This window comes from Nerophis lumbriciformis, linkage group LG04, assembly GCF_033978685.3.
Source record: "Nerophis lumbriciformis linkage group LG04, RoL_Nlum_v2.1, whole genome shotgun sequence".
NCBI lineage: Eukaryota > Metazoa > Chordata > Actinopteri > Syngnathiformes > Syngnathidae > Nerophis > Nerophis lumbriciformis.
The window spans coordinates 31162431-31234519 of record NC_084551.2 but is presented as its reverse complement, the minus strand read 5'-3'; the positions used below and the strand labels follow the sequence as shown (position 1 = coordinate 31234519).

Here is a 72089-nt window from a genome sequence, read left to right as displayed (position 1 = left end):
AATACATTTTGTTTTGTTCAACAACAAAGCAACAAATTAGCAATGAGGATCTGTGTGAAATAACAGCTGCCCTTGGTTTCATAGAATTACAAACAGTTACTAAGTAGCGTATTGCTCCAGACAATACTTTCTACAAAATAAATTATATGGTGCAGCAAATAGAACATTGTGTTGTGACTTAGGAGACAATTACATTCCAAATACAATTGCAACATAGTTTTAATTACTTGCTCTGTGAACAATTTTTAAGCTCAGAAACAATTATTATAGTGACAATCTTGCAAAATATAGTATAAGAGCAGGAATTGGGAAAAATCAACTTCCTTAAATATGTCTTTTGAATAACAATTTCAGTAAAATAACTATTAGACATATCTACAGCAAGAAAAATCCCTAGAATATTTGCTCCTGCTCTCCAGTGGTTCTTAACCTGGGTTTGATGGAACCCTAGGGGTTCGGTGAGTCGGCCTCAGGAGTTCGGCGGTGGTCAAAACACACCCGACTCATCGTGAAAATAAAAACTTCTCCCTATCGACGTATTATGGATACAGCAACAGTAAAAGTCACACTGATTTGCAGGTGTGTAATTTGTTGTGAGTTTAGACACTGTGTTGGTTTTGTTCTTTGAACAAGGTGATGTTCATGCACGGTTCATTTTGTGCACCAGTAAAAAAACATGGTAACACTTTAGTATGGGGAACATATTCACCATTAATTAGTTGCCTATTAACATACAAATTAGTAACATATTGGCTCTTAACTAGTCATTATTAAGTACTTTTTAATGCCTTATTAGGCATGGCTTTATTATAACCCTAACCCTCTAACCCTTGCCCTAACCCTCTAACCCTAACCCTAACCAAATAACTCTGAATTAAGTATTTGTTACTTAGAATATGTTCCCCATACTAAAGTGTTTCCAAAAACATATAACTTTGTCTTGAATTTGAAAAAAAACATTTTATTGTTCACTAAAGAAGGGTTCAGTGAATGTGCATATGAAACTAATGGGGTTTGGTACCTCCAACAAGGTTAAGAACCACTGTGTTAGAGCAATGTAATTATGCAACAATCCGGACAAGAACTGTGCCACGAGCTTACAGTAGACTTGTCTTGCCCTGAAAATGTATTCTTCATCATTTGAACCTTTGAAGTTAGTTTTGATTGACTACATCACCTGCTAAATGAAGATAAAAGTGTTTATCAAGCATTTGTGGTGTTGCCGGTGGAGTGCGTAGGTAAAGTCAAACAAGAGGCGCATTGCTTGAGGTAGGTTGGTCAGCGCATGCATTCCAAGGCTGCCCTCTTGAGATGATCCCCACTCTTGAAGGTTGCAGTTGTTGACACCACTGTCATGACAGTTCTGACTTTCTTTTCTTATGTTCCTGTATTTTCTGTCCAGTGCCTCTTTTTTTTGGTTTCCATTTCCTGTTTTTTTGCCACTATTTCTCCTGTCTGGTCGCTCGCTTCCTCACCTGTCCCTGATTGGCAATCAGGACACACCTGTTCCATCCTGGCTGCCAATCAGGATGCTTTATACACCAGCCCTGTCCTCTGTATTATTGCTTGTGTTTTGCTTGCAACTTTCAATCAACCAAGCACCATGTGTTTATATAGCCCTTAATCACTAGTGCCACAAAGGGCTTAAAAAACACACAACTTTGCTTTTGTGCGTTCTCTTTCACGTTAAATATAATTTTACCTGCGCTACGCCTGCTGTCTTTGTATCTTGGGGTTTGAGACCAACACAATCCGTTAACAGTTGTGGCTATGCTGGGTTTTCACCTCTGTTGTCCTATAGCAGAGGATTCCTACTGGAATTTCCATGAACTCTCCTTCATTTAGATTGTTCATTGTGTGAGAAACAAGACATTTTTATTTATACTTTTTACTACTGCGATTAATCGAGGTGCATGTACATACTGTATGTGGTTTATGTACTTTGTCATTAATTCGCTCACTATTTTCAGTATCTTCATGGTTTTAATGTTTTCCTAAAACAACAATGTGGAGGGAGGTGAGTCAGCACATCTGCAGGAGCAAAGGTCAACGTCTCTGGCTATGGTGTCGAGGGCGGAGCACCATCAGCTAGGAGAAGCACAGCTGGCAGGTGATTAGATGGCACAGGTGGTGCGTGTTAGTCTAATCATCTGTTGTCTTTAACAGTGAGCGACCAGCGCAGGAAAGGAGGGATGAGACCAACGTTCCCTCTAAGGTGCGCGCCTGCGCAATTGCGCACTGCTCACGCGCCCTCGGCGCACAGCAAATTAATGCCGCGCAGAAAATCAAAAATCCCATCTGAACTCTAAGCGAAATAAAAACATTACAATTTATTCTGTATGATTTTGCAATGCAACTCTGTGAGTGACAGGTGACAACAGTGGCCCCAATGAATAAAACAATCTTTGTCAACACAGTTCAATTATCGTCTGTCGAGACACTTTACAGACAGGAATTCCATCAATCACTTTATTGAGCAAAAACCACACCAAAAACATGAGTAAAACAAGTTTTATCTAGAATAACTGCTCATTTTCTGCCATACAAACCAGGCAACTTTGTCATTCGTCATATCAACAGAAGCCGCTCGCTCTGTCTTACCTTAGCCAGTGCTGCTTTTATGGCCACACAAAAAGTCGTACAACCCCAACGCCACACATTGTGTAAATGCCAGGCTGTAACACTCTGACTCCTCAATCAGATGTGTGTTTATTTTACTGCCATTTATTAAGGATGTTAATCTAAGGATATTGTTCATGAAATGTTGTCACTAGATTTCATAAATGCTAATAAAAAGATGTATTTTACAGACAGAAAGTTACAGGAACTAAATGTAATCTCTGAAAGGGGTAACGTTTCTTTTAAAGGCAGGACCCGCAGCCAGACGTACAATACTAGCACATAGGTCATGAAAAACATGTTTTTTTTTGTTATTGTCATTGTAAGAGGGCAAAATCACTTATATCAGAAAATAATTTTAATAAAACATTTAAATTGTTATGTCACGTCTGATGTTGCTCACATGTGCTCCACTCAGGGAGTTTTTGCGTTTGCTCACACACATGAAAAATTAGAGGGAACATTGGACGAGACTGGAGAAAAGCGACACGAAAGAAGTGTATGAGAAAAGCTGCATGAGACAAATAAAAACTTTGGTAAAACGACACGCCTGGCTCTGTGACGTGATGTCCGTAAAACGGGTAGGGATCAACTTCCACAAACAATATTACAAGCTTTATTTGCACATACACTATATTGCCAAAAGTATTTGGCCAAATGCCTTGACTCACATATGAACTTGAAGTGCCATCCCATTCCCAACCCATTGGGTTCAATATGATGTCGGTCCACCTTTTGCAGGTATTACAGCTTCAACTCGTCTGGGAAGGCTGTCCACAAGGTTGCGGAGTGTGTTTATAGGAATTTTCCACCATTCTTCCAAAAGCGCATTGCTGAGGTCACACACTGATGTTGGTCGAGAAGGCCTGGCTTTCAGTCTCATTTGTAATTCATACCAAAGGTGTTCTATCGAGTTCAGGTCAGGACTCTGTGCAGGCCAGTCAAGTTCATCCACACCAGACTCTGTCATTCATGTGTTTATGGACCTTGCTTTGTGCACTAGTGCACATTCATGTCAGAATAGGAAGGGGCCCACTTTAAACTGTTCCCACAAGGTTGGGAGCATGAAATTTCCAAAATATTTTGGTATCTTCAAGCATTCAAAGTTCCTTTCACTGGAACTAAGGGGCCAAGCCCAACTGCTGAAAAACAACCCCACACCATTATTCCTCCTCCACCAAATTTCACACTCGGCACAATGCAGTCCGAAATGTACCGTTCTCCTGGCAACCTCCAAACCCAGACTCGTCCATCAGATTGCCAGATGAAAAAGCGCAATTCATCACTCCAGAGAACACGTCTCCACTGCTCTAGAGTCCAGTGGCGACGTGCTTTACACCACTGCATCCGACGCTTTGCATTGGACTTGGTGATGTAAGCCTTAGATGCAGCTGCCCGGCCATGGAAACCCATTCCCTGAAGCTCTCTGTGTACTGTACGTGGGTTAATTAGAATGTCACATGAAGTTGGGAGCTCTGTAGCAACTGACTGTGCGGAAAGTCGGTGACCTCTTTGCACTATGCGCTTCAGCATCCGCTGACCCCTCTCTGTCAGTTTACGTGGCCTACCACTTCGTGGCTGAGTTGCTGTTGTTCCCAAACTCTTCACTTTTCTTATAATAAAGCCGACAGTTGACTTTGGAATATTTAGGAGCGAGGAAATTTCACGACTGGATTTGTTGCACAGGTGGCATCCTATGACAGTTCAATGCTGGAAATCACTGAGTTCCTGAGAGCGGCCCATTCTTTCACAAATGTTTGTAGAAACAGTCTCCATGCCTAAGTGCTTGATTTTATACACCTGTGGCCAGGCCAAGTGATTAGGACACCTGATTCTGATCATTTGGATGGGTGGCCAAATACTTTTGGCAATATAGTGTATACACACTTGGACAGTTTAAGATGTTTCCTTTTCCAGACTGTATGGAAATGTATTTTACAATTTAATGTTATAATTCTTCTTCTTTGGTATTAATCTGCTATATGCCTAAGAGCTGAGTGTTTGCTACATTTCATTATTGAATAAATGAATAATTTTAGGGTGATTGTACACCTATTCATGACAGTAAAAGTTCCTCTTTGTTCCTATTTTAACTACTACAAACTATCTACAGTATCTACCGACGTGTTTTTAAACACTACACATATACATTTTACCAACATTTAGAATATGTATTATTTTTTTCAACACTACGTTTAACAATAGTGCAAATAATACTGCATATACAAACCCAAAAACCAGTGAAGTTGGCACGTTGTGTAAATCGTAAATAAAAACACAATACAATGATTTGCAAATCCTTTTCAACTTATATTCAATTGAATAGACTGTGAAGACAATATATTTAATGTTTGAACTGAGAAACTAAATTTTTTTTTGGCAAATAATCATTAACTTAGTATTTAATGGCAGCAACACATTGCAAAAAAGTTGGCACGGGGCATGTTCACCACTGTGTTACATGGCCTTTCCTTTTAACAATACTCAGTAAACGTTTGGGAACCGAGGAGACCAATTTTTGAAGCTTTTTAGGTGGAATTATTTTCCATTCTTGCTTGATGTACAGCTGAAGTTGTTCAAAAGTCCGGGGTCTCCGTGGTCGTATTTTACGCTTCATAATGCTCCACACATTTTCAATGGGAGACAGGTCTGGACTACAGGCAGGCCAATCTAGTCTATTTTACTACGAAGCCACGCTGTTGTAACACGTGCAGAATGTGGCTTGGCATTGTCTTGCTGAAATAAGCAGGGGCGTCCATGATAACGTTGCTAGGATGGCAACATATGTTGCTCCAAAAGCTGTATGTACCTTTCAGCATTAATGGTGCCTTCACAGATGTGTAAGTTACCCATACCATCACAGATGCTGGCCTTTGAACTTTGCACCTACAACAATCCGGATGGTTCTTTTCCTCTTTGTTCCGGAGGACATGACGTCCACAGTTTCCTAAAACAATTTGAAATGTGGAGTAGTCAGACCACAGAACACTTTTACACTTTTCATCAGTCCATTTTAGATGAGCTCTGGCCCAGCAAAGCATTTCTAGGTGTTGTTGATAAATGGCTTTCCCTTTGCATAGTAGAGTTTTAACTTGCACTTACAGATGTAGTGATGAACTGTAGTTACTGACAGTGGCTTTCTGAAGTGTTCCTGAGCCCATGTGGTGATATCCTTTACACACTAATGTCGCTTTTTGATGCAGTACCGCCTGAGGGATCGAAGGTCACAGGCTTGCTGCTTACGTGCAGTGATTTCTCCAGATTCTCTGAACCTTTTGATGATATTATGGACCGTAGATGGTGAAATCCCTAAATTCCTTGCAATAGCTGGTTGAGAAATGTTGTTCTTAAACTGTTTGACAATTTGCTCACGCATTTGTTAACAAAGTGGTGACCCTCGCCCCTTCCTTGTTTGTGAATGACTGAGCATTTCATGGAAGCTGCTTTTATACCCAATCATGGCACCCACCTGTTCCCAATTAGCCTGTTCACCTGTGGGATTTACCAAATAAGTGTTTGATGAGCATTTCGCAACTTCCTCTGTCTTTGTTGCCACTTGTGTCAGCTTTTTTGAAACATGTTGCAGGCATCAAATTCCAAATGAGCTAATATTTGCAAAATAACAAAGTTTACCAGTTTCAACGTTAAGTATCTTGTCTTTGCAGTCTATTCAATTATAGGTTGAAAAGGATTTGCAAATCATTGTATTCTGTTTTTATTTACGATTTACAAAACGTGCAAACTTTACTGGTTTTGGTTTTTGTATATCACTAACCTATTATTTCAAAGAAGCAAATTCCCAAGCAAAATGAAAATAGCTAATTACAAATTATAGACCTGTTTCTTTACTTCCAAAATTTTGTAAAATCCATGAAAAACTGTTCAATAACAGATTGGACAAAGTTATAAACAAACATAGAATACTCGTTGAGAACCAATATGGAACCAATATTTTAACATCGATAGCTCTAATAGAAATAACAGAGGAAATTACAGATGCAATAGATGGTAAACAGTGTGCAGTGGCAGTGTTTATGGATCTCACTAAAGCATTTGACACTTTTACTCACAATATTTTAATAAAAAAATTAAAACGGGATGGCATTAAAAGGTTGCTCTTAAACTGGAAAAGAAGCTATTTAACCAACAGGAAGCAACACATGAAGCTAGGCGAACACACGTCTACAACTCTACATATATCCTGCGGCATACCCCAGGGAACAATACTAGGGAAAGTCAAATTCAAATACAAATAGACGGAATAGACATTGAAAGAGTAAATGAAATCATATTTCTATGTGTAGTAATTATTGATAAAAATGAACTGGAAATCTCATGTAAAAATACACAACATAAAGTGGCAAAAAATACATCAATAATGAATAAAACTAAATCTGTTCTGGACCAAAAACCACTTCATATTCTCTACTGCTCACTAGTGTTACCATATCTGAGTTATTGTGTAGAAATATGGGGAAATAACTACACAAGTACACTTCATTCATTAACGGTGTTAGAAAAAAGATCAGTTAGAATAATTCATAATCGTGGATATAGAGAACATACAAACCCTTTTATTTATTGAATCACAAATATTGAAATTCAACAATTGGGTGTATTAGCAAACAGCTACAATTATGCACAAAGCAAACTAATCTGCTACCCAAGAACATACAACAATTATTCTCAAGAAAATAGAAAAATATAACCTTAGAGGAAAATATAATCTGAAACATGTTTATTCATGTCCAACATTTAAAACCTTTAGTATATACAGTATGTATGCGGAATTAAATTATGGAATGGATTAAGTAAAGAAATCAAACAGTGTACTAATATGACACAATTTAAGAAACGATTTAAACTCAAAGTGTTTTCAAAGTACATCAAAGAAGAACCATGATAAATGATCATTGTAATCATCTCACTATATGAAACTTACTTCACAATTTTTTTACATTTTTTTTAAATTCTTCATGTTATTATTTATGGAGTATATTGTAAAATAAATTAACAACAGAAAGTAAACAAAAAGTGTTAGCACTTGCAATGTAATGGAAAAGGTGTAGGATAAATAAGCTCTGCTTCTTCCTTCTCCTTTTCAAACACATTGAAAAGAGAAACTGGAAATTGTGATATCCATCCATCCATTTCCTATCATGTTGTAATTGTATGCATGTTCCATATAAACTCAAAGCATAAATCAATATAACGTTATGGAGAGTCATGTTTTTCATGCACTTATTTTTGCTGTATTTATCTGCCACACATGGAAGACCGAACCACGGTGCAAAAAAGATCAGGGACCCCTGGTGCAACCTATACGCACTATCAAAATAAAAGCTCACCATTACAAATACAGCACACACTCTTTGTGGCTCTTTGACATTTGACTACCATTTTTAAAAATAAATTACATTTCTTGAAAATATGGATGATGTCATCATCCGTTGCCCGGATCATAGTTTGTTTACGTTTATTTAAGTTTTGATTCACTTTTGGTTCAAGTTCTGTTTCAGCACCTCTGTTTTGTGTTTCTTGGTTGTCATGAGTGCTGATTGTTTTCACCTGCCTCTGATTAGTGTTCGGGACATTCACCTGTTCCCAGGCACTAATCAGAGAGTTATTTAACCCTGCCTTTTCACCTCACTCAGTCCGGTGCTTTTGTTTACCTTCCTGCAACACGTTCCGTGGATGATTTCCTGCCTCTATGTTTTTTATTCCTGCGCTAAGTTTCGCCTTAGCTTCCCGTGCTATCGGCACGCGTCTCTTTTGTTTGTTCCTGTCTTTGTTTGATTTATGTGAATAAATCATTCTCCTACCTGCACACAGTCTCCAGAGTTCCTGCTGCGTCGTTGGGAGAACAATCCGCACATCACCATGCGACCATCTCAGAGGGGACAGAGCCTTCTCTGTTGCGGGTCCCAAACTCTGGAACGATCTCCCTCTCCATGTGAGACAGGCCCCTTTTTTGGCTATTTTTAAGACCCTTCTTAAAATCCATTTTTATTCACTGGCTTTTAACCCAGCATGAGACTTTGAACTGTTCTTAGCTTTTAACTTTTTCAACTGTTTTTAACTTTTAAACTGTTTTTATCTAACAAACTGTTTGTAGGGTAATTTATATTTGCTTTTTAAATGTGTATTTTTATTTCTGTTTTAAATGTTATTTTTTAGTCTGTCCTTTGCCTCTATTTCTTTGTGGTGTACAGCCCTTTGTTTTTCAACTGTGCTTGTCTTTAAATGGCTTTATAAATAAAGTTGGTATGGTATGGTATGGTAACAGATGATGGAAATATGTGCACAGCAAAGATGCCACAACAATTTGTACAAAAAAATTAACCAACGCTGTCAAATGTAAGCAAATGGTTACATTTGAAAAGGTAATGTATTCACCGTGGGTTTAGAGATGCATCTCCATAAGTCCAGATAGCATGCATATGTACTTTTACAAAAAAGTATGTATGTTGCATGTTTCAATAACACGGAAACTCCTTAATTACAACTCTTTATTTACAACCATGCAGGATACTCGTACTCGCTTGTATCTCCACTAGTACTCCCTGCTATACTTCTGTTTCTGCTCTACTGCTAAAACCTCTGGGTAATGTAGCAAAGCACATAAAACCTCCAGAAGCAACCTGACCTCTCACTTCAATAAATGCAAGAACTTGAAGACACGGCTGATAGTCTTGAAAATACAAACAAAAATATGGAAAAATAAACCGACACTGTCTATGCCTATGAATGTTCTCATTCATCCAGGTCGCTGACATCTCAGGGCGTTGCTCGTTTGCATTAAAACAGTTGTTTTTTTCTCACTGTGAACGTGCTAAACCATTCTTGCCCAGGTACACCCTCCTGGTTTTTGGAGTATAAATATTTGGGGTTTTGGCACCAACCGTTGGACTTGATCTGACCAATCTAAGTCTATGAATTGATTAACGTGGACCCCGACTTAAACAATTTGAAGAACGTATTCGGGTGTTACCATTTAGTGGTCAATTGTACGGAATATGTACTGTACTGTGCAATCTACTAATAAAAGTCTCAATCAATCGATCAATCAATGAGCACAAACTGTTCAAGCCGACTCAGATGAGCGGCGACACGTCTTCCAAGACAAACCAAGCAGTCCAGTTGCAAACAATTGACCACCCTGAGATGACACGGTCTAGTTTTCCTGATAACTGATCAACCTTTTAATGAAATTACAGGTATGTACGTTAACAAATAGCTTTTTAAAATAAAGTTACAAGTATGTAATACATTGTTTTGTAATAATGTTACAAAACAAAACAAATGCACTACCAACAGACCTTAAAGTTCGAACTTCCCTACTAAATTTTAAAACTGCCATAAAATCATGGCTCAGCTCAACCTCTACCTGATCTGAACCAAAATTGATCCCCAGCAACTTTCCGAAGCATCAAACAGTTTTATATGCGGTTATAGTGTATATATATTTTCTCATTCTGTTTTGCACACTCTTGGAGTCATCATGTGCATAGTCATGTACATAGTGTCATGTACATAGTGTCCAAAGGAATCAGGCAGGAAAAAAGAAATCAGGAAACAGGAAAACTCAAGACAGGAAACAGCTAACATCTAACAATACTCAAGCAGTGACTTGAGGACGAGGCAGGCATAAATATTTGCCGGCTGATTGACACCAGGTGTGGCCTGGCTGCCAGTCAGCCACAGGTGAGGGGACACAGTGCTCAGACAAAGATGTGTGAAGCAGTCACGAAAAAACACCAACACAACAGGAAAAGTCACCAAAATAAAAGTACAGGACAGGAACTAACCCAAAACACATCAGAACATCAACAAAAGGGCACGTGTGTTAAACTGTTATCACAATATCTAGTTACATCTGAAAGATGTAACTAATTGTTCATCCTTTTAACTGCATGAAGTTGTCATGATCCGTGGTGCAGATCATGTTTTTGTATTTTCTGTTAGTTTTGGACTCCTTCAATTTCTATTTGTGACACCTGAGTTTGGTTTGGTTGCCATGGCTGCTTATTGTTTTCACCTGCCTCTGGTGTTCGGGACGCTCACCTGTCTCTAATCAGAGGTATTATTTAAGCCTGCCTTTGCCAGTCAGTCGGCCTGGCGTCATTGTTCGCTTCATGCCTGGTCCACGGAAGATTTGTTTGTTCATGCCACAGCTAGAAAGTTTTCTAGTTCATGATTCCAGTGCTAAGTTTTGGTTCTTTAGCTTCTCGTGCGAACGGCACGCTTTCCTTTTGCTTGTTTCCTGTTTTTGGTTTAAGCTATGATTTATGATAATAAATCATACTCCTACCTTCACGCTTTGTCCGGAGTTGTCCGTTCTGCAACCCGGGAGAACGACCCCGCAGTGAGCTGCGACCCCCCCACGTGACAGATGTGGCATAAAACCTCAATTAAACCATACAATCAACGACCGTATTATTTGTAGTATTGTTAAAACTGTTGTTCCATATTAAATGTTAATGTTGGTCAAACTTCCTTAGTTTCACTATGACATAAAGATTAAATGGAGCATTATAAAACAGATAGTGTTACAACATTTTCTTAAAATTAGTAGGCAGTGTTAGGATTAGGTACAAACTGATGGGATGCTATGATGTCAATGTATAATCAGTTGTCTCAGCATGGTTACATTCACTCATTAAGGGTGTGACTAATCCAATTCCTAACGACAGAGAACATTTTATTTCATTAATATTAAACATACATTGTGTCATTTACACCGCTCTCAAACTTACTGTTGTTGAAGTGACAACTAGGGACGGCGTGGCGCAGTGGAAGAATGGCCGTGCGCGGCCCGAGGGTCCCTGGTTCAATCCCCACCTAGTTCCAACCTCGTCATGTTCGTTGTGTCCTGAGCAAGACACTTCACCCTTGCTCCTGATGGGTGCTGGTTAGCGCCTTGCATAGCAGCTCCCTCCATCAGTGTGTGAATGTGTGTGTGAATGGGTAAATGTGGAAGTAGTGTCAAAGCGCTTTGAGTACCTTGAAGGTAGAAAAGCGCTATACAAGTACAACCCATTTATCATTTAAATGAAGGTAGGTCTACCAATGAATGGTTGGAATTTTTAATCCAATTCTTTGTTGGCCGGTTCTACGAAAGAACAATATTTTATTTAATTAAGGGTATTAAACATATATTAAACACATATCTGTCATTTACAATGCTCTCAAACTTACCACTGCTGACGGATTTACAACTTTTGGTCTTGTGACGATTGAAGGTTGCATTGGTGATGTTATATGGCTAATCCCTCCATAGGCGCCGACCTACATTTCTGCCAGTGGGTGCTCGCGGTGTGTATATTAAAAAAAAAAAAATAGACGTTCAGCGAAGTTAATATCCCATATGATTTGTGGCTTTATTATTTTGTCAAACGGACCAAACTCGCCACAAAATTAACTACAGCAAGATTGATTTTCGTGTCCCGAAGCACCCACGGGATCGGCGCCTATGAACCCCTCTCAGGGCTACAAACCTTTCATTGTTTATCTCAATCAACAGCTGTCAAGATCGGTTTTAAACTGCAACAGACAGGAGGATGGGGACCCCCACACTCCCCCATTGTTGAGCTTTGATAACAGGTCATCGTTATCTCAATCCACTGAAAATGTGATAAAACAGACAGGGAGGGGCACCCCCACCATCCTGTAAAAACAGCTTGAACCTTAACTAGGGACACAAGACCCTTCAAGTCTACACTCAAAACACACAATGAAAAGTTCACAATAACTTTCCTGTTAAATTAAATATAGTAAATATAGTAAATATATAGATTATTATTTTTACATCTTTCGAAGACCTGTTAAATGAAATATATTAAATATAAAGAGATGACAAAGACACATATTTCATGGATTTTCAAAACAACTGACATCTGACAAATTATACTGTTACTGTATCAGACTGTCTGTGACCACATTATCATTTTCAATAGATTGATCATCAGTTTCAATAGATTGATCGGTCAAATCATAGCCAGATGCCAGAAGGCGGGACAAACACCGGAAGTCAGGGGGCCGGACTTCAGTTTTTTTGTATTATTTTTTCATATTAAATTTATATGACGTCATTACTTTGACAGTTTGACAGAAAGTGGGTACTGTATTCTCTTGTGGAACAGAACCGTATATGAGTCAATGATAAACCCTGATATATTTCTGTCATATTTTTTAATACCTACAAAGGACTATGAGGAATTAAAGTATTGTGATAACATTGATAATTGCCGAGTTGTAATCACGTGACCGAGAGGCACTTCTGGATTTCAGGTCTTGGTCTTGAGTCCCATTAGGCTACTGTTTATTTGCCTGCATCAGTGCAGATTTGGGCGTATTTTGAAAGGTTTAGAAGTAAACATATCATATCATGAAAAAACGATTTTAAATAGGATGGAGTGGATTTATACACTCTTAAGAAAAATATGTTTTGAAAGATTTAAACCATTTGTCATCATCAATATGTCACTGCTCACCTCAACCTCACTTCCTTCAACACACACTGATTTAGAGAAGAAAAGATTGGAGGCACATCATGTCTTTACATCTGAGGGGTCCACAAATTAAACATTAATCGGTGAAAGACAAAGTTGGACCCATATTTGTGCATCGGTACATAACTCTTTTGATTGAGATAACGAGTGCTGTGCTGCTGTGATCGTGACGATAATGAGAAAAAGGATTCATTTGTTTGTAGTTGATGTCCTGCTTCAAACATTAGTGTTATCGACAATTCATGTCTGCAGTTTTTTTATGGTGTGAAGTTCATATTTTGCCTCATTATTTAGCTATGGATGTCCCTGTTGTTCAGCAATGTTTGCTAGTGATATCAAAATTCAGTATATGCTATTCAGCCTACGAGAGATGTATTCTTCAATTTTATTAATACTATTAAGGATATTTTTTTGATACTAGTAAATATCACCAAAGACGCTATAATGTGGTGATCCGTGTCGAATAAAGCACTTGGCTTTCCTGCACAACAACTTAAGCTTTTAGTTTCTGTTTTGAAAATGGACAATGATAATACAGTAGATTGGACCAACAATCACAATGTTTATTACTAGGACTTAACATGATGTTGGTTTATTTGCAGAACCAGATCTTTGTAGCAACCACAAACTAATGCGATCTATTGTCCTTTTCTCACGTTTAGTTCTGCTCTCAAACACTACTAATGTAGTAGAGAATAAACTTGATTACATCACAGAAGTTTCTCGAACAAACCAAATGTTCAATCAAATATTTTACAAAATAATGGCTGCAGACACAAGCAGTCCGATTGTATTCCACACGATGATTGAAAATATTTTTAAGAGCTATTTCCTTTGACGCACATACGACTTTATTTCCTTTATGAACCACTTATTTTGGGACTCTATAAAAGCTCTTTCCTCTGTCTCTATTTGAACAACTGGAACACCCAAGAACAGAACAGCAATACGACATTTTCTGCTCAAACTTTACATTTACTCTCCCTTCTTTTAATGCTACGCTCAAGCTGCTTGACCATCGTATGAACTAAGCCACAAAGAAGAAAAACGGATGTGATATCATATGCAACCCAGCAATTGCAAATATTATGGTCACAATCATCATTATATGAAATGTTAATACAGTATATTGTTTTGTCTCAAATATAGGCCAATATGTGATAAGCAATTAATTTCAATAAAAAGTAAAAAGTTTTAGCTCGGTGTTAAAAATGAAACAAAACCAATATTCATTTGATATATTTTATCTTTGTAACGTTTATTACTTTTTCAGTCGGATGCTAAATAGAGCAAATCTGTAAAATGAGAACACTGTATTTTGCGGGTCCGCAAATGCCTAAATTTGGACAACAATGTTCCAGAACTGGCTGCATCCATGCATACACAGACAGTACAAGTTGAAAGTTAGAAAAATATTTATTTCACATTGTTCACATGCCTATATATATATATACATATATATATATATATATATATATATATATATATATATATATATATATATATATATGACATAAAACTGGCCCCACACAGTACACCCACACTTGACACCATCACACAGTCTACAGTACATTGTTTACATTTCATCATTGCATGTACTTTATGTGTATTGGAATGGATCTGTGAAGTCTGAAAGTACCTTAAATCTTAATTTCATGCAGTCATAGTTGCACACCTGATACATGCATTCCTGAACAAAGGAGCAACAAATACCAAAACGAAGGTTTCTCCCTGTGAGTGTGGGAGTTGTTTCTTATCGGGAACTCGATGTTATGGCTCTGAGAAATGTCAATGAAGGTCTCTGGGAACGACGTGGACTGAATTTTCACATATCCCTCATACCACAATTTTCTTTTACAAAAGTGATTCCAAAGCAAGGGTCATCTGAAACATTCATTATCGCACGCTTTATTCGGGAATTCCCATCCCTTCACGTTGCGTTGTTTTTAAATTGTGCGACCCTGCAGAAAAGTGCCGTCAAAAGTCCAGTGCAACAACAAAAGACGTGTAAAAGTAATTCTGTCACGAAACTGACACCAAGACAGCTTTTTATTTAGTGTTTCTTACAGAAATATTTAAGAGAAGTCATGTTGAGTGCAATCAAGTCTCTGAGATGCAAGTCTTAGTCAAGGCTCAAAGTCTTTGGTTAAAGTCTTGTTGAAATCTCAAGTCTTTTCCACCTGCACTGAGCACACTTTTACCATAGAGTGGTACCTCAACTAAAGAGTGTTTTGAGATAAGAGCTGTCTCTTGGCTAATTGTTATGCTTTAAGTTGCAAGCAAAAATTTTAGTCACAAGCATCCCCACCATTAGTTGGCCTATCAAATGTCACAGTGAACCCTGTAAGATCCAACCAAAACATCTGGTCTTACTCGCTAGCATTAACTTATAGCTAGAGATGGACATAAGTTAGTTTTTCCAACCATGGGAAGGAAGAAAGTGAGTGTGAAGGACAGTGCTGAGAAGAAGAAGTGGATGATATTCATTGAATAATTGAATAAATCATTGAAAACATGACTGAGCGTGTCACAAACTTTGCTAGTCGACACCATACTGAAGATGGTAACGATGTTAAATATAATCGAAACGGTGGAAAAAAATCAATGAAAACCCTAACCCTAATGGAGAAGCAGCTGGAAGGAGATAAGTCCACTCTCCAATAATAATGATGTACATTTTTGAATTTCCCTTTGTATCAATAAAGTATCTATCTTATTACTACATTACTTTTTACTGTAGTTGTTTGTAGTGCATTCAATAGTATTGTTTTTATACAATCATTTTAAAAGTTAGTTTTTCTTGTTGAAAGACATGTTACATGGTGCTGTTTAGGGACTGGGCATTTCAATGGGAGATTTGAGATAAGTTACTGAGATTGTAAATTGAGGAACTACTATATAATATCATCCTGAGAACCAGTGTCTCGTTCTTCATATACAAATGTCCACTGCGGGTGTCTGGTTGGTTCTTCTTTGCAAAAGTGTGGCACAGTGAGTCCCGCCTGAGAGAATATTAGTCCCCCTATACTGTGTAAAACTGTCCGTAGCATATTTTGTCAAGTTTTTGGTTAAAAAAATTGGCTGTTCCCTTCTTTATTTTTCTCAAGCTGCTGCGCCTCTGCTGAAGTCTTCAGACTTTATGAAGCTGTGTAGAAGCCAATGAGCTCAACATGTTTGCACAAAGAAAGCTCTTGCGTTCGTTTACGTTTGACTGGCGTGAACCGTAAGAAACTGCCAAGACGCTTCTTTCCAAACGCAAGGACGGCTAATGGCTTATCTTGGTTTGACACGTATCTTGCTGTCAAACATTTACCACCTTTTGGTTGGACTTCTCTGTGGCCCACCGTGATTGTAAGTCATCAGCTTGTCAGTCAGGGGAAGGGGGAGGAAGAGAATGTCAAAGTCTTCATGAGTCAAGTCTCGGATGTGTGTGGCGACTTAAGCAAAATTCACTTATATGAACATAAATATTCACACAACACAGAAGCCAGGATCGCTCACTTACATACAAAAGAAGAGAAACGTAAGAAGTGCGTAGGCTAAAGCCCTAAGTTTCACTTAAATGTGCAACATCTCCATGTCAAAGTTTTCTCTTTCGGCGTTTGTTGAGTTAAACCCATCAATACGCCATTTTGTGTTTGTTGGTTTAGCAGCAACATGGAATAACCTGCATTGCCCTGAGTTTGGAGACCAATTAAATAAATACATTAAAAATAGCAGACAGTATAATAAATTAAGTTGCTGGGATGCTGTGGACCTATCTAAACATTCAACGAGTAACTTTTTGATCGTGTCCGACATGACCGGCGGAACCACACCCAGTATAAAACCATCATCAGTAGCCAGTAACACAAATAGGCCACACAGCCAAAGACAAGAAATTCAGTTTCCAGTCTCTTTACTGGACTGTACCAGCTCTCGATGCTCTCTCTCCAGATAGTGTAAAACATCCCAGATAACAGAAGTGCTGTCCACACCGACAAGGGCAGTAGGGGCATGTAGTTGCCCACTATCTTCTTTCGTCCCGACGTGCCCCAGCTGCTTTTGTTCATGGTGAGGATGGCAAAGTACTTGGCGGGCAGCAAGCTGGTCATGTACAAGGCGGAGTAGAGCGACATGAACACCATCACCGCGTCCCTGCGCAGGATGCAGGCGTAGGCGGCCTTCACCAGCCCGATCAGCTGGATGCAGCATAGCACCCACAGGATGTCCCACAGCGTGCCCGTCCAGAACACTTGGATGATGGTGGCTGTGACGAAGAAGGGGAACACCCCGGAAACGATGGACTCGTACGTCATCCACAGGTGGTGCTTGTGCCACCACATGGCGTTGAAGAGCCACTCGCGGAAGTACGACTTGGTCCAGCGGGTTTGCTGGTTGAGCCAACGCAAGAACTGAGCGGGCGTCTCGGTGTAGCATTTGGAGTTAGCCGTGTATCTGATGGAAGGACAGGAAAATGTTCATTTAATACTCGTTTATATTTCATTTAAAAATCTATATGACTATGTAAACAGATTCTGTCTTGCTTTTATGTCCTATACACAGCAACCATTTTGAATTTTTTATGGAGAATGTCAGAATCGTATAGAATTGTGCTGTAATTTTACAACAATCAAGTTTTAATATTCCCTTATATGGCCGGAGAGAAAAATGTTATAACTTTATTTTTCTTGGTAAAATTCCACTTTTTAGAGCCCATTTTTTTAATATCTTAGTCAAACTTCCAATGCCATTTGTTTCCCTTTTTGTGTTTAATCTTTTGTATATTATGTAATTCATAACAAAACTCACTTAAAAAATAAAAAATTACACTAAATGACATTTTTATAAAAAATTAAAAAAAATTATACAAATTCTGCACTGTATTAAATATAAAAAACTTTTTTTTTTAAATATATTTAGTGTGTCAATTCATTTCATAATTTACCTTTGTTATGAATTAATTAATACCATTTTTAATACCTTTTTATATTTAACACTGCAGCAATTAAAACTTGTGTATATACCAACTGGTTATTTTTAGAGTAGTTTCCTTTGCCATATTTTAATTGTCCAATGGGGCACAAATAATTGTGCCCCACAAAGTCTGCCTAGCAACAAGTGGCCTCCATTAGAGCACTTCAGTTAATCTCAATTGCCTTTTCATTTTAGTAATAAAGTGTTACAATAAAGTGCTAATTATGAGAGATGTCCGATCATATCAGCCTGCCGATATGATCGGCCGATAAATGCTTTAAAATGTAATATCGGAAATTATCGGTATCGTTTTTTTTATTATCGGTATCGTTTTTTTATTTTTATTTTTTTTTATTAAATCAACATAAAAAACACAAGATACACTTACAATTAGTACACTAACCCAAAAAACCTCCCTCCCCCATTTACACTCATTCACACTCATTCACACAAAAGGGTTGTTTCTTCCTGTTATTAATATTCTGGTTCCTACATTATGTATCAATATATATCAATGCTGGTCCACTAATAGTACTAACCTTTAACAGTTAATTTTACTCATTTTCATTAATTACTAGTTTCTACGTAACTGTTTTTATATTGTTTTACTTTATTTTTTATTCAAGATTTTTTTATTTTTTTATTTATCTTATTTTATTTGATACATTTTTTAAAAAAGGACCCTATCTTCACCATACCTAATTGTCCAAATTAGGCATAATAATGTGTTAATTCCACAACTGTATATATCGGTATCGGTTGATATCGGTATCGGTAATTAAGAGTTGGACAATATCGGAATATGGGAAATCGGCAAAAAGCCATTATCGGACATCCCTACTAATTATTAATTATTTTGTATTATTTATGATTTTTTCCACTGAAGACAATTAAAAGAATACGTCAGATGGTGTAGTTTTAGTGGCTTACTTTGTGGCGTAGCCCATGCTCAGCATACGGTTGGTGAGATGTCTGTCGTCTCCAAAAGTGCAATGAGTCCCTAAAAACTTCTGATTGTACCAAGATTCCAGAAACGCCTGCAGGAGATCGTTCCTGTACAAGCCTAATCAAGAAGGAGGAGAACAAGTGACATTTATTGGCGTGTGTCTGTCGGCGGTTGGAAGGTGTGTGTAGAGAAACCTACCCAAAGGTCCACTGATGCAGGAGACGCAGTTGAAGAAGGACTGACAGGACCTTTCTATGTTGAAGGCCATCCAGTAGCGAAGGCTGCTCATAAAGCTGATGTAGGAGTCCTTCATGTTGAGGATCATCACGTCCCCGCCGACTGCGCCGTACTTGGGGTTGCTCTCCAGCACCTTACACAGCTCCACCGTGGCCAAGGCGTCCAGTTTGGTGTCTGAGTCGCACACCTGGTCGATCACAAAGCGCGTCATGCGGGGTTTTTCCTTCTCAAAAAAGAACATTAAGAGAAGAAACGAGGCCTACCTGGATGTAGTCCACTGTATCTCCGAGGGCTTTGAAGGCGGTGTACATCACCTCCCGCTTGCCCCCCCACTTCTGCATGATGCACACGCAGTTCTTGGTCTGGATCAGGTGCTCCACTTCGCTCCGTTGTGGGTCCTCGCTTTCTAGAATATAGTCTGCCTCCACTCCTGAGCCCACAGAAGCTGTCTCCATGGTGGGATCCCAGGTGTGGTAGTTGTTGTACCACACGTAACAACCCGGGTCCCGGTCAGCAAACACCTCTCTGAACATGTCCATCATATACATGTCGTCTTCCGAGTTCCCGTCCACCACCATGATGATGCGCAGCAGCTCGGGCGGGTACTGGAGGGCCCGGATGGAGTTGAGGCACTCTTTGAGGTAGACCGGGTCCTCCTGGTAGGCTGATATGGTGAAGCCGATGGTCTTGGTGAAGGTGCACGGAGTCTTCCGAGCTTTCATCCGCCGCTGCTCGATGTAGGCGAAGAAGCTCTGGACCAGCACGTGAAGAGACAGCAGGAGGCCGTAAATACCGAAGGAGATGATTCCGTACATGGATGTGACCAGCCGCTGACCCTCGACGTACGCCCACACCATCACGCCCAAAACGGCCAACGCGAAGACGAACGTGAAGACCGCTCGGAGTATCGACAGCAGCTTTTTGAGAAGAGGTTTCAGCTCCATTGTGTGTCTTCACCTGAGGAACAGGTCCAAGAACATACAGAATTTATACAAGGGAGGTGGAAGCACACCTGTCCTATGGAAAGATGTCTCATAAAGTCACTGAGTGCTTTTATGGCTCGTTAAAACATGTTGCAATTTCGAAACCGCTGTGGATGTCACACCCAAAAGTGGATTGCAAGTTATCAATCATAGCACTTATACGATACATTATTATATCATATAGAATATATTGCATGTATATGAGAATATAATAGAAATATATGATTTATATTAACATCCAGTTTCTATACTGCTTGTCACGGGGGAGCTGGGGCCTGCATGATACAATGTGATAAATACAATACATTAAGTAATCAGTGATTCAAAAAGAATACGCCAAAATTATCACTCGATATTTGAAAAATGAAAAACATTAGATTGAACACATCTGTTGTACATAACTTCGAGTAATTATTTCATGCTTAACAAGTGCTCTATATGGCCACCACCGGTAGCACGGACAACATCAAGACGATATGAGAATTCCTTCCAAATGTGCCCCAGGATTTGTTGAGGACTCACCATTTTGAGGGTAAATAAACATTTGGTCTTCCTACAATTGAACGGTGCTCAAAGGATAACATGACCACAATGGTGAAATTGTAACACAATAAAACTTGGCTAACTCCTGTATCAAATGACAATTGATTCAATCTTTTGCAATGCTTTAGAACTGAAAAAATGTGTGATGATTTTGGCGTATTCTTGTTTAATCACACAGTACATTATATACTAGTAAAAAAACACATAAGTAGTAATAAAACAAAAAACTTCATTAAATTAGGATATTTTGTATACTGTATAACGTTTAGTTTTCCATACACACATATGGGAGATTCTTAATCTCAATGGGACTTTCCTGGGCGTAGGATAAAAACATATAAAAATAAATAAATCATATTAATACACATTATATAATATGTATATTTACATTATATGTTTGTTTATTATATAATACATACACAGATAATATATATTAAACAAAATAATCTAATATGATATATGACACAGATATATAGTGAAATATGTATAATACATATGAAATGCTGCATGCAAATGCATGCAAATGGACTGAAATGATGTAAATGCTAAATGTACAAATTTCCAATAGAACATTTTTTACAAAGTGCTGAAATAATATAATATAATATAAATATCATACATAATATGACCACGTAAGTATCAAAATACTACTGAAAATGTAATGAATGTAACTGTAAAAGATAATGTCAAATATAATATAAATAATGATTACTTTTTATTTACGCAAAATCGTTTTGAATTTCAAGTAAAAAATATCAAATCAAATAGAACATGTAATTCAATGGTGTATTTTTATTTGATTTAAACCGCTAATAGAATCCATAGAGAGTTTTACCTGATGGGGTGCTTGCGACGCATCCAGAGTAAAGAGTGTGGGTCCTGTGTGCTGACCTGCCGAGCAGAGCTGGTCTTTATAAGCTGCAGGTTGGCTGTGAAGCCATGTGTGGAGGGGATGATGAACGAGCGGCGCCCCCACTGAGTCAGCCGTGCGTCAGTCCAACAAGTGTGCAAGGCGGTGATTCCCTTTGGCTTGAGCGGTACTTACAACTTCCCTTGTTATGTTTCTTAGGTTGTTTTTTTTAACTCTAAAAACATCATTCTCATGTCTGGAAATAATACCAATATAGTTTACTCTTTTTGTCTATTGAACTTTCACATTTTACTTCAGCCTAGCTGGTAATGACTTTCGACCCCAGCACACATGTATTTTAACTATTATAAACTTAATCTCTATGCTTTTTAACGGTTGAATGAAATTGCGCAATAGAATCCATAATGTCGAATCTAAATAAATGTCTCCCTCTAGTGGCCGCATTGTCATATTGCAAAAACCAACAGTGAAACAAAAGGATTTGTTTCCTTTCTCCTGCCAAGCAAGTCATCTTATTTTCTCCAACCACCACCGCGTCACAACCTGACCTGACGTCAACATGATCACATCCCCTAAAACTATTTTCTTTTCTTTTCTTTTTTTTTTTTTTACAAGCAAATCTGTGGCCCACACCCTTCCTAAACCACATGGAGCTGCTTGAGCCATCATACACCATTACAGGCACAAATAGAAGCCACCAGGCAGCTGATGTCATGGGAGGCATGGAGATGACGGTACAGTATTATATTATTGGGAACGTCCTGTGTGCTGCCTGAATGGACTTCACATATTGTATTAATGTCATGTATTATTGTTATGTCATGACAACATCTCTTATAGCAGTATTTATGAAAGTGTGGTACGTGTACCACTAGTGGTACGCAGGCTTCATGCTAAAGAATCACTTAATGAAATATTCAAACACAGTGTTAGTGTTCAAACTATGTCTAATGTTACAATGGCCAAAAACGTGTTCAAACCTCTGTCTTGTATTTAATGAATATTTAGGTCTACTGCGCGACTCTATCTAATGTTGGTCATTATGGTGGTACTTGGAGAGCAAAAGTTTTTTCTAAGGTGGTACTTCAAAAGTACAGTAAATACAATTTGAGAACCACTGTTTCAGGATTAGCTAATGAACAGTTAATCTAACATGCATGGTGTTGGAGTGGAGCCTGATTTGAAGCACTTCAGTTAAATTTGCATGACAGATAATTTACAATACTTTCTCTTTCTGTATGATTGTCAAGCCAGTGGTCTCCAAAGTACCGTCCGGTGGACATCAATGGTCCTGTTTTAGCAAACTCGCAACACTTTGTAGATGTAAAATAAAAAATAATGGGGGGGGGGGAAAGCAAAAATGTGTTATGATACTCAGCATAGAGCTACTTTCCATTTGTAGTCTCACGGTGTCCAAAGTGCAGCCTTAGGGCCATAAGTGGCTTGCAGCACATTCTAAAAATACTATTATATAAAAAAAAAAAATGAAATAGAAGAGCAAACGGGGCTAAAGTAACAGGAAAAAGTTCAAATATTGACACTAAGAACTCGGGATGTACAATGTTTTGGGGTTTTTGCCAATAAAGATAACTTTCTGCTTCTCAAGAAGGATACTGATCACCAATTACCTACGAAGGTCCTGGATTCGATCCTGCGCTCGGGATCTTTCTGTGTGGAGTTTGCATGTCCTCCTCGTGACTGCGTGGGTTCCCTCCGGGTACTTCGGCTTCCTCCCACCTCCAAAGACATGCACCTGGGGATAGGTTCATTGGCAACACTAAATTGGCCCTAGTGTGTGAATGTGAGTGTGAATGTTGTCTGTCTATCTGTGTTGGCCCTGCAATGAGGTGGCGACTTGTCCAGGGTGTACCCAGCCTTCCGCCCGATTGTAGCTGAGAAAGGCTCCGAAGGGAATAAGTGGTAGAAAATGGATGGATATCTATCATTTTTTAAATGTAAATTGAAATGTAATTTGCGCACATGCACTTTCTTGCTGGGCAGTTTCTTTAACATAGGCTATATAGGCTTTTAAAACCCTGTCATAGCAATGCTGGTGGTTCCGTTTAATGTGTTGAAGTGTGATGTTTGTTTTCCCTCCGCGCAGAATGTTTGCGGAACATTCGGTGTACATAGCCCACAAAATGTCTTCCACTGAAACAATGAAGAAGTCTTAAACAACTGATGCCCTTTTTGTTTCCAATGAGTTATAGACTTAGATTGGTCAGATCTAGTGTTGCGGCTGGTGCTAAAACCCCAAATATTTATACTCTAAAACCAGGAAGATGTGCCTGGGCAAGGATGGTTTCACCCTATTGTTGTGAGAAAAACAACTGTTGAGATGCAATCGAGCAATCCTACTGTCAATGCCAATGTCAGGCGTTGAAGTGTAAGTTCCCCTCGTTGAGGTATTGTTTGGCAGAACGATCGCTGTGGATCGACCACTAAAGGCCCAAAATAGTCGGAATCCCCCACGTTAGCGCTCCATTCAGTTGTAAACAAATGGCACAAAGGAGCATCTGTGACCAGAATGTCTCTAACTCTGGTTATTTGTTGGAGGCTGAATTGCCGAGTCTTTTGGGAATGGTTGAAAGGACAGAGAGATAGGTGGTGTCACAGACCACCTCCTCTGTTCAAGGATGGTTTTTCAACCTTGACATAGATGGCTTCCCTTATTCCTCTTTCATACCATCCATTCTCCCTGTCCAGAATCTGTACATTTTTGTTCTTAAAGGAGTGCTGTTTTCCCCTGAGGTGCAGGTAGACTGTGAGGAACTTGCGTGGCTGCGGTAGTTCAACATGCAGGAAACAGGAGAACGACGTGCAGGTAGGAGTCTTTTAATATACTCAACCAAGAGTGAAGCATTCATGCATGCAAAAGGTCCTTAACATAGTCAATCCTCGAACCCTGACGAACAAGCGAGGCAGGCATAAATAGCAGCCTGATTGGCAACTGCCACCAGGTATGTCAGGCTGCCAATCAGGGACAGGTGAGGGAAATGAGCACTCAGGAAGGCATGCAGGAAGTGGAACAAAAACATTGATTTATTGATTGATTGAAAATAAGAGCGCTGACAGGAAATAAACACCAATTAAGGAAACATAACCAGACATGAAGTGACAGATCATCACATAGACAACTGAGTCTTGGCCTGAAGAGTTTGCTATGTGTGCTATGCTGTGCTATGCTGTGCCATGCGATGGCTTAGTGGTTGTTTTGTTTCCCCAATATATGAATCAGTGCATTCATTATAGCATACACCAGATTGTTTTTGTGGATGTGGGGTGTCCGGTCTTTAGGATGACTAGTCTCTGTCTCAGGGTGTTGCCTGGTTTGAAGTGTACTGGGCTGTTGTGTTGGTTAAAAATTCTTCTGAGTTACTCAGATAGACCATATGAAATGACAATATGTTTGCGTCTGTTACCTAGTTCCTCCTCTTACACTCTGTTCTTGTTAGTTCTGGAACTAAATGCACTTTTCACAAACGACCAGCTGGGGTGACCACAGGTTTTGAAGGCTTCCCTCAAATGCCTATGCTCTTTCTCTTCGGCCTGTGAGCTGGTAGGAACATTAACACGTGTCATAGGGTTCTGATAACGTTCACTTTGTGTTCCAGTGAGTGGTGTGAGTCAAAAAGTAGGTATTGATTGGTATGTGTGGGTTTTCAGTAAACCCCTACATGGAGGCCCCTGTTCTCTCTAATGTGGACTTCGTCTAAAAACGACAACTTACTGTACTTGACATACTCACGTGTGAACTTGATGTTTTTGTCTATGGAGTTAATGTGCTCGGTGAGGGCTTACACTTTTTGGTTTGTGATTTTAACCCATGTGTCATCCACATATCTGTACAAGTGACTTGATGCTGTTCCCTTAAAAGAGCTCAATTATCTATTTTACATGTCCTCTATGTAAAGGTTAAAGGTTTGCTACTATTGGGGATACAGGTGATGCCATGGCAAAAACAAGTGTTTGTCGTTAAAACGTTCCAGTTGCGATCGATTGAATGCCCTGAGAATACATTGACCTGGATGAGTGACAACATCCACAGATGATCTCAGCAAAGTTTATGACACAAGTCAGGGAAAAGGAGAGCACGATTAGATCACCCGAAGCCACCTAGAGCACATACAAACCCCGTTTCCATATGAGTTGGGAAATTGTGTTAGATGTAAATATAAACGGAATACAATGATTTGCAAATCCTTTTCAACCCATATTCAATTGAATGCACTACAAAGACAACATATTTGATGTTCAAACTCATAAACTTTATTTATTTTTTTGTAAATAATAATTAACTTAGAAATTCATGGCTGCAACACGTGACAAAGAAGTTGGGAAAGGGCATGTTCACCACTGTGTTACATGGCCTTTCCTTTTAACAACACTTAATAAACGTTTGGGAACTGAGGAGACACATTTTTTAAGCTTCTCAGGTGGAATTCTTTCCCATTCTTGCTTGATGTACAGCTTAAGTTGTTCAACAGTCCGGGGGTCTCCGTTGTGGTATTTTAGGCTTCATAATGCGCCACACATTTTTAATGGGAGACAGGTCTGGACTACAGGCAGGCCAGTCTAGTACCCGCACTCTTTTACTATGAAGCCATGTTGATGTAACACGTGGCTTGGCATTGTCTTGCTGAAATAAGCAGGGGCGTCCATGGTAACGTTGCTTGGATGGCAACAAATGTTGCTCCAAAACCTGTATGTACCTTTCAGCATTAATGGCGCCTTCACAGATGTGTAAGTTACCCATGTCTTGGGCACTAATACACCCCCATACCATCACAGATGCTGGCTTTTACACTTTACGCCTATAACAATCCGGATGGTTCTTTTCCTCTTTGGTCCTGAGGACACCACGTCCACAGTTTCCAAAAACAATTTGAAATGTGGACTCGTCAGACCACAGAACACTTTTCCACTTTGTATCAGTCCATCTTAGATGAGCTCAGGCCCAGCGAAGCCGACGGCATTTCTGGGTGTTGTTGATAAACGGTTTTTCGCCTTCCATAGGAGAGTTTTAACTTGCACTTACAGATGTAGCGACCAACTGTAGTTACTGACAGTGGGTTTCTGAAGTGTTCCTGAGCCCATGTGGTGATATCCTTTACACACTGATGTTGCTTGTTGATGCAGTACAGCCTGAGGGATTGAAGGTCACGGGCTTAGCTGCTTACGTGCAGTGATTTCTCCAGATTCTCTGAACCCTTTGATGATATTACGGACCGTAGATGGTGAAATCCCTAAATTCCTTGCAATAGCTGGTTGAGAAAGGTATTTCTTAAACTGTTCAACAATTTGCTCACGCATTTGTTGACAAAGTGGTGACACTCGCCCCATCCTTGTTTGTGAATGACTGAGCATTTCATGGAATCTACTTTTATACCCAATCATGGCACCCACCTGTTCCCAATAAGCCTACACACCTGTGGGATGTTCCAAATAAGTGTTTGATGAGCATTCCTCAACTTTATCAGTATTTATTGCCACCTTTCCCAACTTCTTTGTCACGTGTTGCTGGCATCAAATTCTAAAGTTAATGATTATTTGCAAAAAAAAAAATGTTTATCAGTTTGAACATCAAATATGTTGTCTTTGTAGCATATTCAACTGAATATGGGTTGAAAATTATTTGCAAATCATTGTATTCCGTTTATATTTACACAAACACAATTTCCCAACTCATATGGAAACGGGGTTTGTAGTATGGGTATTTCTCGCCTCATTGGAGCATTTTTGCTCATGTGTTTCTTTTATTAAAAAAAATATGTATAATATATGGCTTTAAAATGAAAAATATCAAAATGACCCATCCATCCATCCATTTTCTACCCCTTGTCCCTTTCATGTTTAAATTTTTCAGTGTGCAGCCCTTAGTGTAAAATGTTTGGACAACCCTGCAATAAACTATAACAACCTATGCAGTAAAAAGTATAACTGCTAAGGGAATGAGAATATAATCTTTACCACATGTTCTAAAAAGGTAACCTCTGCTAGATCTGAAAATTATGAAAATACCAGATGCATTTGACATTTTATTGTGAAAAACAAAAGTACTTTTATATTTAACATTATTATAAGTAGCTATTATTATTGTGACACATTAGACCTTCTATGTGGCAGAACAACTAAATATGAGTATATTCATTGAGAAATATATATCATGATACTAAATAAAGTGCAAACCACAACCAAGGATCCGTATCAAAACTAGTATTCAAAACCTGCATTCTGCTTGAATTTGGTCATGAAGATTAAAACATTATTTACTGAGAAATTAAGAACAATGTCAAAAAAATCAATTGTCAAGGTGTGTATGTTGACAAAGCTGCAAGATGTATTTAAACAATTTATGAAAAAAGGCAAACATGTGCCATGAGAATTAGCACAGTTAGTTTCCATTCGTAATGCCATGCAGTAAAAATAATAAATGTTAAAGGAACACTGAAAAAGATACAATATAGGCTACAGTAATATCTACCAATTGTTGTAAAAAGGATACCTCTGCTAAATCGAAATTTTTAAAATCACATTGCCAGTGTAAAATGAATTAGACATTTTATTATAAAAATGTTCTAATTAACGCGATTATATATAACCGATTATTGTTGTGACAAGTTAAGTTTCGCAAGATTTACGCGCGCGCTTGCCCTCCATTATATTGTGAGCTGGGTGGTTGCCATGGCGACACAACGCCAACATCAGCTCGCGCGCCGCACCTCCCTTGCACGCAATGTTGCCTCTAAAACGGTCCAAAATGTCCAAAAGGATGGTGCAGAAGCTCGCGGAAACAATGTCCAAACAAGTGTCCCACTGTAAGTATTTCTTTCTTTGCGTTGAACACTTGTGTAAAATTAACAATATCGTGCTGTTACGTGACGCTGTATGGGACGCGCGGACGTGCTTTTGTCAAGTTTTTTATTTTTTTATTTTTTTTTTATTGCTGCAGTCAATAAAGCCGAGGTGGGGTGTCTTATCAGAGACTTTCATGTGTTGTTGGAGGACACACGGACAGTGAGCGGCTTGGACAGATGGAAAGTAAGAAGCATTCTGCACAACACTTTTGGACTCACAAACGACACCATCATGGATGCAGGTATCAGCCACTTGTACGCATACCTTCACAATACTCATGCAAATAAAACACAACAATGCAGATAGGTGCAGTGCAGTTTGTATGCTTTGCACTTTATATTTAATACAGAGTACAATGGTTCAATTGCATTAGGGTTGGACATTACAACACTTGTTGGCAACACAGAATAATGTTTTAAATGTTGTAACATTGAACTGTGCATAATTTATAAGCAAGGCTTTATTAGTGAATTTTGTCGTTTCATATATACTAAATATTTAATTTACACTACAACTGATTCAACAATTAAATTGGCGCTTTTTAGGTTAGGCCAGGGGTCGGCAACCCAACATATTGAAAGAGCCATATTGGACCAAAAATACAAAAAAAAAATCTGTCTAGAGCCGCAAAAAGTTAAAAGCTCTATGTCAGTGTTATAATGAAGGCAACACATTAAGTAAGTGTCTCAGAAGGTGAAATAACTCATGGAAATTAATTACTGGTTTCAAACTGCCAAAGGTAAAGATGAGTGCATGTGTCCAAGTTAAAGGAAACGTCAGGCTGTCTTCTTCTAATGCAGGCCTGGGCAATTATTCTGACTCGGGGGCCAAATTTAGAGAAAAAAATGTGTCTGGAGACCGGTGTATCTATTTTTAGGAACACTAATACAAAACCTCAGAATAATGTCTGAATGCTAGAAACGTTATGACAGACCACCTTAAAAAACGGAATGGAATTTTGAATTTATTTACTGAATGAGACACCCAGAATGTACATGGAAATAAAGAATGTGGGATTTACAATATTAACTATGAAGGATAAAACACTGAATATTGACAACATATGAACGTTGTCTCGATTGACATATTTTACAATCAAGCGAAACGCAACAAAAAGGCAACAAACAAAGCGAAATATGAACACGAAGGGTAAAAAAACCCCACCAACAATCTGATATATCACTTTTCTTGCAGAACTTTCTTGCAAAAATCTCCTTCCGCGTCTGTCCCTGACACCCGCATTTCAGGCTCTGGAAACACTCTGTGGAAACGCTCCCCACCCACACTGCTTGGTACCTCATCTGAGCTGCTGTGACTTAGATTACCATAGTAACTAATTAGATTACCATAGTAACTAATTAGATTACCATAGTAACTAGTATATCATGCAAAAGCGCAGATTCCAACCACTGAAATACTTTGTATAGTTCAACACGTACGGTCATTTGAAAACATCACTGCACATCATAATGGCAGCTACACTTTCCATCTTAAAGATCTAAAAAAATTATTTGGGAATGTCCGGCGGGCCAGATTGAAAAGCTTATGCGGCCCCCGTGCCTTAATTTGCCCAGGTCAGTTCTCATGGATTTATTACAATCTTTGCAAGCGGGGTAATGTTTGCTGTGGTCTGGAACAACATGGCACACAATCAGAAATGCAGCCAATATTACATACAGATCATGTGTCATGAGACATGCAAATATAAATCAAATACACAAAGAACATAATTAAAGGAAATTAAATGAACTCAAACATACCTACAAACAGAGGTGGGTAGAGTAGCCAGAAATTGTACTCAAGTAAGAGTACTGTTACTTTAGAGATTTATTACTCAAGTAAAAGTAAGGAGTAGTCACCCAAATATTTACTTGAGTAAAAGTAAAAAGTATGTTGTGAAAAAACTACTCAAGTACTGAGTAACTGATGAGTAACATACACACACATATCATATATGTATATATATATATATATATATATATATATATATATATATATATACACATATATATATATATATATATATATATATATATATATATATATATATATATATATATACACACACACATTTATATATATATATATATATATATATATATATATATACACAGTATATAATTTATATTTATTTATTTTGCCGTTTTTGTTTACATGTTAAAGGTGTTTTAATGAATATACATGCATGTTTAACACATATAGATTCCTTTCTTTCATGAAGACAAGAATATAAGTTGGTGTATTACCTGATTCTGATGACTTGCATTGATTGGAATCAGACAGTAGTGCTGATAGCGTCCACGTTAAAAAGTTCCTCCTTTCTGTCTAATACCACATGAAAGTGGTTGATTTTTGGCATCTTATTTGTCCAGCTTCCATATTCGTTTTTATACACTTTACAAGAAATACATTGGCGGCAAACTCCGTAGCTTGCTAGCTTGTTTGCGCTGGCTTTCGGAGACTCTTGTTTTGAAAGCGCAGGCGCGATGGAGCGGCACTTTTATTGTGAAGACAGGAACTGTGCAGTCAGACTTTAGGCTTTTGACGGGATGTACGGTTGAAATAAAAGGGTATTTTTTCCTTCACACTTTTGATTGATTGATTGAAACTTTTATTAGTAGATTGCACAGTACAGTATATATTCCGTACAATTGACCACTAAATGGTAACACCCCAATAAGTTTTTCAACTTGTTTAAGTCAGGTCATGTGACCGCCTGGCTCTGTTTGATTGGTCCAATGTCACCAGTGACTGCATCTGATTGGTGGAACGGAGTGAAAGTCACCAGTGACTGTATTTGTTGAAACGCAGGCACTATGAAGGTCTGTCTGACAGACCAAAACAAACAAAACGTGCATTAACAGATCGATAAAAAATAGTAGCGAGTAGCGAGCTGAATGTAGATAAAAGTAGCGGAGTAAAAGTAGCGTTTCTTCTCTATAAATATACTCAAGTAAAAGTAAAAGTATGTTGCATTAAAACTACTCTTAGAAGTACAATTTATCCCAAAAGTTACTCAAGTAGATGTAACGGAGTAAATGTAGCGCGTTACTACCCACCTCTGCCTACAAACGAGGCATAATGATGCAATATGTACATACAGCTCACCTAAATAGCATGTTAGCATCGTTTTTAGCACTCCACGCAAGTCAATAACATCAACAAAGCTCACCTTTGTGCATTCACGCACAGCATAAAACCTTTGGTGGACAAAATGAGACAATGAAGGAGTGGCATAATACATGTCTTTCTGTGGCAGCGTCGGAGAAAGTTTTACATGTGAACAAACTATGGTGAGTTCAAGGATCGCCGAAATTGGTAGGACAAAACGGTGCTGGCCAAATACTCTCATTAGTGAAGCATAAACACAAACATATTAAACAGTGGGCTTTTTAGCAATTAGGAAGGTTTGTGTCATGATAGTCCTGCTACAGAAACATTATTAAAACAACAATTATATTTTTTCCCCCATCTTTTTCCATTTTTGAAAAAGCTCCAAGGAGCCACTATGGCGGTGCTAAAGAGCTGCATTCGACTCGAGAGCCGCGGGTTAGGTAATTCAGGTGAAGATGTGGAAAAAGTACTTAAATTATTACAGTATTTAAATGGTATACAGCTGCATACTGAGGTAAAATTTTACTTGAAACATTTGAATCTCAAATCAACGTCTCCTATTTAAAAAAATGGAAATCAATTTATTTGGTAGTTGCCCCCCAAAACATCACAATTTGAACATGTAGCATGCCTTTTAAAAAGAAAAACACACCTTTAGATAAATATTGTATAAAAATAAAACAATAGAATATACTACTAACAACTGCAGTAGTTGTATGAAGTAATGTAATAATAATGTACAGCATTTACATTGGAGAGTGGATTCTCCGTCAAACACACCATCAGCAGCTTCTCCATATTTTCAAAGATAAATGTCTGACGTTTAAATATTATTCTAACATTCTTGGCTGATGTTAGACTCAGTCTGCTTCAGTACGGTGCCTACTAGCAGGGATACGTCCCAACTGCCAGTTAGCTATACGCTCGGTCAGGTTTTTTATGATTTCTTTCTTTAATTCAATGAATATCATCCACTTCCTCTTCATCATAGTGACTTCCCTCCTTCCCAAGGTGGAAAAACTAGACATGCTAGCGAGTAAGACCAGATATTTTGGTCGGATTTTAAGGGATTCACTGTGACATTTGCTACACCAACTAATGGCGGGGAGCTTGTAACTCAAATGTTTGCTTGCAACTTAAAGTAAAACAATTAGCTGAGAGACAGCTCTCATGCACAACTTGACAGGAGTACGTAACTCGTCAGGACACTGGTATTTCGATACCAATACTCATGCTGAAAATCATTCAACAATAATATCTAGAGATTATTGATGAATGATTTTCAGATTTTGCTTTTCATTTGCTGATCATGATTTTTTTATCCAGAATTAGACACAAATAAAGATTTAAGGGGGGAGAAACGTATGTGTGAACAGTTCAACAACTAGATGAGGCAATTCCTGAAGGAACTGCGTGTGAATGCTCCAATGCTGACGTTGAACTGAAATCCTGAAATATTTTTAGAATTGTTGAAGTAGAGCACAGAATTCCCAAACAGGCTGAATATTTTGAAGTTGGAACAGTTTGAATCAGATAAAAAATGTGGGAATTGTGGAACTCTGAAGAATGGCCCATTGATTTCAATGGGAATTTCCCCAAAAATTGGGAATTTCGGGAAAAGCGGGAATTTTTTTGAAAATGGTAAACAATTTGAATGATCTGAATGAGGTGAAAGGGTTGGTGTTTACATTTTTCAAATCGGTCGAGAAATGTTGAAGTAGTAACATGTTGAATTGAGAAATGGTGTTATCAAATTTCGGGAAAACCGGGAATTTTTCCAATTCAAAAAACAACTTTGTTTTTTTGTCATAAGTAAGAGGAATGTTTTGACGGTGGAACGGTTGAAGTGGTTTGAAAAATGTGGGAGGAGTAGTCGCCAGAAAAAGAGTGGAAATAGGGCTTTGGAAAACCAGGAATTCTGGAAAATCCTGGAACTTTTTTGAACTTAGAAAAAAAGTTGTTTGAATTTCCGGAATGGTGAAATATGTTGAAGGTAGAATGGTTTGAATTGGTTGAAAAATGTGGAAATGGTGGAAGTTTGAAAAATGGCCAATTCATTTTGAATGGGAAAAATGTCCCGGAAAACCTGGAATTCTGGGAAATCTGGGAATTTTTGGAATTTGTCAAGGGAATCCCCCCGATTCCCGAAAAGGCTGAACAGTTTGAAGTTGGAACGGTTTGAATCTGGTGAAGAAAGTGTAAGGTAGAGCGCGCCAAAATCTGGAAAATGTAATAATAATAATAATAATAAATAGATGAATTTTGGTGTAGAAAAACAAAGCATTCACACAATAACAATATCAAAGAGTGTAACAACATAAAACATTTTTCTTTTTATTACATACAGTTGTTTGACAGTCAATAGTACAAAATAGGTAAGCCTAATCTTTTTATCTCTAAAACCTTCCTGTGTCCAAAAGCGTATTCCATAAAAAAATCATGATCTGTCGAATCTGAGGCCAGAGGCAGGAAAACGTGTCTTCAATTCAACCATGCTCACACAGAGCGAATCCACACGCAAAACACAAAGTACAAAATAAAGGCCTGGAAGCATGAAAAAGACAACAGGAGAAGCAGTAAAACGTACATCAGTAACACTACTAATTGTAAACTAATGAACTTCCTGTTGTGACAACTACCGGTAGTCTTAATGCTTCACAACCTTCCTGACTACTGATTACGGGCAGCTGTGCGTCCCACACTGGAGTAAATGGAGTGTATTTAACACACAACAGGAAACGGAAAGAAAAAATAATAGCACAGGAACTAATGAAACCAACACAAAAAGTATTTGTAAACAAAACAAGAAAATATAACAATATCAACAATGTAACAATATGCACATCAAAAACATTGATAGTGTATTTGTGAAAATAAACACAGGAGAACTGGAAAATCTCACCATCATATTTGTATCATCTGCCCCCCAATCCCAACCACCGACAAAATGTATGTGTAACGGACGCCAGTTAGTGTGTTGTGTAAACATCACTTCCTGATGACTTAAGAGCTCCCCTGAACAATGAGTTAACAGGGCAGATTTTTAGCTTCTTGGCTTTTTTGACTGGCAATGTACCAATACTTATTTTCTAAACTAGGGTTACTCAACTGAGGGACCAAATCAGAGTTTAGTTCAAAAAACATTTTTGCAGCAAATTCCAAAAAAGACTACAGTGCTCCTGTTGTATAGAGAAACTTGGACCACTGTAAACACATTGGCAGATCCTTGCATTGACATTTTAACCTTGTGTGGAAGACTTGCGCTTCCGGATTCTTCGGACCACCAATCACCGACATGCTAGGCCAGGGGTCGGGAACCTTTTTGGCTTAGAGAGCCATGAAAGACAAATATTTTAAAATGTATTTCCGTGAGAGCCATATAATATTTTTTTTAACACTGAATACAACTAAAGGCGTGCATTTTTAAGTAAGACCAACATTTTTAAAGTACAATAAGTCTCATTATTTTTAATAACATTGTTATTCTGAAGCTAACCAATAATAAATAAAATACTTCTTACCATTAATGCAACTTCTTGAACAGGTGCGGTAGAAAACGGATGGATGGATTAAAATGCATGCAAATGTTTTATACTTTGAACGTTATTTTTAACACTGTGATTACCAGCGGAATTATTCAGTACTTATCCTGTTAAGTAATGTTAGCTAAGATTTATCTGAGAGCCAGATGCAGTCATCAAAAGATTCACATCTGGCTCTAGAGCCATAGGTTCCCTACCCCTGTGCTAGGCTCTTCCAGGGTTACAACAATGTTTTATTTTCAGCAATGTGCAAAGTCTTTTAGTGCTTTTCGGCAATTGTCTTTCTGTCGGTCCACCCCCCTTCTCCTTCCCGGCTGCTGCCTTTAACAGAGCGACAGGTGATTAGATAAGTACGCCCAGGTGGGCCATCTACGCACCTGTCGCTGATCTCGAAGCCGGTCCTGGCACACCCCGCTTCGCTGCAGGTCCGCAGGCCACGTCCCCCCCACCCCCCCACAAACACACACACACCTTGCTAGCAAACATAGAACACTGGGGTCCAAACTTGCTATTTACCTAACTGAGGCGGTCCTCAAGGCACCCTTTAACTCATCTCCTTTTTTGGCATTTACTTTTTTTTTTCATAATGTTTGCTTTATGTAAATACAGTGTTGCTGTAACTTCAAATGCAGTCAGTAGTCATTTGTTCAACTTCTTAGTAATACTCCTGGTGTTCCTCAAGGTTCCATTTTAGGTCCTCTCCAAAAATCAAACGTCTACTGGACCCTGGAGCTCCAGAATATACAAAATAAGACTAATAGTGAAGGGAGAAGTCTGGCCTCCTAGTCTTTAGCTTTCTGGAAATGTGTTCCCCAAAACAATTTAGTTGAATATTCCTGCTCGAAACCCTTTAACGTTTGTTTTTGTAATGTACAAACTTTCAATAGCAGCACAGCACAATTTAAAAAAGAAATCTGTCTTGAGGGGTTTTTTTTGTTGGTTTAGTTTTAACTGTTTATAAACTTTGAAAAGATTTCTGAGTGAGTCTGTTACCACTGCATTGATTTTTTGGGGGGCTAGTGTGGCGAGTAGATGACTTGACCTGTGACTGTAGTTTAGCCTCTTATATAAGATGGTGCATGTCAGCACCATTGTAAGTAATGTGTTTACATAAGGATAGCGATTACTTCAAGTACAATGTTCAGGAGAATGCTTAAGGCATAATTATGCAATGTGAGCAACAGTCATGGTTATAGAGTTGAGTCTCAAGTTATTCCATAATGTGTGTGTGTGTGTGTGTGTGTGTGTGTGTGTGTGTGTGTGTGTGTGTGTGTGTGTGTGTGTGTGTGTGTGCGTGCGTGCGTGCGTGCGTGCGTGCGTGCGTGCGTGCGTGCGTGCGTGCGTGCGTGGTTATTTCAGTTCAATGACCTGATGGGCAGTTAGCATTTCTGAATTCTGCCTGACAACAAGTAAACAAATAAAGTAATATGAGCTCCTTTGTTGAGCTTCATATCTGCGAGACCAGAAGACTTCAACAAGGGGTCTACAGAGGTACTGCAAGGGGGGGTTATGACATTTTTGGTTGATTAGACTTTTTAGAATGATATACATACACACCCGTACATACATATATATAGATGTATATACATATACACACACAAACACTGTGTGTGTATATGTGGAAATTGATCCATTGCCACCTGATATCCTTGTAGGAGAGGGGGGCGGAGCAGACAAGAGAAGCTGCAGATCAACTAGTCTAAAAGGGGTCTATTTAAAGGCTAGAGTATATAAATGAGTTTTAAGATGGGACTTAAATGCTTCTACTGAGGTAGCATCTCTAACTGTTACTGGTAGGGCATTCCAGAGTACTGAAAAAAACGCTCTATGCTCTATATTTTTGGGCTCTTCGAATCACCAATAAGCCGGAGTTCTTAGAACGCAGATTTCTGGCTGGGAAATATGGTACAATACAATCAGCAAGATAGTATTTTATACGTAAGTAGTACAACCTTAAAGTCGCATCTTAAGTGCACAGGAAGCCAGTGCAGGTGAGCCAGTATAGGCGTAATATGATCAAACTTTCTTGTCCTTGTCAAAAGTCTAGCAGCCGTATTTTGTACCAACTGTAATATTTTAATGCTAGACATAGGGAGACCCGAAAATAAAACATTACAGTAATCGAGACGCGATGTAACAAATGCATGGATCATAATCACAGCGTCGGTGGTGGACAAAATGGGACAAATTTGAGTGATATTACGGAGATGAAAGGAGGCTGTTTTAGTAACACTCTTGTGTGACTCCAACAAGACAGTAATACTTTACCGAGTCACTTTGTACAATTGTTTTGTTGTTAAATGTTAAGGTGGTATTATTAAATAAGGGCCAGGATCTAGCGGTACTGATAATCTACAGTTTTGTTTTCTTTGCGTTAAGATGCAAAACGTTGCTGGACATCCATTGTTTGATTTCAATTAGACACGCCTCCAGATGACTACAATCTGGCGTGTTGGTCAGCTTTAGGGGCATGTAGAGTTGGGTGTCATCAGCATAACAGTGAAAGCTAGCACTGTATTTGCGTATGATGTCACCTAGCGGCAGCATGTAGATCACAGTTGTCAAACTCAAGGCCCTGGGGCCAGATGTGGCCCGCCACTTCATTTTATTTGGCCCTCGAAAGCCTGAAAATAATATGTATCAATAAAGTACTGTAACTTTTCTTACTAAATGTCTTCTTTCTTTCTATTTTGGGAGAAAAAATATATATGTACTCCATGTAATCGCAAATGATGTTAACTTAAATATTGTCTAATTATGCAAAAATATATTATCAAACATTCAAACCATTTTTTAAATAGAAATAAATACTAACTATAATTATTTCAAAGCACGTTATCCATCAAATTGTGCAATGTAAAAGTAGCAATAGATTTCATGGTAAAATTGTGAAATTTACTGTGTTTTTACAGCATTTTTCTCTAAATTAAAAAACAGTACTTTTTTTCTACTGTATAAAACTGTGGTGCTGTTTTGGCATTTACAGTAATACACGGAAAAATCTACAGTTGTTGATTTGCGGTTAAAAAAAACACAAAAAAAACCTGGCAGATCAGGTGCCAAAATGTTACTGTACAATTGCATTTTTTTATTTACAGTAAAAAAATAAATGTAAAATTTACAGTAAAACTGAGCTGCCTTTTTTTTAAACCATAAAAACAGCAGTACTGTTTTTCCATTTACAGTAATATACACTACATTTTGAGGTGAAATATTTGTAACTTACCATATTTTTTTTTTTTTTTTTTTTTTTTTAAATCTACTAATAAAATGCATGAACAATTGTGTAATAATAGTATTCACTGTTAGAAGCGGCCCTCTGGGGCCAAACATAACTGCAATGTGAAAATTACTTTGAGACCTCTGATGTAGATGTTGAAGAGTGCAGGGCCAAGAATTGAACCCTGAGGAACTCCGCATGTTACCTGAACATACTCCAAGGATAAGTTGTTATGGGAGACGCACTGCATCCTGTCAGTAAGATAAGGAGTTAAACCAAGAAAAGGCAAAGTCTTTTGATACGTGCTAGTAGAATGTTATGATCGACGGTATTGAAAGCAGAGCTAAAATCAAGTAGCAGCAACACGGATGACGCATCAGCATCCATAGTTAGCAAAAGATCATTAGTCACTAAGGCTGTCTGAGTAGAGTGATTTGCCCTGAAACTGGACTGAAAGGGTTCACAGAGATTGTTAGACGCTAAGTGTTCATGAGATTGGAGTAGTACCGGTAATTCCGTATAGCTATGGTAAGAGCGTGTTTATAATTTATCAAACTATCACTCCACACTCAACACTCAAGTTTAGTTGCACACCATTTGCGTTCCAGATTTCTACATTAAAGTTTAAGAGCTATGGTTCCTTTTGTGAACCAGAATAAATGCAGTTGTCTTGTTTCTTATCAGTTTGTGTTCATTCATGTGAAAATTTGGTGCAATTTCTGATTCAAACAGATATTCCAATCCCCAAAAAATTTTTAGGTTGTGAATGTCCAACTTTTCCTAGTTTTCTGTTACGCAGCAACAGTAATTGATGACATTTTTCCACACCAAAACACCAATGTACACACAATAACCAACAATCATATTCTCGCTTGTCCTGCAGTGTTCCGGACATTTGACAAAGACAACGACGGTTTTATTGGTATGGGAGAGTGGATTGACGGACTATCGGTTTTTCTTCGCGGCACCTTGGACGAAAGAATAAAATGTAAGTTAAAAGTCTCTAAGACATAATATCTCAAGGACATTCTAATGTACATCCCTCACATTTCAGCAGCCACTTAATTACAATGTTGTGTTGAGTATTTTTTAGTAGATAGTACATTTGTACAACTTTCAAAGCTAAGCACAGGTAACTAACTCATCTTAAAGTTTCATTTCTATGGTCAGTCCCTCCTGGAATTCTCCATTTGCATATCACACACATTTAACAAATCCCCACAAATAATACACAGCCTTGCAGCTTTGTCTAACACAGTGGTTCTTAACCTTGTTGGCGGTACTGAACCCCACCAGTTTCATATGTGCATTCACCGAACCCTTCTTTAGTGAAAAATAAAATGTTTTTTTTTTTCAAATTCAAGAAAAAGTCATATGTTTTTTTACTGGAGCACAATATGAACCGTGCATGAACATCACCTTGTCCAAAGAACAAAACCAACACAGTGCATGAACTCACAACAAATTACACACCTTACCATGAATTGATTCATGTGGACCCCGACTTAAACAAGTTGAAAAACTTATTCGGGTGTTACCATTTAGTGGTCAATTGTACGGAATATGTACTGTACTGTGTAAACTGTACTGTTTCATATAATGTATTCTCTTCCTTTGCAATCTGCTAGTAAAAGTTTCAATCGATCAATCAAACAACCTGCAAATCAGATGGAAAATTAGAGGGAACATTGTTTGGGGGTATCCATAATACGGCGATAGGGAGAAGTTTTTATTTACACGATAAGTCGGATGTGTCTTTACCTCCGTGGCAGAGGCTCTGCCGAACCCCTGAGGCCGACTCACCGAACCCCTAGGGTTCGATCGAACCCAGGTTAAGAACCACTGGTCTAACACCTGCAACATCCCTGCACATTTTGGCCAATTGAATTTGTGTGGCACTAAAACATCAACAATCTAAACTTATGTTTGTTTCTTGTGTAGACAAAGCAGGAACAACAACGTGTAAAAATATATTAACTCTTGATTACTCAAGCAACACAGTTATCGTCCTGCTGTATAGCTCAGACCTACTTCCTTTTCCTGTCCACAATGCTAAACCTTCTAGGTGATGTAGTATACAAACAAGCAACATACTTCCGAGTTGACATGTATTTATATATATATACATATATTTAATCTGTATTTATCCAATGTAAGACAATTAAAAATCAGATTCTCATTTGCAATGCTGACCTCGTAAAGAGGCAGCATTTACATGTTAGAGACCTTGAAGTGTGATAATAATCTCTCATCGTTTCTCATTCACCAACAAAAATGTGTTGTTGTGAGGGTATAAATGTTTTGAAACATAAATGATTGTTTAAGATGGACAAGAATTTTTTTAAGCGTAAAATAATCATGGAGAAATTCAGCAACTTGTGGAGGACCGAGCAGACAGCAGACAAGACGGAAGACTTTGGTGGTGTTTCTTTCTGTGATCATAATTATTGATTACTATTATTAGTTATCAACTATAACAGTACAGCAATTTGACAATGAGCTCTAAGTTTGAGCTTTCACTGCCATCTAATGTCTACTTTTATGAATTTGTTACCAATGTATGGCGTAGTGGGTAGAGCGGCCGTGCCAGAAACCTGAGGATTGCAGGTTCGCTCCCCGCCTTTAGACATCCAAATAGCTGCCGTTGTGTCCTTGGGCAGGACACTTCACCCTTGCCCTCGGTGCCACTCACACTGGTGAATGAATGATGAATGAATGATAGGTGGTCGTCGGAAGGGCTGTAGGCACAAACTGGCAGCCAAGGTTCCGTCAGTCTACCCCAGGGCAGCTGTGGCTACAAATGTAGCTTAGCACCGTCAGGTGTGAATGAATGATGGGTTCCCACTTCTCTGTGAGCGCTTTGAGTATCTAACAATAGAAAAGCGCAATATAAAATCGAATCCATTATTATTATTATTACTTTTAAGTCTGTGTGGTATAAAACGAGTAAAACATCAATACAGTATTTCTTTGGCAATTTTTGTTACCATAATGTGCTTTTTGAGGTTAAAGAGAACTGCACTATTTTTGGAATTCTGCTTATCGTTCACAATCATTATGAAAGACATCACAACGGATGGATTTAAAAAAAATGCATTCTAAATATGAAATAAATTCAATCAAAAGTCTGCTTACAATGGAGCCAATGGGAGACGTTCAATTCTGCCTATAGAGCCCTTAAAAAAACATCCAAACACCTCCATTAAGGTTTTATATACATGACGTAAGTATTTATGTAATGTAGTAACGGGCACATTTATTAATAACATTTAATATTTACGTATTTTGATCATTTTAAGCATACGCTGCGCATTAATTTAAAAAAAACGCATCACAACATTTTTTTCTTCATCACTGATTATTACTCACTGCAGACTTTACGAGAGCCAACAAACATAATAAAACATCACTTACTGTACAATATCTGCTGTCATTAGGATGTCAACTGCTAGGATGTTCATATATTACCATTTAAGTGAAAAATGTCTCATAAACCTTGTGAAGAAACGGGGTGAGGGCGCGGGGGGAACACATGCTTTTCGTATCGCTCTCGCTAGTTCTGGGTCCTAAATGTCTGTCAAAGTTTCCCAACTTGTTAGACTATATCGTCAGCCATCTACATTTCAGGTGAGAGGCATGATATATGATCTAGAATAACCTTACAGGGAACAAGGGAAGCGATGAAACAGCAGACAACTCGATGATGTAAACATAGGAAGACACGGATGTGATTACATCGCCCCTATATTTGGTTTGTCTGCATTAGCACTTATAATAACAATATCACTAATACTTGATTAATATTCAAGTCGCAAAATGTAAATGGAGTATTGTTGGCACTTTATGATTGGTTAATTATTTGATTTTATGGGCGAAATAGTGGAGCTCCAATTGGTGCCGCTGTGGGTGGACCTTTATTCAATATTTATGATGCATTAAAAATAATCCATTCGTCATCATGACTTTCATAATGATTGTGAGCGATAGACAAAATAAAAAAGTACAGTTCCTCTTTAGGGCTGCAAGTTAAAGTCTTTGAATACTTAAAACATTGGTAACAAATTCATAAGATTACAAGTTGATTCAATATTATTTAAAAATATATATGCCTCAAAACATTAGAACTTTTGCCGCATCTTTCTGGAACAAACTGCCGCAAATTCAGGCATTTTAGCCGGCAACAATCACAAAAAAATCCCTCATAATCCTGGAGGGACAGTCTAGTATTGTCTCCTGAGAAGATATACTGTGATGGGTTGCTTTGTGAAATGTGCATGGTGTACTCACCGGTAACAAGACGACAAGTAGTAAAGCCTTTTTCTTCCACACCTGGTGCAGACTGCTTTCAAGTGTACAACTTGAACAGTGACCACTACATCACCAGGGAGGAGATATTACAAATGCTGAGGTACAGCCTCAGACTGCCTGGGGAAGAGGACCCTTATGACGGAATCAAAGATCTGGTGGAGATCACACTCAAGAGGATGGTGAGATGTTTGCACACAGTACTTACTTAAGGACAAGCATCACATTGACGTTATCTCCACTCACAGGACCACGACCACGATGACAGGCTGTCCTTTGAGGATTTTGAGAGGTCAGTGAAGGAAGTCAATCATGTGCTGGAGGCTTTTGGGACGTGCCTGCCTAACACCAGCGTAAGTTGATAAAAGTTTAATTTAACCGCTGCGATGTTCTTTTACTACTAATCTATTTTGTTTTTCCATTTCCAGAGGGTTGAGGCATTTGAGCAGCGTGTATTTCAAGTTCAAGCAAAGCACTGATCATACAGTATTTCATATTCAAGCTTTTATTCTATGCAACATAGTTGTTGTTGTCATGGTTTAGTTTTGATCATGTCACGTTAAGGAACATCATCTTTCTATTTGTTATGGTTGCCAACAGGGACAAACGCAAACCCTCAAAACACGTGCAATAAAGGGGAAAACACAATTCATTAAATCGGTAGCTCTAAATTATTGTTTTAAAAAAGTTTACCGGTAATAAACACACAAGACTACCTTTTTCCTCCGCCAACTTTTTTTCTTGGCATCCTTCTCATGTACAGTGCATCCAGAAAGTATTTATAGCGCTTCACAACTTTTCACATTTTGTTATGTTACAGCAGACCTGGGCAAATATTTTGACTCGGGGGCCACATTGAGAGAAAAATTGTGTCTGGGGGGCCAATATGTATGTGTGTATAAATGATATATACAAATTTAGCTGTAAAAATCTGCTGTACAGTATTTGTATTTGGGTCCATTTTTTTCAGAGACAGTAATGGGTAGTGGGGCGGCGTGGTGAAGTTGGTAGAGTGGCCGTGCCAGCAATCGGAGGGTTGCTGGTTACTGGGGTTCAATCCCCACCTTCTACCATCCTAGTCACGTCCGTTGTGTCCTTGGGCAAGACACTTCACCCCTTGCTCCTGATGGCTGCTGGTTAGCGCCTTGCATGGCAGCTCCCGCCATCAGTGTGTGAATGTGTGTGTGAATGGGTGAATGTGGAAATACTGTCAAAGCGCTTTGAGTACCTTGAAGGTAGAAAAGCGCTATACAAGTATAACCCATACATCCATTTTCTACCGTTTATTCCCTTCGGGGTCGCGGGGGGCGCTGGAGCCCATCTCAGCTACAATCGGGCGGAAGGCGGGGTACACCCTGGACAAGTCATATTAATACCAAAGTAACAATGTCCGATAGAATTCTAAAAAAGTTATGACAGACCACCTCAAAAAAACGGAATGGAATTTTACAGTTTTTTTACTGAACGGGACACCCAAAATGTACATCAAAATAAAGAAAGTGGGATTTACAATATTAACTACGAACAATAGAACACTGAATATTAACAATATGTGAAGATCGCTCCTCTTTTACTTCTCAGACCACCTCCTCGATATACATATTTTACAATCAAGAAGAACACTACAAAAATGTAACAAACAGCAAAATATGAATGCAAAGGGTAATAAACACCTACAATATGATATATTATCACTTTTATGCAGACATGTGTTGTAAAAATATCTCTGTTCCTGACACATGCGTTTCGGGCTGGCTGCTCTTAAAACAAACCCCGCCCACTCTGCTTTGTTACTCGTCTGAGCTGCTGTGACGTAGATCACCGTAATAACTCGTATAACACTCAAAAGCGCAGATGTCAACCATTGAAATACTTTCTATAGTTTAAATAAGACTTACGGTAATTTAAAAACAGCACTGCACATCATAATGGCAGCTACAATTTTGATGTTAAAGGTTTAAAAAAATTATGTAGAAAGTCTGGTGGGCCGGATTGAAAATCTTCATGGGCCGCATGTGGCCCGCAGGCTGTATTTTGCCCAGGACTGTGTTACAGCCGTATTTCAAAATGGAATACATTCATTTGTGTCCTCTTCATTCTAAACACAATACCCCATAATGACAATGTGAAAAGGTGTTTAAAAAAGTTTTTGCAAATGTATTAAAAATAAAAAAAATCACATGTACAGAAGTAGTCAGACTCTTTGCTCAATACTTTGATTTAATTGGTTGATTGAGACTTTTATTAGTAGGTTGCACAGTGAAGTACATATTCCGTACAATTGACCACTAAATGGTAACACCCGAATAAGTTTTTCAACTAGTTTAAGTCGGGGTCCACTTAAATTGATTCATGATACAGATATATACTATCATATATACTATCGGGCGGGCGGCATGGCGTAGTGGGTAGAGCAACCGTGCCAGAAACCTGAGGGTTGCAGGTTCGCTCCCCGCCTCTTACCATCCAAAAATCGCTGCCGTTGTGTCCTTGGGCGGGACTCTTCATCCTTTGCCCCCGGTGCCACTCACACCGGTGAACTGAATGATGAATGATAGGTGGTGGTCGGAGGGGCCGTTGGCGCAAATTGCAGCCACACTTTCGTCAGTCTACCCCAGGGCAGCTGTGGCTATGAAAGTAGCTTACCACCACCAGGTGTGAATGATGGGTTCTACATGTAAAGCGACTTTGGGTACTTAGAAAAGCGCTATATAAATCCCAGTTATTATTATTATTACTATCATCATAATACAGTCATCACACAAGATAATCATCAGGGTATATACATTTAATTATTTACAATCCGGGGGGGGGGGGGGGGGGGGGGGGGGGGGTTAGGTTTGGTTGTTATCATCAGTCATCAACAATTGAGAACAGAGAAATGGTAATTGAAACAGTGTAGGTCTGACTTGGTAGGATATGTGGACATAGAGAGAGAGAGAGAGAGAGAGAGAGAGAGAGAGAGAGAGATCAGAAGGCATAAGAAAGGTATGTACATTTGATTGTTTCCATTTGATTATTAACAATCCGGGGAGGGTGTTTGTTTAGGGTTGAAGTTGCCTGGGGGTGTACTTTTATTGCGGTTTTGAAGGAGGATAGAGATGCCCTTTCTTTTATACCTGTTGGGAGCGCATTCCACATTGATGTGGTATAGAAAGAGAATGAGTTAAGACCTTTGTTAGATCGGAATCTGGGTTTAACGTGGTTAAATTACAGCAGAAATTACAGCTTCAAGTCTTTTTGAATATGATGCTACAAGCTTGGTACACCTATCTTCGGGCAGTTTCGCCCATTCCTCTTTGCAGCACTTCTTATGCTCCATTAGGTTAGATCAACATCCCCACAGCATGATGCTGCCACCACCATGCTTCACTGTAGGGATGGTATGGTATGGTGATTAGCGGTGCCTGGTTCCCTCCAAACGTGATGCCTGGCACTTACGCCAAATAGTTCAAAATTTGTCTCATCAGACCAGAGATTTTTTTCTCATGGTCTGAGTCTTTCAGGTGCATTTTGGCAAACCTTTTACTAGGAAAAGATCTGATTGTTGGATTGCTGCACAGATGGTTGTCCTTCTGGAAGTTTCTCCTCTCTCCACAGAGGAATGCTGTAGCTCTGACAGAGTGACCATCAGGTTCCAGGTCTCCTCCCTGACTAGATTAAAATGAATGCCGCAATGTTTAAAGAAATGCTGGATGAAAACTAACGCTTCCCATCCAACCTGATGGAGCTTGAGAGGTGCTGCAAAGAGGAATGGGTGTAACTGCCCAAAGATGGTTGTGTCAAGCTTGTGGCATCGCATTCAAAAAGACTTGAGGCTGTAATTGCTGCCAAAGGTGCATCAAAGTATTGAGCAATCAATGTGAATACTTATGTACATGTTATTTTTATGTTTAACAGTTTGCAAAATTTAAGAAAAACTTTTAACATTGCCATCATAGGGTAGTGTGATGAACTTATTTATTCCATTCTGGAATAAGGCTGTAACATAACACAATATGAAAAAAGTGAAACTCTGTGGATACTTTCTGGATACACTGACCCTTTCAGACTTGGCACCATTGGTAGGGTCCTAATAGCATAAAGGTCCAAGTTAAATAAATACATATTACAATAATTACTTAAATGTGTCATTAACTAAATCATTAGATTACGAAAAAATAAATCAATAATTAAATTGTGAAATCAATCATGAAATAATTAAATCAATAATTGATTTGTAAATGATTAAGTGTAATTTGACATGAAATATATTTGCATCTAATTCCACTAATAATTTATCTATTTACGGTAAGTAAATATTTGAATATCTATTTATTAAACGTTGACCCATTTGGCCCTTTATAGCTAACTTCTGGTTGTATCGTCTTTCTGTGGATTTTCCGTATTGCATGCGTTTTGGGGGTTTGTGTGAGTTTAGGACGTTGCTGTGCCACTGTAAGTTATATACCTGCCATCTTTGAAGATGTTATAGGACACTCCACCCTTACCCACAAGGGCCGCTTTGTATAATATATGTATTATTTGATGTTGGCAAAATGCTTTAAAACAAACTGTGTATGTTTAGCTTGTTAGCTTCCCTTAATGATTGTAATTAAAGAGAGGAATTTAGTGTTATTACTGCGGGAAATAACCAAACAATCAAAGTTAAACCAATTTTATTGCAAATGCTCATCCAAAACTGGAGAAGGCATTCTTGAAGGTGGGTTGTACATTATACACAGGAAATAATGTTCTACAAGCTTTCTCAAAGCCTTTTTGGCAGCGCTAAAAATCCAACACACGTTGTCCCAAATCCGCAAACCCCCACCCTGTTTCAGTTCAAAACTTGTGAGACAACAATTTTTGCGACAAATTCCTAAAAACACTTATGCTCCTGTTGTATAGAGGAACTTGGACCTTGCATTACATTTTAACCTACACTACAACACTGGGGTCCACATTTTTATTTACACAACTGAGTCATTCCTCAAGGCCCCCTTTAAGTCCTTTTTGGCAGTTTTGTAATGTGACTTATAAACTAAGGTGTTGCTGTAACTTTTTTACTTCAGATGCAGTCAGTAGTCATTTGTTCAACTTCTTTAGTTATACTAGTGGTGTTCCTCAAGATTCTATTTTAGGCGCTTTTTTTAATCCTCGTTTGAGCATTTCAACTGGTGGCCTGTGAGTTCCGGTCAAAACATTTGCAGCAGATTCTTAAAAACCTTAAGTGCTGTCTTAGAAATGATCTGTAGCAGAAGGCTCCTATAACTCTGACAAAATAAATAGACCAAAATCAAATGTCTGTAATAAACAAAATAAGACTTACATTAAGGTAGAAGTCCGGTCCACCAGTCCTTAGTTTTCTGGAAATTTGGACCCTCAAAATAATTTAGTTGAATCAACAATTTAGCTGCTTTACCGTCTGCAAGGTTAGTTTTTCTGTAGGTTCACCTCATGCTATGCAACAAGGTTTGCAGGAGGAGCGAAGCTATGTAGCGTAAACTAGTTCCTCAAAAAAGGACCATAATCCAGCTTTCCGAAATTGAACTTGAAACCGGCGAAATGCAACAAAACTGCTTCCAAAACATTAGCAGGTCTGCCTTTACAAAAAATAGTATGTCTGAATAAGAGTATGAAAAAGCAGACCTACTCCTTCTCCATATTGATCATAAAAAGTGTGTACAAATATCATCTAATTAGTAGATGTGTCATCAAATAAAATAGGAAATGGTTGTCAGCAAGGTAACCCGATCAAATCCTCCGACGTGGTTTCATCTTTTTTCCAACTGGTCCAAGATAAGGAACAGACGCCGCCTAAAAAAAAAAAACATTTTAAGATTTGTATCAAAAACTAACAAAAAGAACAACCATTAAAATATTAGAGATGTGCAACCTGCTTCATTGTGTTCCTGATCAAGTTGACAGTCGTGTTCAGCGAGTTGTCCTCCATGTCCTCTATAGGAGTGTCTTCTAATTTTGGGCCAATGAGTGCCTCATTTTTTCCTGACATGGCATCAGACAGCACGTGTGACACAACATCTTCCATCCTACGTTTTCTGCTCTCCAAGTTTGTTGTCCTCGGTACAAACTTGGCTGGACACATTTTACTCAAGGTCAGTCTGTCCTCCGCAACAAGAGATTTATGTGAGCTCGACGCTGTCTTTTCTTTAGCGTCCATGATGGCGTTGGGCAGTGTTCCCATTTTGTCCTCTGTTGGTACGTGATGGTTACATCTCGACAAGGGATGTTCCTGAGGCGGGAGCGGCAGTAAAGGAAAGCCAAAATGATGTTCAAAGTTGGAACTTTCTCCTTCATTGACCCGGTCATTCAAATCATTATGTGAAGGAGGGATCTCCGGAGTGGTTTCTGTTGATGTCTGTGATGTTGACTCCTTGTTTGATGCCTCTTCAAGCTCTCTCTCTTGGACTGTAGAGTAAAACAAATAAAAGTTTTAAAGACAGCAATTAAAACGAATTGTCCATTTTAGAAAATAGTGTGTAATATTGCCAGTGCACAAGGAAAGAAAAAAGACGAAAATATTTGAACTTATGAGCAAAACATTGATAATATTACAAAGAAAATAAGTATCAACCCATCCATCCATCCATTTTCTACCGCTTATTCCCTTCGGGGTCGCGGGGGGCGCTGGAGCCTATCTCAGCTACAATCGGGCGGAAGGCGGGGTACACCCTGGACAAGTCGCCACCTCGTCACAGGGCCAACACAGATAGACAGACAACATTACAAATTTTGTGCCAACAGGTTCAATTCCGACACATATTCTTTCTCATGCACAGACTTCTTTTTCTCTCACACACATTTCTCATTCTACATCAATAATCTTTCAGGCATGGTATAATTACAAACATTTGTGAACTCTGAACCTGACCACAGAGATGAACACCAGCATGTCGCTAACTTAAATAGTTATTTAACAGTTTTATTTAAAATTACATGTTGGATCTCTCTTGTCCCATGTCCCGAACGGCCAAATATTGTTGCAAATAACGTCATCTGCTCCGACACGTTCAGAAGTTGGACAGTCCATTTTCAAAGGTTTATAAGTAAAACGTTCAGTAAAAGTAACCTGATTAATGTGAATGATTAGTTCCAGTGTAGATAAAGTTGTCAATATTGTAGTTCAGTGGTTGTATACAGTATAGTCACTCTTCACAGGAAGGAAATACACAGTATCTAGTCTGCAATTGCTCCATCTGGAGACACTGCCCCTTAGTGTTTTGAAAGAGGATTACAAGTTTGGCGCCACCCCCCACGGAAGAATTATAAATCAAGCGCCATCGGGGGGGTACGCAAGCTACGCAACGCAAGAGTATATACCGGCCTTCAGCCGTAACTGCCCTGGGCTGAAAGCTGTTTTCTTTTTTTTTTTTCTTTTTTTTTTTTTTTTTACATCATAGCAGGTAAAAAAACAGACGATAAGTAATCGAAACAAAGGCACGTTGACTAAGACGATAATAAGTAACTGACAAGTTAGCTAACATATAAAAAAGAGACGAAAATGTTGACAAACGAAATCCAATCATATTTAATTTTGTCTTGTAAATGCGTGGGACAAGTTTGGTATATATCAAATCACAGCCTTTTAACGGCGTACATTGAAAGAGGGGTGGGGGCTGGTTATGAATGAGAGCCAATCAGATTTTTTTTCTTGCCAGATGACAAAGTCACCTCCAAAAACAAAATGTGTGGATTTAACTTGTTCCACATGGTAATGTGTACACCTGGGAGAAAGTGACGAGAACACATTTCATTTTTACTGCAATGCCATCAGCAGGCGAGTCATCAACTGTGACATTGACTAAGTTAAATCTATTATCTGCTGCCATTTTTATGCTTAATACTATAGAAAATGGCCATTTGTCATTTTTCCGACACGATAAAGGCTAATTTAAAACACATATCCTTACAAAAAACTAAAATATAAAGTGTTTGTCGTATATGTACAGGGTTTCCCCCAAATTGCCACTATATAGGTGGCATTGGGGGCATGGAGGGAGGGAAAGTCATTGTGACATCATATATATGGCATCATGATCATTTTGATTTGCAATGATGCATATATATTCTTTAAAAAGGCTAAACAAATGTTTTATGTCGAGTGTCAACTTTGTGTAGGTGCGCAACCAGCCGTGGCACTACTGACAGGTGATTCAGATGCACCAATTTTTTTACATTTTTAAATAAAGCACAGAGGAACATTCTTATAACCTGACTGTCGCCAGATCTTTGTAGTTCGCTGAGCTCCACACAAGGATCTGGGCTCGAGGGCAATGCAAACTCCTTCAAGATAGCAAAAAATAATGAACCAATCAGGATCGCCGGGCGGGATTTCATAGATGTGACATAGCGCCGAAGCGACTGTTTGATTCAAACAACAATGGCGGCACGCAGCGAGGAGTCGTGTGCTGACATTGATTCTGCTATTGCCACTGTTTTGCGACATCTATCGTCTACTGACATTGCTGCGTTGTTTCAGTAAAAGTTCTCTAACTTTTCGCTCTGTCGTTATCCAATATGTCGGCTGTTCTGTTTTGGATTTCCCAGCGTCGCTCTCATCAGCGCCACGGGTTGATTTCGATGTGAGTGGTTGAAGTAGCATGTCATTCAAGATAACGGACAAGTGGTTTATCCAATCACATACAATTATTTTTTTTACAAGGCCCCGCCTTCTGAAATACTTCTTCTATTGAGAAGTCCCAGATCCTTGTGTGGAGCTCAGTGAACTACAAGGATCTGGCGAGAGTCAGGTTAACATTCTTATGCTATTTGAGATGTTTTTCAAACATATTGTGGCTAATAATACTTAAATAATACACTATATACAGTATATCAATTAATACAAAATATTAGGTAAACTTGTTTTCATGTAAAAAAAAACAAAAAAACGTATTAAGGTGTGGCAGGTTTTTTTTGCCGTGGCGCCACGATCTATTACAGTTACCTCACAGCTGACTCTTCTCACCCTGGACACAAACTATACTCCCCTAAGGCAGGAGACTATGGTCCATCCAGACCCACACCTCCCGCCACCTGAACCGCCTTATTACCTATTCTGTGTTATATGTGTTTTATGTTGCACGATTGCACCAAGAAAAATTCCTAGTTTGTGAACTTGTTCTCAAACAATGGCAATAACAACTATTCTGATTCTGATTCTGATTAGGGGAAAACCTGATGTAGTGATCAGTTGTGGACAGACAAAGCCCCAGCAGTGAACCTTTAACAAGCGTGCGTGCTCCTGCGGAGGTAATACATATTTGTCAGGGGCTAGTGATGGGTTGATGAGGCGTCATGAAGCATTTTGACACATTGCAAAACTGTATTGATACTGTGTCACTAAATACTGACATCTGCTGGACATTAAAAATCCCTACAGGCAACCTATGGACCGACTCAACTGACACTGATTTTATGACCTAGTATATACAATAATATAAACCAAGTCATTGTATTTCATTTAGGATTATTTCATATCTTCATTTAAATAAAAATATATTTTTATCTTTTTTAGATACAGTCAATAAATAATGTGAACATGTATCATAACATGGAAATCTAAGAGAACGTGTTGTGAATGAGGATGCTTGTGGACTGGGAATATATTTTTTTTACACATTTTTATTTAAAACAAACAGTTTTTCCAACCTATTAAATTTTAGACGACTTCTCTTCTTAGTTATTATTTCTCCGGCTGTAGAAAAGACCCGCTCACAGGGCACAGAGGAGGCGTCAGTGCGGCACAGTTCGCGTATCGGTCACGTGACCGAAACAGCTCATGACGTGACTTTCTAAAAGCGGCACGCGCACCGACACAGGGTTTTGCTCTATGAGCTCAACGCATGCGCCGATGCATCGGTGTTGCCGGACCCATCACTATCAGGGGCCCCTCTGTAAAAATGTAACGCCCCCCCTAAATGTTTTTCTGTTCCGCTAAATGGGGCATTTGTCTCAATACTATTTTGGTGAAATGTATACATCATTCTGTTACATACTGCACCTTTACTTCGAGCAGCCCACATGATGTATCTCCTCCGGTCCTGCAGCTTCATCCTGGTGTCCTCCACGGTCTCATACTCAGGTACATAGCAAACATGCAGCACACCTCCATAAAAACTCTTCTCATCCATGTGTCGTTTGGCTGCCCTGAATGTCAGACAATTTACAGAAGAGGTCTTATTCACAGGGGTCGATATAGATGTGACACTCTGAATGCTACAATTTGAGCAGCTACATGATGAACCTGGCACTAGTGATCCTCTGGAACTTGACAAGGTAGACCTCCGTGAAGTCCTCAGCAGGGTACTCATCCAACGGTCTGTACTCTTGCACAGTTCCGTACAGCGCACACAGCTGGATCAGCTCCGTCATGACTCCAATGGCAGGGACCCCTTGCACCATGACGTAACACGACTCTAAATTAATGGTGTACACCTGAAAGAAGGTTACGATCCACAACAATGGTCACAACATGTTATTCTTAACTTCATATTCATTAGCACTTTATATCTTACCTTAACAGCCCTGGCTTTCCTCCCTTCTCGATATTTGGCCCGAGATATGCATACTTTCTTCTGTTCGTGGTGTTTGTATACCTCCGGAGCAACCCAACAGCTTTTACCACGCGCCGCCATGTTTGGTGGAAACTGGTTTCCGGTTTATTGCACTTCAAAATAAGAGTTAATACCGGGGTTTGAGTTTAGTTATCGTATTTTGAAAGGTATTGTGGCAGGAAGTTGACTTCTTCGGAGGAAAAAAAGAAAGATGTATTTTTTTCATTCTCAAACCTAAATTATTCAAAGTAAACACAGATTTTTCTCTAGATCAGGGGTGTCCAACTCATTGTCATCGAGGGCCACATCGCAGTAATGGTTGCCTTTAGAGGGCTGCATGTAACAATGAGTATATATAATTTTCAATAATCACCTTATTATTATACTATGCATGCACCATGCATCAAATGCCGATGCATTTGTTTTGTTTTTTTCATACAACAGGATGGATAACTTGCCTTGAAATCAAATAGATATTTAGGATTTGGGGGGGATATCAATCAATCAATCAATCAATCTTTATTTATATAGCCCTAAATCACAAGTGTCTCAAAGGGCTGCACAAGCCACAACGACATCCTCGGTACAAAGCCCACATACGGGCAAGGAAAAACTCACCCCAGTGGGACGTCGATGTGAATGACTATGAGAAACCTTGGAGAGGACCGCATATGTGGGTAACCCCCCCCCCCTCTAGGGGAGACCGAAAGCAATGGATGTCGAGTGGGTCTGACATAATATTGTGAGAGTCCAGTCCATAGTGGATCCAACATAATAGTAAGAGTCCAGTCCATAGTGGGGCCAGCAGGACACCATCCCGAGCGGAGACGGGTCAGCAGCGCAGAGATGTTCCCTGCCGATGCACAGGCGAGCGGTCCACCCCGGGTCCCGACTCTGGACAGCCAGCACTTCATCCATGGCCACCGGACCTGTGCCCCCCCCCCCCCTCAAGGAAAAGGGGAGCAGAGGAGAAAAGAAAAGAAACGGCAGATCAACTGGTCTAACAGGGGGGCTATTTAAAGGCTAGAGTATACAAATGAGTTTTAAGATGGGACTTAAATGCTTCTACTGAGGTAGCATCTCTAATTGTTACCGGGAGGGCATTCCATAGTACTGGAGCCCGAATAGAAAACGCTCTATAGCCCGCAGACTTTTTTTGGGCTCTGGGAATCACTAATAAGCCGGAGTTCTTTGAACGCAGATTTCTTGCCGGGACATATGGTACAATGCAATCGACAAGATAGTACGGAGCTAGACCGTGTAGTATTTTATACGTAAGTAGTAAAACCTTAAAGTCACATCTTAAGTGCACAGGAAGCCAGTGCAGGTGAGCCAGTATAGGCGTAATATGATCAAACTTTCTTGTTCTTGTCAAAAGTCTAGCAGCCGCATTTTGTACCAACTGTAATTTTTTAATGCTAGACATAGGGAGCCCCGAAAATAATACGTTACAGTAATCGAGACGAGACGTAACGAACGCATGAATAATGATCTCAGCGTCGCTAGTGGATAAAATAGAACGAATTTTAGCGATATTACGGAGATGAAAGAAGGCCGTTTTAGTAACACTCTTAATGTGTGACTCAAACGAGAGAGTTGGGTCGAAGATAATACCCAGATTCTTTACTGATTCGCCTTGTGTAATTGTTTGGTTGTCAAATGTTAAGGTGGTATTATTAAATAAATGTCGGTGTTTAGCAGGACCGATAATCAGCATTTCCGTTTTCTTGGCGTTGAGTTGCAAGAAGTTAGCGGACATCCATTGTTTAATTTCATTAAGACACGCCTCCAGCTGACTACAATCCGGCGTGTTGGTCAGCTTTAGGGGCATGTAGAGTTGGGTGTCATCAGCATAACAATGAAAGCTAACACCGTATTTGCGTATGATGTCGCCTAGCGGCAGCATGTAAATACTTAAGAGTGCAGGGCCAAAAACCGAACCCTGAGGAACTCCGCACGTTACCTTAACATAGTCCGAGGTCACATTATTATGGGAGACGCATTGCATCCTGTCAGTAAGATAAGAGTTAAACCACGACAAAGCTAAGTCTGACATACCAATACGTGTTTTGATACGCTCTAATAAAATATTATGATCGACGGTATCGAAAGCAGCGCTAAGATCAAGAAGCAGCAACATAGATGACGCATCAGAATCCATCGTTAGCAGTAGATCATTAGTCATTTTTGCGAGGGCTGTCTCCGTAGAGTGATTTGCCCTGAAACCGGATTGAAAAGGTTCACAGAGATTGTTAGACACTAAGTGTTCATTTAGCTGCTGTGCGACAATTTTTTTGAGGATTTTCGAAATAAAGGGAAGGTGGGACACCGGTCGGTAGTTTACCATGAGGTCAGGATCAAGGTTAGGTCTTTTGAGCAGAGGATGAATAACCGCTTTCTTGAATGCTAGGGGAACAGTGCCGGAGGAAAGTGATAAGTTTATAATATTTAGCACTGATGGACCTAATAATACAAAAAGCTCCTTGATAAGTTTCCCAAGAAGTGGGTCAAGTAAACATGTTGTTTGTTTTATCCCACTTACACGCTGTAATAGTTCCTCTAATGTTATTTCATCAAAAAGAGAGAGACTATTTTGTATTGCAGTATCCGTCGTAGATACAGTTGTATCTGTGTTCATAGAACCCAGTTGTAGCTGGGATGCGTTGTCTTTAATCTCCTTTCTAATGAGTTCAATTTTCTTATTAAAGAAATTCATAAAGTCATCTGCCGAGTGGGTGGAGCTATTGGGAGGAGTCCCTTGTTGGGTTAGCGATGCTACTGTACTAAACAAAAATTTAGGGTCGTTTTTGTTGAGGCGGATGAGATTTGAGTAATATTTAGCTTTAGCTAAGGTAAGCATGCGTTTATACGATATTAAACTATCACTCCATGCTTGATGGAAAACCTCAAGCTTGGTCGCGCGCCATTTGCGTTCCAACTTTCTACATGATAATTTATGAGCTCTGGTTTCCTCTGTAAACCATGGGGTGCGCCTTTTAGGGGCCCTTTTTTGTTTTAGCGGTGCTATACTATCAATGGTTTTGCGCAGGGCATTGTCAAAGTTGTTAGTGAGGTTATCAATAGAGCCGACATAATTTGGGAATGGTGCCATTACCGAAGGCAGTAGGTCAGCGAGAGTCATCGTTGTGGCGGCATTAATGTTGCGGCTGCTATAGCAGTTATTATTATTATTAGTTTGTTGACAATGAGTCAGAACTTCGAATTTTATAAGGTAATGATCGGACATTACGGTACTTTAGTATACGGGAGTACCATAACTTTGGAGGTGGTGACACCCCTGACCAGCACTAGATCTATCGTATTGCCGTTGCGATGCGTAGGTTCATTTATTATTTGTGTAAGACCACAGCTATCAATTATAGTCTGGAGCGCCACGCACTGAGGGTCCGATGGGGTATTCATATGGATATTAAAGTCCCCCATTATGATTATATTGTCTGCGTACGTCACTAGATCAGCAACGAACTCTGAGAATTCATTAATAAAGTCCGAGTAGGGCCCTGGGGGGCGGTAGATAACAGCCATATCGAGAGGCAGCGGTGCGACAGACCTCATAGTAAGCACCTCAAACGATTTGTATTTATTATTTAGGTTAGGGGTAAGGTTAAAGTTTTCATTGTATATTAGTGCGACCCCCCCACCCCCCAAGTTAATATAATATTTTTTGCATGATCAGCTAATATTAAAGTTTAAAAGACATGACATTTTATGCAGTACATGCAAGTTTTCTATCAAAGAAATAAATACGTGAGATGAAGTGCTTTATTTACGTACATTATTTTCAGGCTTTCACGGGCCACATCTAGATGACGCTTGTGCTAGACCATTCAAAACTATTAAGCAAAATATTAAAATTTAAAAAAGTGAGAAATCCCTCAGGTTTTTCTTTAGCGCTAAACAAGCATAACCCATATACCATTTATTAAATAGCTTTAATTTAATTCAGAAAAACCCTGTTTAATGAATATAATTTTTTGTATTTATTTGTAGTTGTTTAAATAAATTAAAAATTTATTTGATCCTTCTTTGGTCATATATTTATGTACTGACCAACTGTTGAATAAAAAGAGGATTAAGGAAGCATGCATGCTTTTAAACATTAAAATTTTAATAAGGTCGGCAGACATGTTTTTGGACTTGAAGAGAAGTATCAAAATTGTACAATGAATTATCTTTTTTAATGCCAAATTTAGTCTCTATTTAGTCAATTCCAAGTAGTTTTGCCCATATGCGACCTGTATCGGATTTATTCATGACGTGTGAACAGTAAAATTCCAAATGTTCATATCCGTCCGAGGCCTTTTTTGTAAGTGTTTATAAATGGGATATATATGCGATGCGTCCTCAATGTGAACGCTCCCGCGCTCCAATCGCATTCATCCGACCAAAATGTCATCAAAAAGCAATAACTATCATTAATTTTTCGCCAAATGACGGTTATAAAATTAATAGTTGACAACCGAGCAGAAAACAGGTGAAAATAAAATGTTTTAGGAACTCACGTGAAACTTCCATCAACTTTCCAACTGCTTGCCCACAGACACGCTCTTCAAGCAGACATGGAAGCAAATTATCCGTAAAACGGGAGAGCCAAAATACTTGTCATCTTACTTCTCAATCTTCTACGCCCAATAATTCGGTTCAGAAAATATTTACTTTGATTGCACAAAATCCTTGAAATTGCCACAAATCCGGCAGTACTCAGACCGACTAGAGCTGAAGCCATTTTTACTTTTGTAAACACTGCAGTGCGGGCAACGTCATGACCCCATGCGGGTCAGATTGCATTCACATTATAAAGCACATTTTTTTGGTAATGTGAACAGCCACTAAAAAGTTTGAAATTGTGTTAGAATAATTATGTATATATTATCACACAACTCTTATGCTTAAGGGCCGTTGCTATAGTTATTATTAATTGTGCTGAAGTTGTACTTTTTCTATCTGTGCAAAGGGACAGCGTCTCGTATCAGTGTTTTCAGACGCTGAATCGGCCTGCTGACTGCCAAGGGAACATCGAGTGCCGTGACGCAGACAGAGCAGAGACAGGGCGATATCACGAGTGTCAGCACATTTGCATTTCATTAATAGTCATATATTGTGTCTAACTGGAGCTGCTGAGATTAACCCCTTTCTTCAGCGGCAGCTTCAGTGATGTAACCAGGGACCTCCCAAATAAATAGAGGAAGCACGTGGGCTGGACTTTAGAGCGTAGTTTGGATCTGTAACTAGAGTACAGCCCAAAAAACGTCTCTCCTCATTTAAGCCAAATTGAACTCTGTCTCTGCATGACTCCTTGCTTCTTGTCTGTTTAATAGATGTCATCAGTGTTTGAACCTGACAAATTGACCAAAAAAAATCCGAATTGGACATCCGACCCGGCAGTGTGGACGTATTTCATCTGCTGGCAAGCTGTCTTGACAAATCTGAATTTTGGGGTGCGTTCACACTTGTCACATTTAGTCCGGTTTAAACCAACTAGTTTGCTCTGCTAGTACAGTTCGTAAGATAAGTGCGAAAGCAGTCCAGGACCAACGGGACCAGTCTAAAAAGAGGACAGAGGCCGCATGACAGTGGTCTCGGTCTGCCTTCCAGCAAAGTCCAGCCGACTGCATTAAATTACCAGAACACTGCTTAGGCCAATGCAATTGTAAACGGGCGATGAAATGGCAACACCCAACAGAAAGCTGAGTGAAAATCATCAACAAAATAAAAGTTAAACATGAGCTCAGAAGTGTAAATACATTTGTACATACATGGTGGAGATGTGATGTTCACAGACGAATTAAGTCTTTTGAACGACTCTTTTGTCAACGATGAGATCCGATTCGCAGTTGCGAGCCGTTCATTTGCAAGCTGTTTTTTTATGCACATGCAGATGTGCGTGCCACCTGACAGGGGACTGGACTACAAAATGAGTCTGAGTCATTGAGTCATTCAATTCCCTGGTTTGTTTGATGAGAATATTTAATATTCAAGACTTGTATTGTCATTGTCATGGTCAAGGTAGATTTATTAATATAGCACATTTCTAAAACAGGCTACTGCCCCAAAGTGCTGTGCAGATTAAAACAGAAAGGTAAAATAATAATAGTAATGATCAAAATCACAGTAAGGACAAAACTTATTTATACAATGCTGTTAAAATGCATAAAAATTGTGCAAAAAAAACAAAAGGTAAAAGATTAAAAATATAAAAAGTTATAAAAATCATCCATTGCATTCGGTCTCCCCATATGTTACCCACATGTGCGGTCCTCTCCAAGGTTTCTCATAGTCATTCACATCGACGTCCCACTGGGGTGAGTTTTTCCTTGCCCTTATGCGGGCTCTGTACCGTGGCTTGTGCAGCCCTTTGAGACACTTGTGATTTAGGGCTCCCCCCCCCCCCCCCCCAGGGGACACCAAATGCAATGGATGTCGAGTGGGTCTGACATAATATTGTGAGAGTACAGTCCATAGTGGATCCAACATAATAGTAAGAGTCCAGTCCATAGTGGGGTCAGCAGGAAACCATCCCGAGCGGAGACGGGTCAGCAGCGCAGAGATGTTCCCAACCGATGCACAGGCGAGCGGTCCACCCCGGGTCCCAACTCTGGACAGCCAGCACTTCATCCATGGCCACCGGACCTGTGTGTCTCCCCCTCCACAAGGGATATGGGGAGCAGAGGAGAAAGGAAAAGAAACGGCAGATCAACTGGTCGAAAAAGGGGGTCTATTTAAAGGCTAGAGTATACAAAGGCTAGAGTTTTAAGATGGGGCTTGAATGCTTCTTCTGAGGTAGCATCTCTAACTGTTACCGGGAGGGCATTCCATAGTACTGGAGCCCGAATAGAAAACGCTCTATAGCCCGCAGACTTTTTTGGGGCCCTGGGAATCACTAATAAGCCAGAGTTCTTTGAACACAGATTTCTTGCCGGAACATAGGGTACAATACAATCGGCAAGATAGGCTGGAGCTTGACCGTGTAGTATTTTATACGTAAGTAGTAAAACCTTAAAGTCACATCTTAAGTGCACAGGAAGCCAGTGCAGGTGAGCCAGTATAGGCGTAATATGATCAAACTTTCTTGTTCTTGTCAAAAGTCTAGCAGCCGCATTTTGTACCAACTGTAATCGTTTAATGCTAGACATAGGGAGACCCGAAAATAATACGTTACAGTAATCAAGACGAGACGTAGCGAACGCATGAATAATGATCTCAGCGTCGCTAGCTGACAAAATGGAGGGAATTTTAGTGATATTACGGAGATGAAAGAAGGCCGTTTTAGTAACACTCTTAATGTGTGACTCAAAGGAGAGAGTTGGGTCGAAGATAATACCCAGATTCTTTACCGAGTCGCCTTGTGTAATTGTTTGGTTGTCAAATGTTAAGGTGGTATTATTAAATAAATGTCGGTGTCTAGCAGGACCGATAATCAGCATTTCCGTTTTCTTGGCGTTGAGTTGCAAGAAGATAGCGGACATCTATTATTGTGTATTTGTGTTTCTATGTTTGAAATAAACAAACATATTTTGACCGCTATTAGTGATTGTTTCTTTGATTAAAAAAAGGTATAAAAAAATAACAAAGGACTATACTGACGAGCCAGTCTTTAGGGCGGCTCTTTTGAAAGTAACGACTCCTCAAGATCCGTCTCTCTTCAAAGAGCCATAAAGCACATCTCTAATATCCGTTTTTAAAAACGGGGGTCTTGTTGATCATTACATTTCAGTGAAATTGCTGTGAAATGCCGTCTCTTTGAAGCAGACCTCTGAGAACCTTTTTGACGTCTTTAAATAGTTATCAGTGCTTTCAACTGTTTATTTCTTCAATCAGATTAATCACACTTTTGAATTTGGATCAACCATGATTAATCTTAGGGTATTAGTAACTTGCATAATTTAAAATAACTTAAAAAGAGCCCAATATTTGTACACAAATGCAATTTTATTGTCAGCATGTCAACCAGGAACATTTGTTTATGTTTTACTTGAAAGCACATTATTTATTTGCTTAAAACCTGGTAACAGTGTTATCTAAAGTTCCAACTGGGGTTATTTTAGAGTCAAATTTCCAGCCGTAGTCTCCTCACTCATTTTTGTACTGACATAGCAATGACGTGATCACTGATCTTTTAGCAGTAAAGGAGCATCTACAGTCAAAATCAATTATGTAATTAAGCTGCGTATATACATGATTAATGCGATAATATTTTGTGTATATTAACATGAGTTAATTTGTTATTTTTGACACCCCAAATACTTAGAACAATATCTCCTCTTTGTTTTCAATGGGACAGTTGCTGGACGAAACTAGACAAAAGCTGGACAAATGTTGGTCCAAACCAGAGTACCAGACTCAAGCGTGAAAATGACTCTATAGTTCCCTTGCAGCTCTTCTTTTTCATATACTTCATTATGGTTGTAGGTAAGATGGAGCCTATCCCAGCTGACTTTGGGTGAGAGGCATGGTATGTTCCGAACTGGTCAATATAGTGCACATATAGACAAACCGATTAACTATTTCGAGTATAGATATTAATTCAATTAATCGGATTTGGGGGCCACATTCACAAAAAGCTATAAGAACCGGTGGGCTGGACTTCGCCCTTCACTATTCGTCTTATGTTGTATATTCCAGAGAACCAGTGTCCTCCAGAGTAGACATTTGATTTTGGTCTATTTATTTTGTCAGATTTAAAGGTGCGCTCTGCTGTTTTAGACTTAGACTTAGACAAACTTTATTGATCCACAAGGGAAATTGTTCAAGGTTTAAGGACCTCCTGCAAAAAACCTAGCAAGCGCTCTTAAGAATATGCTGCCGTCTTTTTTTAAATAAACTTGCAGTCCATCAGTTGACAAGCTCAAATGATGAAAAAGAGAGGACATACAATAAAACCTTGAGGAACACCCAGTGACGTGCAGTCAGGGCAGGCAGGTGAGGCGGGGCCTCACGTGCCATCATGGAAAGAAAAAATTTTAAAAAGAAAAAAATTGTTATATGTATCCAGTGATTATACTATAAAGTTATTTTCCATTTAACTTCACCAGTTTTAGATTATTTTTTATTCAAAATCGCTGAATTTTCACATTTGCCGTTCAAATACTGAGAAGAGACTTGCGGTGAGTCACCAGCCAGTTGAGGCACGTCACTGAGTTGAGCCTCACCATGGATTGCGCAATGACTCGGCTAACTGCTGGCCTGCTGTGCAGTGAGACCGTATTGCTATATGAATTATATTATACATTTCCATAGTTTAGTTAGCAGAGGTATATAATGTACAGTGTATTTTGTCAACAACTGTATGTGTGTAACGTATTTCTTGTGCTGAGCAATCATAAAACTGCTGCGAAGACGCACTGTGTGAGGCTCTCAGTAATCCCACCTCCTGGTGGTAGAGGGCGGTAGTGATCCCAGGGAGCATTTCTGCGACTACTCGGCTGCAGAAGAAGTGACAACAAGCAGCAACAGTTAGCAGCGATCGTTTATTTTTTCCTCTTGCCTGGACTTTTAACATGGAGGATTACATATCTAAAATAAAACAGTTTTCTAAACTGGACTTTCAATCGAAGCAGGAGGTAATACTTAAAGGAAGATCTCCATCGAGACAGAGAGACTTTTAAACTGAAGAAACATAAGGAAGACTTCTATAAACAAGTTATCAATGCTTTTGTTCAAAAGGAGCTGCGCATGGACTTCATTTATAAGTAAAGGTAAGACCATAATAACGTTTTTTTTATTAAATGTGTTTTTTTGTGTGCTACAGTTTGTATGTTTAAATTAAAGTTAAGTTAAAGTACCAATGATTGTCACACACACTTGGTGTGGTGAAATTTGTCCTCTGCATTTGACCCATCCCCTTGCTCACCCCCTGTGAAGTGAGGGGGAGCAGTGGGGAGCAGTGGGCAGCAGTGGCGCCGCGCCCGGGAATCATTTTTGGTGATTTAACCCCCAATTCCAACCCTTGATGCTGAGTGCCAAGCAGGGAAGAATGCTGGTATGAGCTTTTAAACATAACCCGTTAACTGCTGCCAATCAAATGGTGAATAAGATATTCTTTAGGGTTCATATGTTTGTAAATCTGACTGTGATGAAGTCAGTGCCTCACCAGCCATGAACCTCACCGCACGTCACTGGGAACACCACTAGCATAACTAAATAAGTTGAAGAAATGACTACTGACTGCATCTGACGTGAACAAGCTACAGCAACATCTTAGTTACATACATCACATTAAGTGCCAAAACAAATAGGGCTTATAAGTGTGAACACCTCAGTTGTGTAAATCACGAGTTTGGACCCCAGTGTTCTGTTTGCTAGCAATGTCAAAATGTCAATGCAGGGATCTGGCAATGTGTATACAATGGTCTAAGTTCCTCTGTACAACAGGAGCACTCTAGTCTTTATGGGAATTTGCTTCAAAGTTTTTTGTCTCCCACGATTTGAACTGAACCTGCGGGCCTGTATGGTGTCATTGCCGTGCCATATTTTGCCCTTGAGCCACTAGTAATGATTTAGAGAGTCTCTAATTAACCTGACAGAGGACGTTTTGGAGATGTGGGAGGAAGCCAGAGTACCCAAGGAAAAGTCAAGCATAAACATAGGAAGAAGGTACAAATTTCATACAGAGATGTTTCAACTGAGATTTAGGCCATCAAGCGGTTTGTCGTCCTCTGCTTTACACAAGTATAAATCTTTGTGATTCCAATCTTGTGCGGAATGACGTTCACACAAAATATTTCAGCTTGTGCACATCCTTCTTCAAAGGCTCTGGGTTTTAATCTATGTAAATGACCAACTACAACAATTTTATTTAATTTCCCTAGCATTTGGGTTTACACACAACCACTAAAACATGACCCTGTAATTGCACACAAGGGAAAGCATAGCCAGCTAAACACTAGATTCGGATCTCTTCCCCATATTCAGTGATTATGGCGAGCGGCCATGAGCGTGCAACATTCTCTGCAGTTCCAACCACAGACGGCAGCATAGATGTTTAGTTTTTGCTGTCGTGATTTATTGTCTGACTGTTAATGACATCTTTGGGGATTTTTTTTAACATGACCAATTTTCAGACATTTCATCAAAAGAAACACTTTGTGGTGCTGTTATAAAGTCTGCAAGGCTTTTTAGATATGCTATAGTCACGGTCATGCTTTCCACAGTTATGAATTATGGCACTGGCATTCTAATGAAACCTTGCGGAAAAAAAATGAAACTGCTGTCAGTCAATGGTAATGAGAAGTTTGGTTGACTTAATAAATAAAGAAGTTCACACGGTCCGTGGGAGTGTGGGAAAAAGTGACAAGAAGAGCAGATGTTCTCACATGATATATTTTTGGTGTCTTTTTGCACCCACGTTGCCACATGACAGGGGGCATATTGTTCATATTGCATATTGCATTTAACCTAGCCACACAACATTGTTGTTTGGATCCATCTGACATAATTGCACACTTTTGTGTACACCCCGGGTTTGTTTCTCTGAGCGCAGCCTTTCCCCCAGGACACGACTCCTTGGAGCACGCCGTCACATGTCATAGGACCCCCGGAGTCACCCTGCGGGTGAAAGGGATGAATGATTATAATAGGTGTGTCCTCAAGAGGCAGAAACTCTGTTGGGAAACCTCTCCAAACTACCTGACAGGAGTCTTTTCCCCCCTCCAGATAACCAGCACAGATCATGTTGTCAGTGATTTGGAAAGGATATGCGTTAAAGCAGACGTCATCACTCAGCAGGGGGACATCCAGGCACTGCAGTTTATGAGGGTACCTTGCTGAATAGGGAAGATGGAATATAAGTGGGCATCATTATGTTTCAAATTTGGCTCCTAATACTTTAACTGTTTTTTTGTTAGCTACAGTGAAACACCCCAAATTGATTACAATGTTTGTCTATTCATATAACGCAAGATGAATTAAAAGGCCGAGTGTGAAGCGACTGGGATGAGAATCAGCACCTCCAAGTCCGAGTCCATTGTTCTCGCCCGGAAAAGGGTGGAATGCCATCTTCGGGTTGGGGAGGAGACCCTGCCCCAAGTGGAGGAGTTCAAGTACCTCGGAGTCTTGTTCACGAGTGAGGGAAGAGTGGATCGTGAGATCGACAGGCTGATCGGTGCGGCATCTTCAGTAATGCGGACGCTGTATCGATCCGTTGTGGTGAAGAAGGAGCTGAGCCGGAAGGCAAAGCTCTCAATTTACCGGTCGATCTACGTTCCCATCCTCACCTATGGTCATGAGCTTTGGGTTATGACCAAAAGAACAAGATCACGGGTACAAGCGGCCGAAATGAGTTTCCTCCGCCGGGTGGCAGGGCTCTCCCTTAGAGATAGGGTGAGAAGCTATGTCATCCGAGGGGAGCTCAAAGTAAAGCCGCTGCTCCTCCACATCGAGAGGAGCCAGATGAGGTGGTTCGGGCATCTGGTCAGGATGCCACCCGATCGCCTCCCTCGGGAGGTGTTTAGGGCACGTCCGACCGGTAGGAGGCCACGGGGAAGACCCAGGACACGTTGGGAAGACTATGTCTCCCGGCTGGCCTGGGAACGCCTCGGGATCCCCCGGGAGGAGCTGGACGAATGTGGCTGGGGAGAGGGATGTCTGGGCTTCCCTGCTTAGGCTGCTGCCCCCGCGACCCGACCTCGGATAAGCGGAAGAAGATGGATGGATGGATGGATGGAATTAAAAGGGTCAAGCTGTCACTATAATAAAACAGTTATTAAAAGTAGTGTATGACACAGGCTCGAATTTGCGTTTTGTTTTTTAAACCAAAAAATATAAAGAGAACACCACCAGCATATGTTGCCATTAAATAAATGTGTATTTTTTCACAATACCAAATTAAAGGGCCCCGTTTGTTATGATTTGTCACAGCAGGTTAAAGTCTGTATTATTTTCCTTAGTTTAGTGGCCTGTTATGTTTTGCAATGCTCCGTTGCTGCCTTGGCTACATTTTCTTGTTTCTAAGTGGCTGATTAGCCGCACCTGTTTTCTGTTTGTTGATTAGCGTCCTCACCTGGTTCTGCCCCGAAGCACTCCCCATTATATTCCTGTGTTTTCCCTGTTAGTTGCTGGTCCATTGTTCGCTGTTCGCTACAGACGACTGTTTGTTTGTTTGGTTTTGTTGTTTGTTTCATTCTATTTACCTTTTTCACTCTATTTTCCTCCCATGCTCAACTAGCACCCAGTTTGTTATGTTGCCTTGTGTATTGAAGTAAAGAATCATCTTACCTGTACCCTGCCTGAGGTCAACCACATCTTTGGAATCGCAAACACTTCACAACAAGCCTACTTACGACACTTTTAATGCTGACAACACTGACACTTACTTCATAGTTCTGGACCTAAAAAGGATGTCTACATGTAAAATCCCATGCACCCCGTAAACCACCCCACACCCCCAAAATAGACACGGTAGTGTTTTTAAGGCTATGTGTACACCAGACCTGGGCAAATTAACGCCCGGGGGCCACATGCAGCCCGTTAAGTTTTTCAATCCCGCCCGCCGGACATTCCCAAATAATTTTTTTAGATCTTCAAGATGGAAAGTGTAGCTGCCATTACGATGTGCAGTGATGTTTTCTAATGACCGTAAGTCTTCTACTATACAAAGTATTTCAATGGTTGGAATCTGAGCTTTTGCATGATGTACTAGTTAGCATGGTAATCTAATTGGGTTACTATGGTAATCTAATTAGTTACTATGGTAATCTAAATCACAGCAGCTCAGACGAGGCACCAAGCAGGGTGGGTGGGAAGCGTTTCCACATAGTTTTTCAAGAGCGGCCAGCCTGAAATGCGGAAGGAGATTTTTACAACAAAGTTTTAAAGCGTAGTGATAAATCAGATATGTCAGATTGGTGTTTTGTTTTTGTTTTTTTTACCCTTTGCGTTCATATTTCGCTGTTTGTTACATTTTTTTGTGTTTCGCTTGATTGTAAAATGTGTCGATGGAGAGGGGTTGTGACGTTCATATGTTGTCAATATTCAGTGTTTTATCCTTAATAGTTAATATTGTAGATCCCACATTCTTTATTTTCATGTACATTCTGGGTGTCTCATTCAGTAAAAAAAAAAAAAATTCCATTCCGTTTTTTAAGGCGGTCTATCATAAAGTTTTTAGCATTCAGACATTATTGTGAGGTTTTGTATTAGTGTTCCTAAAAATCAGATATACCGGCCCCCAGGCACATTTTTTTCTATAAATTTGGCCCCCAAGTCAACATAATTGCCCAGGCCTGGTCTACACTAACGAATAATTATTTAGCCTAAGCCCCGTTTCAGCCATACTAAACTATCGTTTAAGGTTCCCCTCCTCGGACAAATTTTTACACGTGTAAGTGCACCCTGTATTTTTTGAATCTCCGGCTTTTAGCTTTGTATGGACTCATTGATCGTTTACAAACTGAGTTTGGAGAGGAAGTGACGCCAGAATGACAGCGCCCCACACAGGAAGTGACTTCAGAAAGAACGCACCACAGCCAGCTTCATAATAAAACGGTTTCGTAACTCGGAGCTAACCATTGGAAACATGGAGGCAAGTCATCCAGACATGCCCGTGTTTCTCCTTCCATCTGTCCAGTCGCTATTGGAAATCACACATGAATACCTTAAGAGAAAGCGATTGCAGCTATTTCGGATACAACTCGGCAAGATAACTTTCCAATGTCGAGGTCAGCTGTGATTCTACTTACCGAAAAACGTTGTCCATTTGTCAAAGGAGAGTCAACGAAAATGCGGGCTCCCGTGGATGTGATAAAAAAGGTAGCATGTGCTTTGTATTGCCTGGCCGTCGAGGGAAGACTACGGAAATCTTTTGGACTGGCAAAGCAGACTGTATCAGTTATTGTCCGCCATATATGTCGCAGGGTCCAGAGTATATAAAGTCACCAAAAACGAATGGACAATGAGGGTGAAGGCAAAAAAATGTGAGGAGTGTCCTAACCAGATATCTAGATCCCTAGATTGATTGTTGTAAAATGTTCGTTGTCACATTGTGTATTTTCACGTATCCAATAAAAATGTTATTAATTTATGATGGCTCAGGTGTGATTCACTACAATAGGGCCCCAAAGCACACTGGATTCCAGTTATTTGAAATACCACAACACTGGATATTGTTCAGAAAAGTTAAATTTAAGAACTTGCACACAAAGCAACACTGGAGGTGACTATGACGCGCACAATTTCCGCGCATGCGTCTTAGGAGGTGGGGAGGGGGTCTTAAACGACCATTGTGTGTGTGTGGACAAGGATAAGGTTAGGTGGGATTTACCCTGGATAACCTTATCTGGCTTAGTGTAAACTGGGTTTAAGTCTTGTCTTTTAACGACGGGCCTGTATCAGCCTGCTGATGTCACCCACAGACAACTGGAGGCAATATCAAGGTCATGTTACTTTTCAGCAAAATTGGAAGGAATGATCAAATGTTTGCCAGATGCATGGTTACATGTTGTAGCAATACAACTCGAAGGGGTCAGCCTGCATACATTTCCAAATGATGGTAATATGAGGGAAGCATGGAACTCCCCAGTCAAATTGGCTCATGCAAAATGGGACAGACCAAGCAAGATTAGTGTCATTTGCAGCAGTCATTTTTATGATTTTGACTTTAAAGAGGTTTTGGTCAGAGTTTGGATAAAAAAAATGTAAAAGGCTGTCACTCACGGCTGTCTCCTACACACTCATGCGCACGAAGACCGAACAATTTTTTAACATTATCGACTGCAAACAATACTGGCTGCAATATCAGTATTGTATTGGAAGTGAAAAAGTTGTATCGAGACACGGCTATTAGTTATAACTCACAGCCTTCATCACTGGGTCGAATATTCCCCCAACCAGAGACATGACACATGGTCCCATCAGCGGCACATCTTGAAGGAAGCGTAACAGTGCGCACATAGTTGTTCAGAGAGGCGGGACGACTCAGCCTGATCAGCATGATATCACTGTCCTGTGTGCGGGGGTTGTAGTCAGGGTGGGGAATGAACTGGGCCGACATGATGTGCTGCTCAGTGCCCTCAGGCTCCCAGATGTCATGCTCCCCCAGCCGCACTTCGACATCCGATCTACAGTAGATGAAAGCATTTTATGGCATAATTGATCATGATTCTCATCATCTAAGAATGTTCTAAATGCCTTACTTTGTTCTGCAGTGTGCAGCAGAGAGCACCCACTCTGGTGAAAGGAGAACCCCCCCACAGGAGTTGTACCCAGTGAAGAGAGACACTTGGTAGGGCACTGAGTTTTTAGCACATTCATACCCTCCAACAATCCTGTCATCTACCTTGAGGGAAGCTGCAGCTGAAATGGAAAAATATATAATGACCAGTCCATTTCAGTCAATCGTATTTATGAAGCCTATAGTTAAATTATTTTACAAGAGTATACATGGATTTTTGTACAATACCTGCACCTCCAAAGAGAGCAAGAAGAACCAAAAACTTCATTTCCTCCATCTGCCAGGCCAGCAGTGTTAACATGTTCTCAACGGACTACTGTCGCCTATTTTAGTCCTCTTATCTCCTTTTTCTCAAGGTCTTTTATAGTCACACCCCTTTGCCTCAAACACTAACCATCTGCTACATTCTCCCCAAGTTTTTCAATGTTTTTCCCACAGTACAAAACAACAAAATAAAACATGTACAGCCATACCTCAACTTACGATATTGATCTTCTCTTTTAACTCAAAACACTTGTATCTCAAGACTCTCATTAAATTAATTTAAATCTTGGCCTCCTCAAAACACCAACAATATACTGTAACTGTAACACATGCCTTTTAAAAAGAAAAACAAACCTTTAGATAAGAAATATTGTTTAAAACAATACAATAGAACAGGGGTCCCCAAAATTTTTGACTCGGGGGCCGCATTGGGTTAAAACAATTTGACCGGGGGCCGGGCTGTGTATATATATATATATATATATATATGTGTATATATATATATATATATATATATACATATATATATATATATATATATATACAGTGTTGGGACTAACGCCGTTAGTTTCGGCGGTAACTAGTAATCTAACGCGTTATTTTTTTTTATTCAGTAATTTAGTTACCGTTACTACATGATGCGTTACTGCGTTATTTTACGTTACTTTTGATGTAGTATCGGCTAGAAACAGAAGCGCTGCGGTGTCTTTCTTCTGAATCTTCCTCTGTCACAATACGGAGAGAAGAAAAGAGGCGCGGTCTATGTGTGTGTGGGGGGGTGGGGGTGTGGGGGGGGGGGAGGTTTGATCCGCGGTTTGATATATGAAACAAAAAAAAAAGTTGTTGGCACGTTCAGTCCACACACAGCGTGGTCATGGCGAGCGCAATAACGGAGGAGCTTGAACGCCCAGCTCCATTGAATCGGTGTGTTTATAAGTGCAGATTCGGTTGTGCAAAACGAGGGTTTTAAACACATGCTGATAACGTGCTTGAACCATGTTACGACATCCCGTCGCGCACCCACTTCAGCAATAAGATTGTGCCAGATCTTTATGAGCAGGAGAAGAAAAAAGTTGTGGATGAACTATCCCGAGCATCATCTGTTGCGCTCATGACAGACGGGTGGACGTCCAGCGGAACTATAAGCGCTCACTTCATCACAGCAGACTGGGAGATGAGAAGACACGCCCCCTCTACGAGAGTCACCTTGCGCAGGTACTGACACAAGCAGTGGAGGAATGGAAGATAAAGATATCCCAGTCACACGTGATAATGCCAAAAATCAAATAATTACAGAGAATGAGGCAGGACTGGGACCACAGATAGGTGCTTTGCACATGTAGTGAATTTGGCATCACAGAAGGGAATCTCAGTCAATAGGATGGAGCGCCTCTTTGGGAGGATCAGGAAGGTTTCTAACTTCCACCCAAGCACAACAGCTGCTCATGTGCTTAAGACAAAGCAAGAAATGCTAAAGCTGCCTGCTCATACATGATGTCCCAACGAGGTGGAACTCCACTTATGATATGTTGAAGCAGCAGGCAGCTATATACTCTGCATTGACCCACAACACCCTGAAGACAAATGTCACCCTGTCTGATGATGATGTGAGAGTGGCAGATGAGGTCCTCTAGGTGCTTAAACCCCTCAAAAGTGTTACATCTCTACTGAGCACTGAAACTTCACCATCTGTGTCAATGATCCTGCCACTGAAAACAAGGATTCTACAATCCATGGCTCCAAGTGTGGAAGACAGCAGCATCACTCCAGATGTCAGGCTTTATTTCACTACCTATGTTTCAAGGAAGATGATGTTTCTTCTTATGTTGCACTTAAACTTGTTTTTTATTAATGGTCATTGGTCCAAGTTTAAAGAAAGGAGGAATGCCTTTTTATGTTGCACTGTTTTTCATTAATTATGTTAAAAGGAAAATAAAAATGCATGTCAAGTTGATCAACAGATTGTATTATTCTCCAGTGCAATAACAGTACTGAAATGAAGGCAAAAAGGGCATTAATGGGAGCTTTAAAAAAAAAAAAAAAAAAAAAGAAGTAACTAAATAGTTACTTTTCACAGTAACGCATTACTTTTTGGTGTAAGTAACTGAGTTAGTAACTGAGTTACTTTTGAAATAAAGTAACTAGTAACTGTAACTAGTTACTGGTTTTCAGTAACCAACCCAACACTGTATATATATATATATATATATATATATAAATATATATATATATATATATATATATATATATATATATACATATATATATATATATATATATACATATATATATATATATATATATATATATATATATATATATATATGTGTGTTGGCCCTGCGATGAGGTGGCGAGTCGGCGACTTGTCCAGGGTGTACCCC

The 72089-nt window shown here is 39.4% G+C and overlaps 4 protein-coding genes across 4 annotated transcripts; 1 reads left to right on the top strand and 3 right to left on the bottom strand.

Moving 5' to 3' along the window:
• Positions 1-16898: 16898 nt before the first annotated feature.
• has1 (hyaluronan synthase 1) lies at positions 16899-21729 on the bottom strand. The gene is given in 6 exon segments (XM_061952311.2): positions 16899-17023; positions 17026-17567; positions 19017-19149; positions 19231-19456; positions 19533-20226; positions 21631-21729. Coding segments are annotated over 5 exon segments (1593 nt in total). The 5' UTR covers positions 20214-20226; positions 21631-21729; the 3' UTR covers positions 16899-17012.
• Positions 21730-28393: 6664 nt separating this feature from the next.
• clxn (calaxin) lies at positions 28394-43269 on the top strand. Its single transcript, XM_061945337.1, has 6 exons — positions 28394-28484; positions 28619-28765; positions 39284-39388; positions 42739-42887; positions 42954-43058; positions 43134-43269. The coding sequence occupies exons 1-6, from the start codon at positions 28403-28405 to the stop codon at positions 43182-43184; spliced, it is 639 nt and encodes a 212-aa protein (XP_061801321.1). The 5' UTR covers positions 28394-28402; the 3' UTR covers positions 43185-43269.
• A 4077-nt stretch (positions 43270-47346) lies between these two features.
• rbm48 (RNA binding motif protein 48) lies at positions 47347-53384 on the bottom strand. The gene is made up of 5 exons (XM_061952300.1): positions 53220-53384; positions 52949-53139; positions 52706-52851; positions 48581-49113; positions 47347-48501 (listed from the first exon to the last, which is right to left on the bottom strand). Exons 1-5 carry the CDS (start codon positions 53337-53339, stop codon positions 48439-48441), a joined length of 1053 nt encoding a protein of 350 aa, XP_061808284.1. The 5' UTR covers positions 53340-53384; the 3' UTR covers positions 47347-48438.
• Positions 53385-64147: 10763 nt separating this feature from the next.
• On the bottom strand, positions 64148-69773 carry LOC133599446 (trypsin-3-like). Its single transcript, XM_061952249.1, has 5 exons — positions 69673-69773; positions 69407-69566; positions 69069-69331; positions 64905-65041; positions 64148-64823 (listed from the first exon to the last, which is right to left on the bottom strand). Exons 1-5 carry the CDS (start codon positions 69743-69745, stop codon positions 64674-64676), a joined length of 783 nt encoding a protein of 260 aa, XP_061808233.1. The 5' UTR covers positions 69746-69773; the 3' UTR covers positions 64148-64673.
• Between the last annotated feature and the right edge of the window lie 2316 nt (positions 69774-72089).

What these genes read in the sequence shown, in the direction of transcription:
- rbm48 (XM_061952300.1), bottom strand. Translation starts at nt 53,339, where the DNA reads ATGGCGGCGCGTGGTAAAAGCTGTTGGGTTGCTCCGGAGGTATACAAA. An exon ending in GGAAAGCCAGGGCTGTTAAG is followed by an intron (nt 53,140 to 53,219) that starts GTAAGATATAAA and finishes ACCTTCTTTCAG; the next exon opens with GTGTACACCATTAATTTAGA. An exon ending in TCAGGAACACAATGAAGCAG is followed by an intron (nt 48,502 to 48,580) that starts GTTGCACATCTC and finishes TTTTTTTTTTAG; the next exon opens with GCGGCGTCTGTTCCTTATCT.
- clxn (XM_061945337.1), top strand. Translation starts at nt 28,403, where the DNA reads ATGTTGCCTCTAAAACGGTCCAAAATGTCCAAAAGGATGGTGCAGAAG. An exon ending in CGACACCATCATGGATGCAG is followed by an intron (nt 28,766 to 39,283) that starts GTATCAGCCACT and finishes CTTGTCCTGCAG; the next exon opens with TGTTCCGGACATTTGACAAA. An exon ending in AGATCACACTCAAGAGGATG is followed by an intron (nt 42,888 to 42,953) that starts GTGAGATGTTTG and finishes CTCCACTCACAG; the next exon opens with GACCACGACCACGATGACAG.
- LOC133599446 (XM_061952249.1), bottom strand. Translation starts at nt 69,745, where the DNA reads ATGTTAACACTGCTGGCCTGGCAGATGGAGGAAATGAAGTTTTTGGTT. An exon ending in TGCTCTCTTTGGAGGTGCAG is followed by an intron (nt 69,567 to 69,672) that starts GTATTGTACAAA and finishes TTTCCATTTCAG; the next exon opens with CTGCAGCTTCCCTCAAGGTA. An exon ending in GCTGCACACTGCAGAACAAA is followed by an intron (nt 69,332 to 69,406) that starts GTAAGGCATTTA and finishes CATCTACTGTAG; the next exon opens with ATCGGATGTCGAAGTGCGGC.